The 72089-nt window shown below is 36.4% G+C and overlaps 1 protein-coding gene across 1 annotated transcript; it reads right to left on the reverse strand.

Moving 5' to 3' along the window:
• Window positions 1-19242: 19242 nt before the first annotated feature.
• Window positions 19243-54612, reverse strand: LOC139736500 (homeobox protein Hox-B7-like). The gene is made up of 2 exons (XM_071647250.1): window positions 54057-54612; window positions 19243-19493 (listed from the first exon to the last, which is right to left on the reverse strand). The coding sequence occupies exons 1-2, from the start codon at window positions 54610-54612 to the stop codon at window positions 19243-19245; spliced, it is 807 nt and encodes a 268-aa protein (XP_071503351.1).
• Between the last annotated feature and the right edge of the window lie 17477 nt (window positions 54613-72089).

Raw genomic sequence — 72089 nt, forward strand, 5'->3', positions numbered from 1 at the left:
ATATTATGTGTGTTTGTATATACGTTTTTTACCGTTTTTTAAAACTTTAGCATATTAATGATATTCTGTGCGTGGTTTTTACGTATACTGATGATCTATACACTTGTAGTCTGAGGTGGGTGTATGTGTGTGTTTGATAGAAGAAAGTAGAGTTTGTTTTAGGTATCAAACGGTGAATCAATCCGTGGTACTTCAGATTGACAGAACTTCGAAAAACAAATAGATTAATAAATAAACGGGATGCTCCCCGTCTCATTAAGGCGAATCTATCATGATTCTGTCGTTCCATCTGAGAATGAACTGTGAATTAGATTTCACTGGACACATGTCATCAAACTGAGTTTTGATTTGCGATACATAATGTAAATTGTACGCGAGTATTCATATGATATTGAATGAATGAATAAGACATATCAGATCAAAGAAGGAGTATCTTATCAACAATAAAATAATGAGCCGTCACCAGGAATGGAAATACGCTAAGTAATAAACAAAAACAAAAACAAACTAAAAACAAACAAAAACGGTGAACACATTTTCTAAGTTCATATTTCTCAAGGAATATTTTGCTAAAAGTTAACGGTATCGTGTACCATAGGGAGCAGTAATTTAAAGAAAAAGCAACAACGTTCGAGTTATCGTATATTTGATGCATTTGTGTAGGTCAGTTGTATCACAAAAACATCCTACCATATACAATATCGCAATAAAGCCTAAAATGTGAGAGGATATCACTGTTTTATCTCAATAAACAATAACTGTGGATGGTTTATTCCAGAAATAATTTCATTATAACTTTTATAACGACCACTCGACAGGCCAAAGATCTTGCGAACAAGGCAAGCAATTCTACGATATTACAAGTATTATCTGGCATTTCTGGCAAAGAGTGTGTGTATATAATGGTGTGTGTGTGTGTGTGTGTGTGTGTGTGTGTGTGTTTGTGAGACTAACATTCCAAATGATGCCATATTAACAGCGGGGAAATCGGTTGAAGCAGTTAGCCAATATAGCTTCAACAAAAAGCGACGTGCACCATCTCAAGCACTGTGATCTCCAAAGCCCCTAAAATGAATTATCAACCATGTGTATCATAGCAACTCGCCACTCTGCTGCGATCCACCAACTATCTCCGGTTTTCTTTTTTCTTCTGCCAATTAACCGTCTACCAAATGCGAAATATCTCCTCTCGAGCTAATTGTCTGCGAGCTGTAAGTCATGGATTCAGTCGACGACTCCTAATTGATACATGAATATGCAAACTGTTTTCTTTTGCTCAATATATTTCTCTTTCCTCGGGAGGGTTTTTTATATTTTATTCGAGGACTTGGCATCAGTTCTATGTCTGTAGGAGAATTAAGACCTACGATCTGGCACAATGTTTTTTTCTAGATGTCGTTGATGACTAGGATAAAGGTTCCCAGTATAATTGATATGCGCGTAGAATTGTTCCGGTCGAGTGAACGCAGAGCGCATCTTCTCCGCGCGTTCGTTACTCGTCCGCCGTCTGTTGTGGGAGAGCGCTAGTAGCCCATGCAGGAGTTCCCCTTGGGATTCCGTAGGTATAGAGGGGCTTTGGTTTGGTTAGATCATGCCGGCTGTCAGGGGGGTACACATGAGGCGTCAGCTTGGAATGGTGTTTCGTGACCAGAGAGCGGAAAATTAAATTTGATTTGTACAGCATAGGTTTTATGCGCCGAATATACTGTTTCATATCTATCTATCTATCATATATCATATGATATACATATATATATATATATATATATATATATATATATATATATATGTGTGTGTGTGTGTGTGTGTGTTTGTGTGTGTGTGTGTGTTTGTGTTTGTGTTTGTGCGTGTGAGTGTGTGTGTGTGTGTGTGTGTATGTGTGTGTGTGTTTGTTTTGTTTGAAGATGGCATTTCGTGGTATTTAAATTCTCAGGAACATTTTAAGTTTGTCATAGAAATCCGCATGTCATAGGCAAGGTCTCGTCTATGTGACGATTCGTCATCTTTGAGCGTACAGTTCATGTTCTTTTTGTTTCATCAGACTACTTCGCTTCCAGAAGAATGGATACGTTTTGCAGCTGTCTGATGTAACCTAGATGATTTATACTCACATTTTTGAAACAACAGTATATACGCCCACCCAACAAGCTTTGTGGAATGAGTCAGGCTCGTAGTGTGTAAAATATGCCAGAATACTTCTTTCTCTCAGTCAAGTAATGTCTAATACTAACTGAAACCACGACATGACTATTATTGTGATATTATCTTTTAAATGAAGATTTCAAGGAGGAATAGTATATCGGGCAATGCATAGCAAAGACTCGAAAAAAATCACGAACAGAAGATTGGATTTTAGTGAAGTAGTAGTAGTAGTAGTAGTAGTAGCAGTAGTAGTAGTAGTAGTAGTAGCAGTAGTAGCAGTACTAGTATAAGAAGGTGGAGAAAAAGAAGAACAAGAAGAAGAAGGAGGAGGAGGAGGAGGAGGAGGAGGAAACGAGTTGAGTAAGTCCTTTTTGCTACAACTTTACCACGTGGAATCATGTCTTATCATGTCTGCCTCTCTCCCTATAGCCTTCTCTGAATTTGACAGTAGGCCTACTGGAATGCCAACTTTCGGTATTTTCTTACTCAAACCCAGTTTGAAATGATCTTCTACTCACGGAATGTGTGGCAACTATTGGAAAGTGGGGGGGGGGAGAGGAGGGAGAACAAAATTGACACTCTAAACAAAACAAAACAAAAAACAAACAAACAAACAAATCTTATGTTTTTGTATACGTGTGTGTGTCTGAGACAAAAAGGAAACTGCATTCTTAATACATGACTGTAATGTTTCGTTTTTTTCTTTGTCTCCAACAAATTGTCCTTCTAAACTCTCTTAAATGAACTCGCGTTATACAACGTTATACGCCAACTAGGAGACAAATATTTGTATTTTCCAGACTCGTAACCCCTTCTTTTGTTTCAGCAATGAACAGTATTTGTCTAAATGGAATTGATTGAAGTGAAAAAGGTACGAATCTCCTGGCTGTAGACCCTGGCGTGCAGTATGTTAGATGGGCACTCGGTAGAAAGCTGGAAGTTGAACGTGATTGGGTGTGGCTTGACTGGGGAGAAAAGGTGGCACCAAGGTTTAAAATGTACCCCGGTGACTGGATTGACGGCATACTGACGAGGTGTTGATTCTAATGATTGGGGTACATACATTGTGAAACCATTTGAGACTCTAAATAAACCTTTGAGCAGCACTATCTTTATCAATAATAATGATAATGGTTATGATGATCATGATCATGATCATTTTATTGTAATTAGAGGGTGGGTAACATTACTTTATTGTTATTACTGTTACTAGTATTATTGTTATTATTAGTATTATTATTATTATTATCATCATCATCATTATTATTATTATTCCCATCATCATCATCATTATTATTATCATTATCATCATCATCATTATCATCTTCACTACTATCATTAAGTAGCAGGTGGATGACCCAATGGTCAAACTGCTTGGCATCTACTCAACCTCTTCCTGCTTCTAAACATCACGATGGTGAGATTCCGAGTAACGGCCCATCCATCAGGAACTAATAAGGTCTACTGGGTGCCCTACCGGCTGTAAGGTGGCACCGGTTGCTCTTCTGGGCTCACCGCGGCTACGGCCATCCCTCACTGGTTTTTAGCGAAGTTGTGGTCTGGCCTGCTGGTATGCCAATCCGTTCATCACTCCTCTCATTCTGCGGGAACAACTGTGATGAGAGTGGCATTAGGAATATAGTATCATGAACAGGTGCACGTCACGAGCTAAACAGGCATGTGGCATACAGCCCACGATTCGTACTTAATTCCCACGAGTACTAGTAAAGGCCACCGCACACTACACGATCAGACTGGTCTTTAAAGTCTTAAGCCAAGCTGGGTCTTAAGACCAGTCGTACGACCGGACACCGCACACTATACGACCCGACTGTAAAGCGCGCGCAGTGCGCACTGCGTGCGCTTGCATTTTACTGCATTATGAATGGCTGAAAGCCTACGACCAGTCGTAGAAAATTCAACTTGTCAAATCTCTACGACTGGCTTTAAGACCCAGTCGTACGACTAGAAAATGGCAAGTCTGTGACGTCACACTTCTAATCTTAAGGTCTTAAGACCGGTGAATCGGGGCAAAATCGTGTAGTGTGCGGCGGGCTTGAGTCGTACAGCCCACGAGTCATAAAGCTCAAGAGTCATACAGCCCACGAGCAACACACTAGGGGAACAAGACCCACATTTTATTTGCCTAGAGTCGAGCTTGTGTTCCTGTTTCACTTAGTGTCTAGCTCTTGGGCCTTCTTTTACTTGGTGTCTAGCTCGTGGGCCGTATGACTCGTGCGTGTTGAGCTCGTGGGATGACCCCGGATAGACAGGTCGCACAAAATGCCATGACATCCCGCATCACATTCATGTTCTTTCATCGGCTTCATCAGTGGGGTCAGGATGGGCATCATGGGTACAACATCTTGTCTAAGGGTCTATCATAAGCATCGCAAATTTCAAATGCCAGGATTTAAAGTTCAAGAGCCGAAAGGTTCATCCACTTCATACCACACTTTATTCCACCTCCTCCAACCTAGCCTCCGCCTTTGGTGAAACAATCTGTGTGACATTCCTCGACACACTTCAACAATCCATCGATGCCTTGCAGACAGAACTAGGCTTTGTTTTTTTCCTAAATGGTAATCCGTGCTAATAAAACAACAAAAACAAAACAAATAGAAAACAAAAAGAAACAACTACAACAAAAACCGTTCTATTCCATCTTCGGTTGACTTTAACAGATTAAAAAAAGATTTAATTTCATGAGTGATGGAAATTTCCTTAGAATCTGTCAAGATACTTTCAAGGAAAGTGTATGAATTTTTAAGTTCGCTTCGATGAAATAGTAATATTGGTCCAAACCAACCACCACATTAGAGATGCCGATGTCACTGCCGCAACTTTCTCATTGCTTGTAATAATCTCTCTGGCTTCTAAGTCAATTTCAGTGAAAATTCTGCGACTTTACCTGTTTAAAGGTCCAGTTTACCAGTTTATTTTCTCAATAAACCATAACTGTACACGGTTTAAACTGGAAACATTTTTATTATAACTATTGTTCATATTATTTTGTATATTTAACAATACTTAGCATCGATTATACTGCTTCGAATTTTTGTATTAGTTGTTTCTAGCCCTAACTCACTTTTCAGAACTATTTGGAAGCAGTGATGCTGGGTTTTTGTTTCATCTGCAAATTATAAATCATGCCTATAAGTTGTCATCCAACTTCCACATCAAGCCGGTTCCATTGACCTCCTTGCTTACACCATTCAGGGGCCGACTGCCTAAAAGGGATAGTCCTTGACGCCATTGAACCAGAGAACCGAGAGAACGGATATTTGCAGTGTGTATCGCTGGTTCCGTCCCTTCTAAACATGTTACACTTGTTTCGGGCAATTCCTCCCTTCGCGATAGCCTGGTAAGTCTGTAACACTGACTGTCTTACCTTCTGCTCCTCTCGCATGACCGAAGTGTATCTTCATGATAATTGTCCTGTCCTCAACATCACGCTTAATTTTTTTCGTTACTCGGAACAGCACATTAGGCCTCGAGATCATGATAATATAGGACGTACCCTTTCGTACTATAGGATGCGCCTCAGCAAGAACTGCGACAGCGTTCTTGTTTAATTTTTCATGACACCCCACATTCAACTTGACCAACTGGCAACCAATATTAGATGATTGATTATCAATATGACGTGATTTTTATTCATCTGTTTCAATCTGGCTCGACAGTTGTTTAGTATAACCTTTGTCATAGTAGAATCCTCCTACGAATGAACGTCACTGCCAGAGCCCATGGACGTTAATGGCGATGACGACATGATGACGTCATAGTCCAGCAAAGAGTCACAGAATGTATGCAAATGACGGGGCATCCGGCAACATTTCAAATGCCGATTTTGGCCTTTCATCTGACGCATAGCCGATGATCTGTAATGTGATGAATATTTTTTTTCGAACGATTCCAAACTGAAATCAAACAGTCATTTTCAGAAAACAAAACCAAACACAACACAACACATCAGCGACGAGTCAACAAGACACATACGTGAGTTTAAACTTTAAGATCCCAAATTTCCATTGAGAATTAGTAAATTTAGTATCCCGCCTAAGCAGAGAATGTCCTACTGCCTTAGCCTGACATTATGTGGGGTAGTTAGGGGTGTGACAAAGACTTAGTAAGACATCTCTGGGTGGAACATGCAGTTTCATGTGACGAACATGGACATGATATGCTTTCAAAATTGATGTGGACTATTTCGTTAAAAAACCTACTGTAATCAGGTTTCAGAAATACCATGTAGGAAATTTGTAGACTACTCTACGATGAAACACTTAAAAACAGACAGACAGACAGACAGACAGACAGATAGACAGAAAGACAGCTGACTGACTCACAAACACAGATACAATGAGATGTGTGTTAAGATTTTAATCTCAAATTCTTGACGTAAAATCTTTTTGAAACGTTAATTCTAATCGTGTATCAACCATTCAGACTTTCAAGATGATAAACAATTGAAATTCATACGGGTATGAGATACATTAAATGAATTCTATACCTCAGTGATGATGATCTTAAACTCAACCCATTATTCTAAGATAATTGAGTAGGAACCGAACTGTATGATTCGATTACACCCAAGTACATATGACAGGGAATTCCTGCACCCACTCGTCCACCCACTCACCCACTCACACACGTACGCACACAAACAAATAAGCAACAAGCAAGTAATCCTAGCATATGCTGTTTACATCCCCGTTTATTTGCTTGGCAATCCTTATGGACGATTGGTATCTATCATATATGCCTCCGCAATTTCAATGAAATGAAAAGGCATTTGGACACAAGAGACAAATTATGAAAGCACAGATACTACCTAAGCTGCTGGACACGGAATATAAAACAAAAGAAGCATAAAGGCAAGAGAGAGATAGAGGAAGAAGGTGGGGGAAGAGAACTGAAGAGAAAGATGGTAAAGTCTCTGATTGCTTTCTCAATTCCTACGCAAGAAGACGTGTGGACAATTTATATATTGCTCTATGATTCATCGAGAGGTTTCATTTGGCGGGACTTTTATTCCGTGTAAATCATGTCTATGTCGTTCCCCTCCTCCTCCTCGCTTCCGTAATGGATTTATTGGTCTACATCTCGCGTTCCGGAGGTCAGATAAACCCTCTAAATTTCGTTACGTCAAGAAAATCAAGAAAATTTCGACTAGCGCACTGCGGTCACTGACCGACTAGAATTTATGGTTTTCACAAGCTCCTTGGTTTACCCACTACGTGATACTCGTATGCTATGCTGCTTGAATTACAGTATATATTATAGAGGGCGCACTTTTATACTTGTAAGTCATTATTTTGTCTCGTGTTGCTAGTTGTTGTTATTTGTAAACTTCCCTGCAACAATTTATCTTACTAACTGGCAATTTGTATCGTTTAAGTTCTGATGAGCCTAAGTTCTCTAATTTTGTTTTCTGCGGTAGATAAATACCGGACAAACAAAATGATAAGAGGTTATCAATATCAAACATAGGGTATGCTATAATCTATTATAATACCCCGAAAAAGATTTCACATGTCTCTACTTATATATAACAGTGGCATTAAAAGCAACCGTACACCCAAACTAGACCATAGGGGTAATGATGTCATCATTCCGTTTCTTATCAACCTTTTCACAAATTTTCGTTCATTTCGTTCAACCCAACCGATTATGAAGTCAATTCTTTAAAAAAGTAGTAAATGTATCCTTCGCATCGAGTTATTATGATCTAGTAATAAACTAGCAGTGATGAGCTCTCATGGAAATGTTTTGCAATTGCCAGATTATCCACAAAAACAACGACATGGTTTTCGAAAATATTCAGTTAACATTCAATTTTCGGTTTATTGTTTTGATTTGTTGTTGTTTTCTTTTACTCAAAACTGAAATGTAAGGAAATGACTTCAGCGAACGTCTTACTTAGTTAAATTTATAATATTGTGAATGTATTTAGGTTATGTGTCAGTAGCATATTCAACTTGAACAATATTGCATACAGATAATGATATCGTACACCCTCACACACGAGCACACATACACAAAATATTATGTGGAAAGGAAGATGAAAAAATACACACACCAATATTTTGAATGGAGGCTCCCTACTCTAATGCATTATACCCTTTTACTCTTTATTCACAAATTGATACAGAGCACTGTAGGATTATCATCACGTTGTAACAAAAACTCTTTCAAATATGAATTGCGACATGCCGTATCGTTTCACTTGAGTGGCAAAACACATCCAGCTTTATGACTGAAATAGAAGGAAAGCAAGAGGAAGTACGAAGAATTACGAATGATGAAGAAGAAGAAGAAGAAGAAGAAGGAAAAAAAAAGAAGAAGAAGAAGAAGAAAAAAGAAGAAGAAAAAGAAGAAGAAAAAGGAGAAAGAGATTAAGGGGGAAGAGGAAGAAAGGAATTTAAAGATGGTAGCGACTGCGCTGATGAAGTGACAGGTAATAATAATGACCTACAGGTGCCTTGCATTTCGACAAACGTTCGACAGCTTTTCCGTCAGAAATCCGTCAACAGATGGCGCTCGTTCAATATTCAACATGGTTCTTCTGTTCAATGCCTGCAGCTGCTCTAGAAACTCAGCTGCATATTTTGCTTCCATGCGCGTTGTCCGCTAAATTGTTTGCTGTTCCTTCGACAGCAAAGAATGCACAGAGAGAAATATAAAAACAGTTATACATTGTGCGTATATATTAAAAAAAAAAGGTAATCCAACTTTAGAGGGCTAATATTTCATAATTGTCAGCTATGGAGAGCGCATTGTTGGTTGCAAGGAAAGGGGAACTCTACCTCTTTCCATTGATCCCTAATTATGTTGACAAACATCATGCATGACTGAGCACACAAACTCAGTCAACAATGGCAACAATGACAAAATGCACTTTTTCCAAGTTTGCGTGTTATCGTTAAGGAACAATGCATGTCTAACTGTGTGGATGAGATCTGTCAATGAAAGTGGTCAAATCATCAGGCCAGCCTGCACGGCTGCAGGTTCGTGTTTAGAGTTTCTTCTAACCTTTCGTGGTTCACAACCTTCAACATGGCCACATTGTCGATAACTTGGTCCTTCCCTTTAACGCTAAACCATTACTAGTATCTATTTCACCCCCTTGGTTTTTCTCTCTTCATATTCAAGACATGGTGTGTCGCTGCGAGATATGTGTCGAATATGAACAGAGAAAAATGGACTGTGTGAGTTGGCCTCTGTTGGAGCATGGAGGTAGCTACCTCCATGGTTGGAGTGGCCAAGTTATTGAACAGGTGGCCATGTTAAAGGTTAAAGGTTATATTCTATAAAATGTTATGAGAAACCCTAAATTCAAACCCTACACACAAACCTGCATTCATCGGCTGGTCGCCTATTTGACCACTTTCATTGACAGATCTCATCCATGCAGTAAGACATGCATTGTTCCTCGCGATAACACGTAAACTTGGAAAAAGTGCAATTTGTTATTGTTGTCTTTAAAGTTCATGTGCTCAGTCATGCATGAAATTTGTAAACATGATTAGGTACCAATGGAAAAAGGAAGAGTTCTACTTTCCTCACAACCAACAATTTGCTCTCCACTATCTCTGCTGATAATTATGAAATAGTAAACCTCCAAAGTTGGATTACCTTTTTTTTTTTGATACGCACTGTCTTGTTCAGTAGGCTGTGTTCGTCCCTTCTTCATGTTCTCCAACGATTGTCTTGATATTCAACAAACTAAACCTCATCCATGTCACAAAAATTGCTTTAAAATATATAAAGAAAAACATTCCTAAGAACCTGCTAAGTTTTCTATACGAGCGAGGGAGTATAGGCCGCCCACCCCCCAAAAAAGGGGACCCAATATTGGGGGTACGACGACAAATCATGGTTTTAGTAATAAAATGCATTTTCCACAAAGTTTACATGTGTATTACTGTATTTTGTTTGCTTGTTCGTTTGTTGTTGGTTTTTGTTTTTGCTGTTTTTTTTGCTCCAATCATGTTATTCCTCTTTGTGTGTCTGTGTGTGTGTGTGTGTGTGTGTGTGTGTGTGTGTGTGTGTGTGTGTGTGTTGGTGAGTGTGTGCGTTTGTTTTGTGCACACAAAAGAATGAGTGTATGTGTCTGCATTCTTGCTGTTCTGGGGGAACAGCTGCCCTTTCACCAGTCTACGTTGATGGTGTACATTTGAATACTAGTAGATGATAATGTCGATCAAAACATAATGTAAGTTTCAAAACTCTTAAGAACGAAGGAGCGATTGTAAAAGAACAAAATTGTCTTCCAGCAATAATAACACAATCAATACGAGGTACACTGTTATAATGAAACACAGAAAGTAGTCGTTTTATTATTATCATTATTATTATTATTATTATTTTCATTATTATCATTATTATTATTATCATTATCATTATTATTGTTGTTGTTATTGTTATTATTATCATTATTATTATTATTATTATTATCATTATTATTATTATTATTATTATTATTATTATTATTATTATTATTATTATTATCATTATTATTATCAAAGGAGACGTTTGATCTCTCCCCAAAAGTAACCCTTCATGCATCAGTGCCGTATATTAAGAGAGTCTGGCCAACTCATAAATTGGACGCCATGTCGTTACCCAGCGTACAGTGCGCTTAAGGTTTTAGCGTGTGCGCTTGGGGGTTAGCGTAGTACGCGCAGGCGTCCCAAAGGCGCAAGGCACTGTGTTGCTTGACTCTTCTTTTTTTCATAGAGAGAGAGAGAGAGAGAGAGAGTGAGAGAAAGGGTGTAGGTTGGGGGGGGGGGGGGGATATTCTTTCATTCCATCCATGTTGAACAAAGCCAACAAGCAATCATTTTTACACATTCAAATACTAGTAGACCATTGTAGACACAAGCACCCAGGTATAGGGAAGCTGTCTAAAGGACATAATTCCTGAATATAAATATGATTTTTTTTTTTTTTTTTTTTTTTTTTTTTTGCTGGAAAAATAAAATAAGAATTCACAGTATGCCGTGTCGTACAATTTCACTAGACTGTATGCTATATTGTATTTAGCAAGCTGTCCGGGAACAAGAATATTGTATAACAAAATGATAAATAAATTTACAATTCTAGCAGTGCACAGGCGATAGACGAATTCCAAAGTTATTACTGTTTTGCGCGTGAATAACCATCAATTACCATCCTATTTAGTACGATATAGTTATGTATGAAACTGACATGAAGGCCTACTAGTATGTAATTCAAAAGGAATACGCCTATGTACAATGTACAACATGAAACGTCATCGGCAAGGGCGTATTAAGGTATGTAAAATGATCTCAAATTGTTTAGAAATAATTTTTATAAAAGACCTGTAATTGAACGAAAGCACAAATACCTGGATAACATATTATAATGAGGGATATCCTCAGTGACATCCGTACCAAATATAAACTACGATCAGGACCATTTAATAGATATGAAATGTTAAAAAAAAAACAAATAAAATTGTCCAAATGGCTACCGGTATACCTCAGCCATATTACATTGTTCTCTTAGCAGGTGTACAGTATGTCCCCCCCCCCCCCCAAAAAAAAAAAAATACAATCAGATTTTCGCATTGATAACACCCAATATGATTAAAATGTCTAAATGCTACTTCAGAGTCTTAAAATACAATATCTTAGCTCTATTTTGCAGAAAACCTCATTCAATTTGGTTAAGCGGTCATAAAGAAATGTGGATTGTTGTAAAGCATGTCATGAGTCTGATTCTTCCAAGTTTAGCACTTTGATGCTCTTGTGTGTGAATACAATAGACAGAACTTGGAGGAAAGAGATTTCTGACATCCTCTACAAAATTCCTCATTTCTCTTTGACCACACAAGCAAATCGAATGGGTTTTCTGTAAGATGTGGGCAATGAGTTATAATTTCATACCCTGAATTTGTATTAAAATTGATTCTCTATCTTAAAAGATATCATTGCGGAGGTAACGTTGTATTTTTTTTTTTTGGGGGGGGGGGGGACATACGGTAGAGTACGTCATGACAATGTTACACGACACTTTCATATTTATTGACAGAAAAATTGGCATGTATGTCATTAGATTTAATGCGTCGAGTGTCTACTTTCCTTGAACTATCATAGGGGTGAATGGATGACTTTTGTTTAAGAGAGCAAGTATTACTACCGGGAATTTTAGCATTTTTTTACTCGTAAGTTGACCTATTTACATATTTTCATGGCAATACCTTGAGTGGTTAGTTTAGAAATATGTGAAAAATCTTGTCATTTTACTATTTTCACTTGACCTTTGACCATCATGGCCAAAATCTTTCCCTACACGTAACTGTGTAGTAATAGATGACATGCAAATACCGTGTTTGGTTTTAAGTTTTTGCATTGGGTAATCTCCAAAGTATATGGAGGAACTGGGTAATAATATTTTAACAATAGATACTAGAATTTCAAAATTTTACCTGACATTGATCCTTGACCTTTGTCCCCCTCCCGTGACCCCACCCCCCCCCCCCCAAAAAAAAAAAAAAAACTTAAAAAAAAAAACTAGATCACAAAAGAATCACAATCGCCGCAGTAAGTTTCGTCTGGAAATACAGTCATGTACTCACCTTCAAAAATTGCATATAGATATGTGGGAAATAGTAATACGATCTTTATCACTGAAGAAAGAGTGATGTATGTTATGTTATTTTTTTATTGTCGAGAAACGGAATAAACTTGAATTTGAATTTGAATTTGAATCGTTTTAAGAATTTAACCATTACGTACATGATTTTGATCTTTCACTTTGAGCGTGTTTACACAAAAGCTTATAAGCTAAAGACAAAACTTCGTCCACTCACACATGCATACATGTCAAGTTTCATTACAAACGGTGTCCACAAAATTGATTACGGAATGAAGGACAGACAGAAGGACGGACGGACGACCAAAACAAATGCCTCAGGCGATACTTTGTACGTTATGGCGGTGACATACAAATGTGAATCAAAACTTGGATAGTCTGAAAGACACCGCGAGGAATCCAAAGAAAACAAATTATAATTTTCCCGTCGCTCTTTGATTTCCCACTTTTTTTTTTCTTCGTTTTGGATCAGTCAGAAAGCGGTGCATAATCACACTTGAGTCAGGTCGCTTCAAGCAACGCCATGCTGGGCAGGAATTAAGACATGACAAATCTTCAGTTTTTCGCAGAAAGATATCAAAATAACTTTAAAACATATTGTACACCTTCTACTTCAATAAAGTAGACAACGGCAATGACAATTCATTATCCCCACTGCACCGTGACTGATATTGGGGATTTCCCAAAGGCAAATAAAATTAGCGCGTAGCTGCGCGTAATGAACAACGGGCACTGCGTATAAGCTATGCTCGCGCCCGCGTGATTGACTTTGGTAACGACATGGCGCCTGTACATCACGGGACCAGCTTTTGACCAATCACAGGCTTCAAAACACATAAGCCAAAAACCGAGTTGGCCAGACTCTCTTAATATACGGCACTGTTCATGCATCAGTGCCGTATATAAAGAGAGTCTGGCCAACTCGGTTTTTGGCTTACGTGTTTTGAAGCCTGTGATTGGTCAAAAGCTGGTCCCGTGATCTACAGGCGCCATGTCGTTACTGAAGTGCGCTCATACGCAATGCCCATTGTTAACTGCCCCTTATTTGGCTTGGTTATTTTGTTACGTCTGAGCGTACACGCTAATCCTGTGACGCGTAATACGCGCGGTAACGACATGGCGTCCAAATTAGCAGTTGGCCAGACTCTCTTAATATACGGCACTGTCATGCATGATACAGCAGCGCCCTCTTTTGCTGAAAAATGATAACAATTAATGGTATGTTGCATTATAATATCGCGTTCAATGTTGCACGGACATAAACACACGCACACACACACACACACACACACAAATTGCAATATAACGTTATTTCATTTTTCTCCTCATTTGCACTTTTCCGCAGTTATCGCGTAGAGAATAAACATAACAATAACATATTTGTGAACGAGTTTATTTTCAATATCGAAAGAGATAAGGGTTATCAAGTCTATCTAAACTTATTACAGCTTTACTTATCAGGTTTTTTTTTTAATTGAATAAGAAGGATGTTTAATAATATGGTTTTATTCAAGATATCATTTCAGTAAGTCTTATAATCGGTTGACGATATGTTATTGTACCTAAGAATCATATTTTGAATTTGTACAAGGGCACTGTGGAATGAGATTTTATTGGTGTGTATGTGTGACTGTGTGAGTTTTCATCAGTAGTGCTTATGTTACAATTTTTATTTTAATGGATCATGGAAAATTTAAGAGACAATAAGGACATATTTTGTAATTATTCTATTGGTGTTTTAAGAGCTGTTACCAGTAACAATCTCATTGTTTAACCCTTTGTATGCTTTTTGTCCCGGTTGTGCAGTGATTTGTCCAGGGTCTTTGTTTAGGGTTAGTTAGGTTTCAATTCTTTAGTTTCTTTTGTATTTCTTCTTTTTATGTATAACTGTATATCAATCTTATAATTTGTTGTATTACGTGTCTGGGGATGCACCCTATACAAGGTCTGTTTTTTAAGCATATCTCCCCATTTCCAGCATTTCCGAATAATTAAAAATATTCTGTACTGTATCTTTTATTATGTATTGTGATGTTATTTGTGTTTTCAATTTGTGTAAAATATTCATATGTTTCAGTTGGAAATGAAAATAAAATGAATGAATGAATGATTAAATGAATGAATGAATGAATGAATGAATGAATGAACGAATGGATGAATGAATTTTTATGTACAGAAAATCCCTTAGCGTTGTATTCACACTATCCAAAGTCCGTTGCATAGAAAGGGTTAACATACATGCACTCAAGCAATCATGAAGTCATGAATCCTATCAAACAACAACAACACACCCTCACACGCACACACACATACACACACACATACACACGCACACACACACACACACACACACACACATAAGAATCCCGAATACACTTTGGCATTGATTTGAGACGTTTATGATATTTTTATTTATTACAAGAAACGAATGGCAGCTAAAGATATTAAACATGATAACATGCACAGAGCAACATCAAAGGGCAACGAGTAAACCACGAATCAGGGGATATAAGATAATCAGCCATCTTCTCTCAGTTTTGAAAAAAAAAACACAAAAAAAACTGATAATCTTAATTTAAAAAAAATCAAAGTAAACAACACACCTGAGTGAAGTCAATGAGTTTTGACTTGGCTTTGAACGAAAACTTCCCGGCAACTCCTGAATGAATTAATCAATGAATGAATCATGGCAATGATTACTTCAGCCTCACTCAATACACTATTACCGGTGTAATGCAGTTCTGTATTCATGACGTGGACGCCTACGAAAGCAGACAGCAAAAACAAAAGAAGAAGAAGGAGGAGAGGAAGAAAAAGAAAAGAAAAAGGATATGAAGAAGGAGAAGAGAAGAAGGAAAATAAAATGCAGAAGGTAAGGCAGAAGGTAAGGTCATGTCAACTTGATTCATCCCTTTGCAATATACATGTATCACTACGAATGCATGCATCTTTCAGTTGTCCTAAACTGCCTTTACGCTTATTTTTTTTAATTGTTTTTTTATTGTTTTTTTATTGTTTTGTTTTGGTCGGGTGATGTCCGGATCGTTAATCCGAAAATGAAAAGAAAGTGCGTACTAAACGAACCTTTGGAATTAGAATAATAATAAAAAAAACCCAACAACAACATCAAAACCTTATTTCGTTTTCAGACTGACGGACCTTCGCAATAACGAACCTTTTCTCATTTTCGGATTAACGAACCTTCGGAATAACGAATCTTATTTCATATTCGGATTAATGCACCTTCGGAATGGCAAATCTTATTTCATTAAATTTTCGGATTGATGAACCTTTGGGACAACGAACTGTAACCAGTTTAAAGAACTGTAACTAGGTTTTTGTTTTGTTTTTGTTTTGAAGAGGGGAATAAAACATGCATATAATAATAACAATGTTATACTAATAACACTCATTGCCTCAAAATAATGTTTTTTTTGACATTTTTAATCTTTATCCAAATTTGAATGACGATAAATTGAGATTCGAGAGGACAGTTCGGATTCGGTTGGTCCATATCAACGGCCGAAATCAAAATTATACTCCAAAAGCTACTTCAAGGATTATCATGGTATCAAGATATCAAGGCATCAAGATATTAAGGTATCAAGAGACCTCGCATTGTTGATAACGTAAATATTTATGTAGCGAAATTTCATTTGATATTATAATTCATAATCTATTTGGTCTTAACGCGATTCTGGCACAAAAGCTTTCTGACAACCTTATCACCGTGGAAATGAAATCTCATTTATAAACCAAACAACATGATTTACTTGCCTCCAAATGGACAACAATTAAAACACATTAATCAAATTCAAAGCTGAAATGAAGGCAATCAAAAGACAAGAAAAGTGATACAAAAAACAAAACGAAACACAGATCTATCAATGATAATAGCTTTCGTTTGTTACAAACTTATTATGTATATAGTAATGTACAAGTACTAGAATCCTCGATTTGGTAGTGTTTGTATCGGTATTATGTACAGGTTCGTATGACAATTTCAGATCAATTCATTACATTTTATGTACACTATGAGTACTACATATGAGTGTTTGTGCTTAACTAGATGATAAGAATACAACACAATTAACTCACCATACATCTATATATTGAATTCATAGAATACAGGTACTGATCTTGATTTGAGTATAGTGGCTTTCCCAATGACACGTTGACCAAAACTCAACGGAAACTCTTTTTCCATGTTTGAGTCTTTAAGTTGGAGATGGAATAAACAAAACAAAGCAGTACAATGAAAGCAGAATCAAAACGCCACTTCAAGAATAACTGAGATTACATAGTTGTACTGCAAAATTTTTAAAGTTTCCGCCCACAGGAATGTCCGGTATGCTAGAAAATCCCTACACGTAACAAGCCCGAGTAGCTTGCCCGGAAAGGGGTGACAGGGCCTAAACACGATTGCGGGTAAAAAAATATGCGTGCGCACCTCCGGGCGACTACTTTTGAGATACATGCTAGGTACTGTCATGTGCGGATCATCTACGGGGACCTCCGGGTAGTCAAAATTGTTCTTTGCAAGTCACACGCAAGGCTGGTGTGACACGGCCTTTAACATCGATTATACGGATTCAATCTTTTACAGTGGTTGTTTCTATCCCGAACTCACATTTCAAAACTAGTTTCAACCACTAATGCTGGGTTTTTGTGTCATCTGCAAATGGTAAATTATGCCTTTAAGTTAAACACAATCAGATATAGTATTGAATGAGGAGAATGCTATTACCTATCAACAAATCGTTACTAAATGGCTGCGTATGGAACAGATAAAAAAGGACAGGTTACACGTGTTCACAATTGATTATCCAGTAATTTGGCTGACAACCATGATGAGCAGAACATCGCACTAATCTTCAGACAGGGGTGTCATAGCTATTTGATAATCAAGGCAATCTGAAATGTAGACGTTGAACATATTCTAGGGCCAAGTCGCTACCCCCTCCCCCGCCCCTTTCCATGCAGCATCTATTTTGTACGCCAGCAAACCTTGATTTTTTTAATTATTAAAGTAAGAACAAAGTTCTTCATCATTTTGCTGAATATGTTAGCACAATGCTTGTCCCAATATGTAGCGTTTCTTTAGTTTATCAACCAATGCAACCTATGTGTGCTGAAATCAACTTTTTGCAATTTTCTTTGATATTGTACGCGATGAAGTAAGTTATACCTTATACCAACTAATTTTGTATATTATGATATCTGGATAATAGTTCTGTTGAAAATGGAGGACCACTAGAAATAAAAAATCAACTACACACAACCATCCAACAAACAAACACGAGTAACGAAAATTCAAAACGAGTTCTATCAGCCCGGATGAGAAAAAGGAAAAGAAGAAAAAAAAAACCAAACAAAATCTGACTAAGTCTGACTTGAATAGCGCCATCTTTAGGACGCTCTGAGAATCAAAATGAGAATGTTTGCATTTAATTTGTAAAATAGTGTTGGCCTACTTTCAACAGCTCATGTGATTTGGGAGATACTGCTTGAAGACGATGCAACATTTTCTCTTCATATAATTCTTTATTCTAATTGTAATATGGACGTTATCATCAATAAATGATCGAGAATGGATGTGATCTTAGCTTGTACACCAAATCTCCACTTAGTATTTTGAATAATAATATTTTTGGTATGAAGTACTCCTGTTCATAATTACAACACTTGTCAATAAAATTTTACATTGCTCACATAATTTTAAATCATAATATTGAACACTACTCTCTATACAGATGGCGTCCGAACAATGAGACAGAAAAAACAACAACTTATAAACTACATTATTATTGTTAGGCAGCATTTCAATGAATAATACCATTGTAGAACTTATCTCTCCTTATTCGGATCCAATCAACAAATTCAATGTAGTGAAAGATATGAAATAGATCAATACACGAGTCGCAGTAGTGATGATGTTGTAGCATCTTCAATTGTCTTATACACACTTTGATTTTGTCAGCACAAGACACGTTGCAGGAAAAACAAACAAAAAACAAATGGTATTGAGGAGTACCTGTCGAGAATATCATGTCAGCCTACAATTATTTGTGGTCACAAAAAAAAAAAAAAAAATCGGTCCAACGTGATCTCAGCTCAATATCACAACTCATGATGTGATTCGGTACCAAACGTGTTTCTTGGGGCGAAACATTAAGCAAGCATGTCTTAACAATTAAGCGTTGCATAATACTGCACGTTACGCAGATCCAAGAACGAGTGAGGAAGCAAATTCTAGATTGTTTTTTTTTTCTGCTAGTTCTTTGTTTGTTTGTTTTTTTTTTAATATCAGCCTCAATTGTCTTTTGCAGCCTTTATATATATGTGGAAATACATCTAGAAGTGTTCCTTGACATATTGTCAGACGACGAGTCATCAATCCAAATTTGCGAGAAAGAAATAAAAAAAAAGAGGGGAAGGGAAATGGTCCAGCTAATAGCGTAGCATTTCGGCGAGTTATTACGATCCCATAAAGTCTGCCATACTCGGCATCTGGTCCTGCTGGTTGGTCATGCTGCAGTTGGTCCCGTGTTCCCGCTTCCATTTCATTCGCCGGTTCTGGAACCAGATTTTGATCTGGCGCTCGCTCAGCCCCAGGCTCTGGGCGATCTCGAAGCGGCGCCTCCGCGTCACGTAGCGACTGAAGTGGAACTCCTTTTCCAGCTCCAACGTCTGCTGGCGAGTGTATGTCTGTCGCCCTCTCTTGCCATCTATGAGAGAACGATAAAGAACAACACCATCGAAAGTTAGGATCCTGTTTTCGTTTGTGTGTTGCTTTAGTTTTATGGCTGATTCATAAGTCCTTATCAAGATCTTCTCACATGATGTTGATTACCGTCGTTGGTTTCATTCTTTGTCTTTTCGTTATGTCTTTTTGTTTCGCCTGCCCAATTGGAGCGTTCTATAGCAAACGCAAAATAATTGAAAATCAATTTCAAGCAAGGTATAGCTGAGCTAATCAGAACCGGGTATCAGAAGCAGCGTCCATGTAAAAAAAAAAAAAACACACACACACACACACACACACACACACACACACACAAAACACACGTCATAATCTGTTTCTGTAGATTGATTATGGTGAAATGGGACCCATTTTTGGCGCGCATCACGCAACTAACAAATGAATGATTACACACGATGTAATATTTACAGGAAAATCTTCACATCGAACGATCATTATTCATTCTTGGTCGAATCAGAGCCAAGGTAGGCTCTCACATCGACCAGCTCAATAGAGAGAGAGTGTGTGTGTGTGAGTGTGTGTGAGAGAGATGGAGAGATGGAGAGAGAGAGAGAGGGGGGGGGGGAGGGAGGAATTGGTGGCCAATCATCACAACCTACGTGTTGCCAGCTATGATCAGACCACATCACACCACTGCGATATAAAAATTGATAATATTATCGTGCCTGATAAGAACCCTGTCACGTGATCGCTGTAGACGAGTGTCAACAGCAATTAACACCTTGTCTCGATTATACCATTATTTCTATCACGCATGTTTTGGATGGACCTTGGCATTGAAGCTTTGGATTACCCGGGGATCGGATGATAAAAGGGAGGTTGAAATGAGATTCTTATCAAGATCGATTTTTTTTTTCAGACAAAAAAGTATACAAATATATAAAATGCTCATTGACGGAAAACGCACATGTGTTCCAAGATATTACAAAACAAACCAAAACCTTTCTTATGTGGTTTTTCATGGTTACACACTAGCAGCTTTTCATTATTTGATTGTTCCCATGATAGGTTCACAATGAGAGGAACAGGTAAAACACCTTACGAGGTTTTATTGACACGAAAGCTATTTGGCAGTAATGGTTGGAATGTAGATTGTAGATATCTAAATCTGGAGATATGGTTACCTTACACACCATGTTTAATTAATCAATATTTTTATTGTCAATATCATCATAACTATTGGCATCACTCGTCTCTGCAATCTCTACTGTAATGGTCATTTCTGTCGACTTGTATTTATTCTCCAACACTTCTTCACTCACAATTACCCATTTTTCTCAGAAATATCAAATTGTTCTCAGAGATTTTCATCTATTCAGTGTCGTCTGAACAAAGACTGCTTAGTCACCGATTCTTCGATCGAACCAGTGTAACAAGAAGTAGACCCCCCCCCCGAAAAAAAGAAGAAGCTGTAAGTGGTTGGAAACAGCTCGAAAAGGACACGTTAAGATAATGAGTGTGTGTGTCCATTGATTAGATCATAACTTACGATAGCATTTTGTTCAGATGTAATTTACTGTTTTCATAATGGTTGATCCAAATTTGGCAAAATGCTGTATGTATACTCTTCTGCTTCTTGGACGCTTGTGTGCAGGGAGTATCAACAGACGAGGACATTAGTGACGTCCTACTTTCTATTCAAAAATACCCTGTAGTTTCGGGAGACATCCCGTCGAGTTTGGCTTTACTTTTGGCTTTGGTTCTTCATGGTGGTTGGGAGAACGTCATGTGACACGTAATAAAGTATGTTGAGGTGACACATCTTCTTCTAAGTGAGAGCCAATTGATGTGATTAATGAAGTATCATATTACGACTGCGAAAAAACAACGAAAGAAATGATAGTCAAAGCAGTTTCATCTTTGTGACATTTAACCGCAAAACGAGGGATAACTTTGACAATTGTTTGTTCGTCACGGTTTTCCTGAATGCATTTCAGTGTGTGGGTTAGACAAAGAATTACATTTCAGAAACTAGCTTGGTGAAAATTAAAAACAGCAACAGCAACAATTCAATCAATAAGTCTACCATCATGGTGCGCTTTAAATGTCCGTGTTGCATTTCTTTTTCTTTTTTATGCGAACATATGACAAAGGTTACAACGACAAGAAACAATTACTAAACAATTATACATGAAAGATTATTTGCCAGAATGGCCAGATCATAATGAAGATTGCAACGGTAGACGAATAAATCAAAAGTATCTTTTCTAATGCCATGTCTTTTTCAAATATTGGTTAACCAAACACATAATTCAATGCTTTATTGCATTGTTGGTCTGAGAATTTTTTTCTGCCGCTTGATATATAAGATACTTGCGCGATTTTCTAGATAACGATACAATAAGAGGGCACTACAATTGTATATTCATGATTTTTATTGACAGAGTATGATTCGTGTAAGCGTCTACAGGTTTCACCTCTTAAAAAGCAATATACTTATTTCATACTTAATGTATTGTGGCCACAGAACTTTCATTCAGGACGATGCCTGTTTGAATAACACGCATTGCTAAAACCAAACAAGGAGAACAAAGAAAACAAACACACATGCACACACACGATGAGCAATATAGATAATCATTGTACTTCATTTTACCTACAAGTTAAGGTTTAAACAGACGAGATCAACGACATGAAAATGACGACGCCTGGTCGTAAGGCTAATGATCTCGAGGGAGAACGTGGATATAGCCATTAGCTCTCTATTCCCTCCGACATCGCACGCATCCCCCCGGCGCGCGAAAATAGATACACCGCGCATCGCTCGCCGTGCACCGCGTAACCCAATATGAACAGATAAGCACGAGTGCGGAGTTCCGCATCTTTAGGGGCACTTGGCGCTTGGGGTAGCGAGCGCTCATCGGGAGCACTACGAAGATGATGCCACGGCGGTGGGCAGAAGATGGAAGGGCAACCCTGCATCAACCCCAGCTGATGACAGAGAAGTCGTAATCAAATTAATTACGGGCTGCCCGATTGATGGTCGGACCGTGATAGATTTATTGCGCAATATCTCGCCTGAAGTGTCTGATATTGTCGCTCAAGTTCATACCCATCCTTCTTCCGATGGATGGATTCAGAGCAAGCAGGCAAAACGTGCTGACTACACAGCGCACACGGAGTTTATTCATGTCAGTGCGTCTTCCTTTCATTCATTTCCTTTCAGATTAAAAAAAGGAAATACATGACTTGTATTTTAGTGATTTCGTTTTGGGATTGCCTGTCATCAAAACTAGAAAAAAAAAAAAAAACCCTTTGATTTCCCTTTATGACTTTGGCAATGCATATTTGCTAATCGAACAGAATGTACTGTGCAGCCGTTCACAGCAGCCATTTAAATTTGACACAATCAATGTAAGTGGACACAGTCATTTATAGAACCAAAAATCCAGAAATAAAGCTAAACACTGGGCTATTATGCATGAGATGAGCACTGCATAAAACATAATATTATGAACAGACTGATGAAGATGAAGTGCCATGAGTGTTAAAAACACACTCTTTCATTATCCACTCTGTTGGCAGATATGAGCGCAGGCATTGGTAACATTATTGAAACTATAAAAATGATAGGGAAATCTGTACTGAACAACAGACTATTGCCGTTACTATTAAAGTCGTCGTCCGTCATCAAAATGTTCGTCATTTTCTTCTTCTTCTTCTTGTTATTATTATTATTGTTATTATTATTATTACTATTATCATTGTTATTATTATTATTATCATTATCATTATTATTAATATCAATATTATTATTATTATTATCATTATTATTATTATTATTATTATTATTATTATCATCATTATGCTGATTACTATTATCATTATCATTATTATCATCATTATGATGATTATGTTATTGTTATTATTAATCATTAGCATTAATTCGCAGTGATACCAGCATCTTATTGTATTTGTTTGTGATGATGCTTTTCATGTCTTCTTTATCATGAACAGAGAGACGAATATCTGAAAAAAGTCCCTTTGACTGTGTGTTCTTTCGGGTTGCTTGTTTATCTGTTCTTCTTCTGTTAATGACAATCGGAACGGCATTAAGTTACGACGACCAATGGATGGCCGTAGTCCTACAGGTGTCAGCAGGTCAAAAACAATATACATGCAAACTGTATTTCTTAGTTTTATTTCTATGAATGCCTGGTGTGTGTAATGTAAACATTAGGAGGCATGTGTCTCTACGCGCCACACACAAGAGCGAGAACTTATTACTGAACGCCAGTGTATCTTAATCCTTTCTTTTATTTCTCTGTCAAACCTAGTTTATTTGACAGTCTATTTGACGGTCTATTCAACTGTATTTTAGTCAGGACATCAACATAACATTACTACTGCTACTACTATACAACAACAACAACTACTACTAATACTACTACTACTACTATACTTCACGTATTTCTAAATTATTACTTCTTAGGAAATTACAATTGTCTTTTTTATTCTTGTTTCGGAAGCTTCCTTGGTGCTTCCGGGATTGTTTTTTTTTTAGTACCATCTATATACCCATTTGGATTTTTGTTGTTGTTGTCGAGTTGTTTCTTTGTTTACGTGAACTCCTTGCATGATATTTGATTTTTTATTTCATTTTTTTTAATCTTTCAGGCAAATGAAACCTTTGTTTACCTCAACTAACATATAACTCTTTCTAACCGTAACTATTATGTATCCTCACTCTGCATGTGACAGCCATAATGTCTCCCAAACACGAAAAAACTTACCTCACACGTTTGGTGATGTCATAGCAAATAGTGATTATGGTATTAATATTCAGAATGGTGACTATGACATAAGCACACATTGACTACCACTACTACTGCACTTCTACTGGCAATAAAGGTTGCAATGAAAATCATCATGATATTATTGATTCAAGGTAAGCTTCATGACATGAAAATGAAGAAACTGATAGGATCGTGCACCGAAATTATATCAAAATCACTCTATATCAATATTTATATTCCTACATTTAAATCGTGTCCGGTAAAAGGTGCGCTAATCCCGTTCTAATAATAATCCAAATTTAGCATAATACAAAGGAATCTCGATTATAAGTAAAAGTTTTCCTTCCCGTTAGCAATGGTTAGTATAGACAAGAGGAATACAATCTAATGTTTTGCCGGATTTCGATCTTTAAGGCTTCATTAAGCGTTCTGTGGAGATGCGTCTCTTTACATTGCAAGCGAATGACAAAGACCCGTTACTATAGAGGAGAAGGAAAGAGTCGAGGAAGAAGAAGAAGAAGAAGAAGAAAGGCGGTTAATGGAGGGTATCATATGATAAATTTCCGACATTAATAATAATTTCATTTCACGTGTGAGCGGACAGCCGACCATCGGGGAATAGACCGAAGAGCGCCGCGGATGACTCGGGGGGCTTTCGGATTGGCAGCGCTCTTTGCCACAAGCGTGGAACGGGGGTATATCTTTTTGAGGACCGGCGCAAATTGGCATTATCCTAAGGAACAGATGGATGAAGGAACTTAAAATCTTCCCTCAATTCATAAATCAACAATATAAAACGAGCACTTCAATGTTGATATGTCATTATCCAGGTGTCATGTGTAAAACATCTTTGTAAATGCCATGTTGCGGTAAAGACGAAGTGCACCTCAAACATAATATTGACATTTTGTATGTTGTAAGTTTATGCATCGTTGTTTATCGCAATGATTTTTCAACACAGTGGAAGGTGCTACCATTCCCACAAATACACACAGACCCACATCCTGCTACATTAATAAAACAATTGCATTTTTTAATCATTTTTTTGTGTGCAAAAATACTACTTGCTCTTTTTGCATTTAACTTTGCTTTGACAGGCCAATGTGAATAGGCGCGTGTGCAAGAAATGTATATTTGAATATCAAGCTATCTTTCAATCCATTTGTCCCTCTCTCTGTCTCTATACCATATCATCTGCTTTCATCGTTCACGCAATGTGCCATTCTTATTGCAGTTAATTTGTTTGTTTGTTTGCTCATTTCCATCTGAGAAGATGGCTAGATAGCCCATATTCAGCTACGTTAAGCTGGTCTTCCATGGGGTCCAGTTGGATGTGAGGTGGGACCACTTCACCGGGTTGAACACCCTGCTCTTTGCGATGAATGAATGAAGCGGGATCTTTTACGTGCATGAGTTGTTACTCTCTCATACACGGGACCTCCATTTTTATGTCCTATCCGAGGTTTATGTGTGTGTGTGTGTGTGTGTGTGTGTGTGTGTGTGTGTGCTGTTTCTAATGTCATTTGTCATTTGTACCATCCGGTTTCAATATCCATTCTTAATGCCTCTCTCTATCCTGCGAAAGATCTAAAGATGTTTCCCTATTGTAGACGTTTCTCCATAATTTTTGCTTTTTATATTCTATATTCCTGGGCTTGGAACAATTAACAGTACTGTTATTGATCTTTCATCTTTGAGTGACACACGTGGGAATTTTAAAAGCAACTCCGGGCTATGACGTAACAGGATACACACCACCTTTTTAACATGATTTATACAAGAACAGCTATGCACATCGTTATTAACAAAACAGGAAGAAAACAACGTCATGTTTCCCCCGAAATATCTATGAGAGTACGAGAAAAACCTAAAAAACAATGACAATTAAAAGAGCCATGTACGTCAAGAGTCGGGCAAAACATCCACAAAAAAAGAGAGAAGAAGATAACAGAGTATGTAAATATTAAAGAGATTTCGAACAACATTATCAGCCTTTAAAATAAAGGCATTGGGGAGTGTGTCCACAGAACCCTTTAATCCCCCAATGCGTTAGTTTTTATCATTGCTTGCCCATGTTGCTTGATGAAACATCTCATTTATATTGTATACACTATCCTGTCCACAGCGGCAACTGCTTGAAAGGAGCTCATGTTAACCGTCACGTTTGATGCCGCTTTACATCTTTTCTCCCTGCCATGGTACATCCCTCTGCTTACCGCCTGTAAACATTAATTTCATCCACATGCTCACATTAAGTACTGTCGCAATTCCTTAGATATCCACTTCAGAGTACCCTAGAAACAGAAAGATTGGGTCTTCAATGTTGTCCTACTTTCCTTGGTTGTAAGGGCAGCCGTAATATTACCACCCATCGAACACTCCTCCATTTTCGTTGGTCGTACACGCATTACGGAAGAGAAGGTTCCACCACCACGGTTCATTTTCAACGCATTTTTTTTTTCTCCAGCACAATATTGTGTGTCCTGCAATTTGATTTCATTGCCTCTCACTCAGAAGCTCAGCTCTAATCATTATTTTTATCTTTTTGTGGTCATTATCATTATCATCATCATTATCATCATCATTATTCTTATCACGAGGCATTTAGATACGCTGTGCATATTTCAACAATATCACAGCTTTTACAAAAGATACATTTACAATTAAAAAGAATAAAATATGTAAAATAATTACAACTTAGAAAAATTTAAAATTTCATGAAACTGTTTGGTTCCAACTTCCGTATCAAATTTAAAATTCTACAGGTAAAGACAGGTAGATACATACAATGCAAAACATATTATCATCTAAATCTCATCCTGGTTTGTACGAGGAGGTGGGATGGAGAATATACACACCTCTGCCTGGATACAAATGATGATGGTAACAAAGCTCCTCCATGAAAATTAACAGCTATTACAAATAACTCAAAATTTCAAAGCCTCTGCTATAACACATCTCTGACAGCAACTGGCTAGATTTTGATATAAATAGTACACTATAAGGCAAACCTCTGGAAGACCTTGATACTATCTGTAAAAATACACACAAACGCAGAGAGAGAGAGAGAGAGAGAGAGAAAGACAGAAAGAGGAATGCAAATATCTGGAAAAAAGGTGATGTCAAAGAAGAACACAAAGATTCTCCAGGAAATTAGGTAAAGTATACTCAAAAGCGAGTGTGTGTACTTAAAATCGGCAATCGTTCTGTATGCAAATTAAGATGCAACTCATGTAATTATATTACAGATGTATTGTATAATTAATGAAAATGATGATAATTGTTAGTGAAATTATACTCCTGTTATTTTGTACTATGTTCATGAAATTGCAGAAAATTGATGTATTTGAAAAAAAAATGGCATACAGAGAATAAATCAAATCAAATCAAATCAAATCAAAATCAGGTTTTATAATCATTTCTATATATATCACATTAAAAGTGAAGCGAAATACAGTGTATATTTATTCTATAAAATTTCCTACTGCTTTCGTGATTCCTTACTAAACGGGTTTTTAATTTTGTTTTTGTCCTTTATTCAGATCTTAGGTTATGTCAAGAAACGTCTTTGTCATATAGACTTGAATGAAAGTGCAAAATACAACAATGTGATTGATGACTTCTCAAACCTGTGCTAAGGCTCTGAATATTTCAAAGAGGGTCTTGATGATTGAATCCCTAAATGCTTTACGTTGGAACTGTGTTTTGTTGTAACGCAGCTATGCCAGATTGATTTATGGTGTTGTCATATCGGAGCACATACTGGAATTCTTCAGACAAAATTAAACACATGATTTTTCATCTGCTGTCGTTGTGAGCTCTGACAAAAAAGAAAGGAAGAATAAGTAGGTGACGATTGACAATGAAAAAACACATTGTAAATTATGACTTAATAAACCTTTGGTTTGACGGGTAAAACCACATTTAATCTCTCGAGCCGATTCCACGCTTTGGCCGTATTTCATGTTGTGAATTTCTTTCGCATGAGTCATCTCTTGAATGGTAGCGACATTATGTTCTCTTAGAACGTCCACGCAACGTCATTTGCAGATACTTGACGGATCAGAACAACTAAAATTCCTGTCGAATGGAAATCACTATCCTATCCCTTTTTTTAATAAGCAACTTCTAATCTTGTTACCGCAATGTGGAATCATCAAATTTCAGTCGATACTGATTGTTATTTTAGCAGCTATACGGTGAACGGAAAAAGGCTGTGGCACCATTTATCTTGTTTTTCTTCACAGCACTTACAGCTGACAGTAATTTCAGATCAATACAGATCTTTTTTTTTTTCATAAGGGATGCTGGCTTAATTTTTGCACTCTCGTTGCTCTGCAATTATAGGAGTACTGTGTAGAGAGGACTGCAATGTTCTAACTAAAATGACAAATTGAAACAGCGAAATAAAAAGAAGAGGAGAAACAAACAACCAAGCAAGAATTTTGATTTTACGAATTCATTTTCATCTGCTTGGGAGAAGGGGGGACAAAGTTAACAGCTGCATGTATGGAAGTCTCGCCTTGTGACTGCGGAAGCTTTTCCGTCCTCCAAAATATTCCTCGTTTCTCTTTTTGAGTGCCCGTCGCAAAAAAGCCGATACAGAGAGGTCCGAGCGCTCAAGCTTTCTCCGGCCAGCCCGCGCGCCACGGGCGCACGCGAGGATGACGAGATAACATGTGCGCCGCTCCACTGAAGCACGCCCATCAAAAATTCATACCGCGGAGGACTTGTAGCGAGGAGAATTCCCTCCGATGCCCACGCGTGAGTGCTCGCGGACAGGAAATATTGTATTCCCGCTGTAACCTTGATCTCGTGGCTGATGTCCACACCGAGAATGAGCGGAAAGCGCCCAACAGATTTCATTTTTACAAATCTTTGCTATCACTATATAGGCCTACTTCGGCATACTTTGATGATAATGATGATAACTATATAATGATGAAATTACTATACTATTAATAACAATAACTATCATAATAATGATGATAATAGTGATTATCAATAAAGAAGATCATAATGATATTGTTACTCAGAGTGATAATGATAATGCTAATGATCAAAACCGCAGAGAAAGAAAGTGTTTTCCCTAGGAGGAAGATATGTATACACTTCTGAAAAAGGTGACAAATTTTTATAGTTGTAGATATTTGATACTGTTGACGGCACGTCAGTCATTTGTATGAATCTAGAATGCAGAATTTACTGCTGCAAGCGTTCTATGATAGGATTTAAGTGTGTGCGTGTCTCTCTCTCTCTGTTTACATTCTGTTTTTAAATCATTCTCAATTTAAAAATGTTCTGATTCGATATGTTAGAACTCGCTGGAAATCTTGTCATGTATGATCGATTTCCTGCTGTTAGTCATGTTAGTTGAAGTTTTGTAGATTTTACCCCGTCTTTTTACTGATATAACGGAGGTAATAACAATTTGATCACCAATACAAAAAGAAACAAGTTAAGGAAAAAAATAGTATTCAGCAATTTATACATAGTGTAAAGATGACACAACTACCTTCAATGTGAAATCACAGAGTAAACCTCTATTTACTAAAATGTAACCTCGATTTCCCCTTCCCTTTGGCCAATGTGAAATCTGTCTCCTTATTGATGTTCAGATAGTTTTTACAACCTTGGATATCTGAAATTTTGTTTTCTCTGAAATTTGAAAATGTAAATAAGTATAGTAATTGAAAATGAGGAATGTACAATAGGATACTAATTTTTGGTTGTGTAGATTTTTAGTCGTGGGATATTGATAAGGCTTTCATAATTATCATAATCTTATCATCAGCGACTAGAATCATTGAGCGTAACGACACCATTAACAGAGAACTTGATGTTATCAAGAAACAATTATCCAATTCACAAATCACGTTTTGCTTTTATGCAACCACATCCCCTTTCCTAGAAAGGAAAAAAATAAAACAAACCAAACCAAAGCAAAACAAATTTCCAGGGCTATTGCAACGTAATATCTATAGAATTTATTGCGAAAGGGGTACATTTTCTCTACAAGCTTTATTTTCATTTCACGAACAAAGTGAAGATATGCGTGACAATCAGTGGGGGATTGAAAAGGGCTCATCGCCACCACCTCATCTAATTTATATAATTCAATTTTAGGTATATAACTTAATTTGTATAATATAATTTCACGGCACTATCATGTTTTGATGATATTACCTGAAACCTAAACATTTAATAACATTCTTACGTAAGGTCTGGTTTTAGTTGTTTGCTTGTTTCTCATATACTTTCTGCATTCATTTCATAAGGAATTCTAGCAATATCAACATGAAATAAGATTGATAAAGTAATCAAATGACAAGCAAACAAAATGACACAGGGAACATAATATATTACAATCAATACAAAACCTTGCTGAATGAGATACAATTCTTATTAATGCAGAAGGCGAGACATCATAAGCAGTTGCTCGAAAGTATAGCAACCCTCCCCCGTTATATGATATCATATTATATACGTATGGACAGTATGATGGATGTGGAAGATTCAGTAAGTAAATGTCAGTATAATGCTAATGTGCCACACTGCGTGATTTCAGAGGAATTCCACAAGTTTGTGTTGTTCGTACAAAGAGTACTTTGCAAAAATAGTAATATTGCCATTGTTCAAACAATGAACATCAGAGAAAAATCTTGTTTCGTTTGACAAAACTAAAACAGAAAGCATACTCAGGTCTTGACGTAAATCAATCATTTAAACGGTTGGATTTCAGCAGTAAGTGCTTCTTCATTGGGGCCTAAACAGAAAAGGCACAAGAGGCAGCTTTTACATACCTGGGTAATGAAGTCCTTACATTTGAAGAAACTGCTTCCATTCTGTTTATTGGAATTTATCATATTTATTAATTATTCATCATTATTACATTTCTGTAATCTTGTTACTTATCACTTGTTTTTTCAAAATGAGGAAAATGTCTGCACAAGCGTTGTTGTTTTTTATTTACAAAATAATCATAGTGATACCTTTTATTTTTGTCATTGCTTCTATTCATTCGTTCATTTTTTTTAAATTAAACTAAATGATTTGTATATCTTACAGATCGCTAGCAATATGTTATTTATCAAAGGTATCCTCAGTATTTGTATTACATTTTGTTGGATGGAAATAAAGGTACAATTGTATATTTTACAAAAAGTAATAATCCTCTCATGTTTAGTATCTTCCTAATCACTTTGCTGACATTTTCGATCCGTCAGTAGTGCCATTTCAAAATGGCAAGGTTCACAAACTAACTTCTTCAATCGGAATTATTTGTAGATGTTTTTACATCTCGTTGTTATTGTCATTGTAGAAGTATTTTTACCTCAAAACATATCATGTCTTATATTGACAAGACAAAAACATCGCAAATTATCGGTCATTTTAAAGCTACCTTCAAAACATCCGTTCTTCATGCTGATTAATTGAATTATATAAGTTTCTTTACCACCAAGGTTTCTTCTGTCCATTTCCTTCTTAGCGCGCATGGGAATGATTAGTAATATTGTAATGTGCGCTTTATAAAGAAAAAAAAAATGATTGCTATTATTTTCATTAGATTGCGGGAATCCAGCTGTTGCGATGAAAATATCATCAGAAAAGTACTTTAATAGATGGGGGCGTTAAAGGAAGAAACAGCTCCCGGCATACACTGCACGGCATGCGAGCAGAATTCCATCATCCAACAAACATGGGAATTGACATTTAAGTGTTATTTATTTTTCTTAATTCAAAATGTTCCTTGTTCATATGTAAACGATGGTGATACGACATTTGCTCTTGCGACAATTTAATGCTCTTGTCGTATTTTCTTCAAGGACTTTGCGTTAGGATTAGGGTTGTGATGGAGTTCTAGGTCTATATTTAGTTCGATGTGTGGATTAGGATCATGGTTATAGGGCTATATTTGTGGGTAGAATCTATGTTTGGCTTTAGCGTGCAGATATTTCTTGGGAGCAATTGTCGCAGGAGCAAATGTCATGGAACCCGAACGATGCATACATTGATTTAAATGCCTTGTTTTTACTTTTCTACATTTCGTAAAAATAATATATATGTATAACTATATATTGATTTATAAATTCATCCGTTTATTTATTTATCTTTATGCCCAAAAATCTGTTCTCTTTTGTAGCCACAAGGACCTTTTGTAGTACCTGGGAGGTATCACACACCTCCTTGGTATAGCATCAATTGGAGGCAATGTGTTTTTGTTCACCTCGGAACATCGTAACTTTTTTTTTTACCTCAGGGCGGCCGCGGCTCGAGTATATTGAACTTGTCGGTATGAGGTCACGACAGTATTCGGCAATGGACGCGTCTGTAAAATTACGACCTCGTCGCCCACACCTGGGAATACGGAGTGCAGACACAAAGAGTGGGATGGGGAGAGACGGGGTGGGAGATCGGGAGAGGGGAAGAAAGAGAGAGGAGGAGAGGGAGAGATGGGGAGGAGAGAATGCGTTGTGGGATTGGGGAGAGAACGGAGGAGGCCAGCCGGTCTCGCACGGTGAACCGACTCACTTCAAACACACCGCCGCAACCCTTTTCTACCCAGCGAGACCCTCATGTATTTTTGATTTCTTTGACGATACGTACACAGTCGGGCATCCAAACCAAAACAAACATCATTCCATCTCCATCTGCGTGCACTTGGCACGGAATAAACCTAATCTGACACAAACGAATGATAGATTACATGTTTAGTGACCAATCGCCGTATTTGTGGGGCTCCCAGCTAGGACGGCGTACGTGAGCGAAACGGAGTATTTCACCCGTGTCCCCTGCATCCACTCCTCCTGAGCCTCCCCGTGTAGCGAAAACAATCATATCCTTCTTCCTCCACTTTCTCCCTCTCTCTTTCATTTCCTCTTTGATCTTTCCCTTTTTCACCGTTCTTTCTGGAACTCTTTTGTGATTTGGAAGGGGTGGGGGGGGGGGGGGGATGAAGAGTTCCGATGAATAATGCAGCATTTTTTGGTAAATACGGCGAGACACGTTTTCTAGCCGCATCAATTCACACGACGCGTGGCGGAATAATAATTAGCGGTGAAAGGACAACACGACACGGCTGACGATAGGCCCCGGACCACGTTACCAGACGTGCCTCCACGGACGGTCGCAGCCTGGTGGATGTAGCTAGAGGCGGTGTGTAACCCCCCTCGCGAGAGAGCGCCTGCTCGATTGGCCATGCTGTGTGACGCATTGGTAGCCGAGCTGAATGCGAGAGGAACTGGCAGGGGGAAATTGCGAGTGAAAGATACACTTTCGGCATGAATTCTTAATTAGTCCTAAGGCAAATATATCTCTTTCTGTTTCTCCCTAACTTCTTGTTTTATCATATTATGCTCTAGCATTCCTGGCCATTTATGTTTCTCTTGACAGTTTATGAATCAGCTATCGATTATTACATTCATTTATAGCATCATCATTAATGTCTGTATCTTACATATATATATATTATATACAAATACATAATATATACATTCAATTATGTATTGGATCATAATTATTTCATCACATCGCATTATTATAGGTCCTACCATATAAAATAAAGTTATGCATTCGCGGCATCGAGCACTATATATATATATATATATATATATATATATATATATATATATACATATTATATATATATATATATATATACATATTATATATATATATATATAGATATATATATGTGTATATATATACATATATATATATATATATATATATATATATATATATATATATATTCATATATATAGTGAAAGAAATTAGACACTATGGCCCGAATTCACGAAGGTGGTACAAGTGAAACCATGGTTTAAACCATGGACAAAAACCATGGAGCGCCAAGTGTCGCACAGAATATTTCGTTACAAAATTGGTCATTTCGTCGACAAAATGACCGTTTCGTTAACGTTATTATCATTTCGTGGACGAAATGTTCATTTAGTTACAAAATGTTGTCATTTCGTTACAAAATAATCATTTCATCGACGAAATGACTGATTTCGTAACGAAATATTCAATGCGACATTTGGCGGTCCATGGTTTTTGTCCATGGTTTAAACCATGGTTTCATTTGTACCACCTTCGTGAATTCGGGCCTATATGCTACCCACAATGAGGCACCGCGTACGTTTGGGAGCACTTGGGGAAGGGAACGATCTCTATTGTCATCCCCTTCATTTGGTTGTCTCAAAGACACTGGTTTGATTGCTCAATTTAATTTCACTCAGAAAGTTTTAAGCATATACACAAACTTCAAGAATTATTCTGTCATTGTAAAGAGATCTACAAATATCACCATCCATGATAGGCACAGTAAAACTTCCTTCCACGACAGCAGGTTTATTGAATTTGTATACCTTTAGTTATTATGACGTAGAGTACCCCTCTTCTTCTCTCAATGCCAGTCTTCTATCCTACACCTCACTACATCTTTTTCTCTCTCCCACTTTCTATCATGTTTCAATATTGTTTATAATCAACTGAAAGTGCATAATACATTTTTATGCCTCCGCCACGAAGTGGTGCCGGAGGCATTATGTTTTCGGGTTGTCCGTCCATCCGTACGTACGTCCGTCCGCATTCGTTTACGCGATCACTTGAGTAATATTGACTGGAATTTTACCAAACTTGGTCCAAGTATAAAGTATGATGGGGCAATTACTTGATTAGATTTTGGGTGAAATCGGCTAAAGGGCTAAAGGCCAAGGTCAAAGGTCAAGGTCAAATCATGAAATTGTATCTGTTTACGCCATAACTCAAGACTGGATAAAGCAAATTTCACCAAACTTTGTCTGAGGGTGATGTATGATGGGACAATTGCTTGATTAGTTTTTGAGTGAAATCGGACAGAGGTCTAAGGTCAAAGATCAAGGTAAAATCCTAAAATTTATCTGTTTACGTGATAACTCAAAACTGGATGAAGCAACTTTCACCAAACTTGGTCCAAGGATGAAGTATGATGGGGCAATTAGTTGAGTAGTTTTTTAGTGAAATTGGCAAGAGGTCAAAGGTCAAAAGGTCAAGGTGAAATGCTAAAATGTTGCTATTTCCCCCATATCTATGCAATGCCCAAAGGTATTTTCTTTAAACTTAGTGTAGACATGTACTACTGCCTATTGATTCTCCAGAGAGAGTTTCATGTCATAAGGTAAAAGGACAAAAGGTCAAAGGTCAGGTGAAAATGTTATAAAGTCACTTTTCTTGCAAATGGTTCAATGTATCTTCATGGAACTTGGTACATACGCATGCATTGACTGGCAGGGATTAGCTAGGGAATTTAGGGGTCATGGGTCAATAGTCGGGGTCAAAGGTCAAGGTCAACTCCTTAAAAAATTACACTTTTTCTTCATACCTTGAAAATTATTTAATGCATTAACTTATATAAGGGTAAAAGTAAAAAGTAAAAATCCTCAATTCCCCAAATACTTGTACATGTACCTGTGCTCTTAGACAATTAAAGCAAACCTAGTTCAAGGAAAGTGAACATTCAAGACATTTCTGACAAACCTGTCATTTCAATGTTTTGCCAGTTATGTGAAACTGTCATCACACATTGTGAAGACATTTTACTATACACCTATTGGGCGAATCGTGCATTATGGCGGAGGCATACCAGTCGCCATAGTGACTTTTCTAGTTTTCTAGTATAATGTTTGTGCACATAGATGTACACATTATATCTAATGGATGTCCCAGAGAAGCTTTGAATAGCTTTTTTTTTCAAACCATAAACATTGTTAAGCAATTCATTTAAAGAACGATAAAAAAAAAACCGGACAAACGGGGAAAGAACAGATATCTAAGCAAAATCATTAACAGCGAGAATAATCATACCACAGAAACTACTACATGTATATACTCGTAGTATAATTTGACCACTGACCTAGTAATGGAATTGTTTACATGAGAAACAAATATCAACAGATATTCGGATACGTAAAATAACAAACGAATAAACGAGCTGAAAGGTAAGTAGAATTATGCTTATGTATATATATATATGTATATATATATATATGCATTTTTTCAATTACAGAAGAAGAGATTTGTGAAAGAATAATCTTCATTGATTGTCAGTTAAAATATTCCATAACTGATAATTTATTGCAAACGATTGACAATCAATTCGGTTCGTTTTTCCATTTTAGAAAAAAAAGAATGGTAAAGAGATCATTTGCATTTATTGACAGTTAAACGATTGCATAATAAGATGATTGATTGCAAACGACTATAGTCAATTACATAGTAAACGATTGCATTTTCCATTACAGAAAAAAAAGAATGATAAATGAATCATTTGCATTAATTGTCAATGAAACGATTGCATAATTAGTAATTGATTTATAATAATGAAAACGACAGTATCAATAACAAGATATCTAAGCATTTGCTAATAATGCCACAATGATTGTAATGGTGGCCAATAATTATCATAGTTGAAATACAATAATGACGACATTACTGTCATCATTATTATCACTTATCACCATCATAGGGAATGTAGGATCCAGACCTTAATCTTTTTCTCCTTCACGCCTGGTGCCAGCGATCTCATTCTGTTTTAAAAACATGCACGTATACTCTGCGTTGTTAATATACTGGTAGCCACCGTTTGCATAATGATGCAAGAATTTCCAACAGAAAATGGACACAATCTCAAAAAAAAAAAATCACAAACAAACAAACAAACAAACAAACAATCAATCAAAAAGCAGGCAAGCAAACAGAGGAAATAATAAGGTCTTATTCATCCAGGGTAGCCTCTTCATTGTTGCCACTGCTTTACCAGAAGGCCCTGCCATTATTATTACCCTATAGCGTTGCCAGGTACCCATTTATACACCTGGGTCGAGAGGGACATGGTGGGTTAAAACATCTTGTCCAAGGACGTAAGCACTGGGCGGGAATCGAACTCGGGTCCTCCGATTGGGAGTCGGGAGTCTTATCCACTATGCCACAGCGCCACCACTTATGTTGTTCAGCAATGTAAGATACTTCAGCTTGAAACGCCTGTCAAAGATGGCTAGTATCCAAGATGGGTCTTAGGGGACGATGAACTACTTATAGAAAGCCGCAACTGTGAATGGTTGCAACTTTTGCTTTACATTTTTCTTTCTAACAGTCTGCTCTCATAATGACTTTGCTTCATACAAATTAATCCCACGAGGATTCGATTCTATCCCAGTATTTATTAATAGAAAGTAGGATCCCATTTTACAAGACGGGGCTCCTGCACCAACTTTTTGTGACTGCTTACAGAATAGCAAAGGTATATATGTCAGATGAATCATATGTTTTATCTGAGGTATCTTCTCATATAATTTTTCTTCAATGATGTTTGACTAATGGTTACGGATTACTACCTTTGGTTGCTGACGACGAAATTTATAGCTGCCAACGCACCTCTCTTGTATTTGTTACTTTTAAATCAAACATATATAACCTATTCACAAGTTGTACTTCTGATGCAGATCAGTTTCTATCCCATCGTCCATAATTTAACATTTATACATTTTAGAAATGAAATATATATTATTTATATACACTTATGCTTATGTATAATAACTACACAATTGTATGTGCAACACTTTAAAGCATTCTGCATTCAGCAAATTAACGCAATTATTTTGAACAGTTATTTTGAACAATTAGTTCCATAAATTATGCATTTTTAAAAATGCATTGTAGGCTTTGTTTTCATTGAATTTGTACGACAACAAACATGTGTCATTGGAAATCGAATTTCATTTGAATTGAATTGAACTGAATTGAAAGAACCAAATACTCGTATGTAGGTGTGTGTGTGTTTTAAACTCCAGCATGTCCAGTTCAGTTCAGCTTCATGTCTGATGCATTCCATTGTCAATACAGTCATACAAAATCTAACAAAGTGTAGGCGTAATTAGACAAAATGTACATGCATTATTATGTAACTCACACGTGACAGAACGTTTAAAGTTTATATATATATATATATATATATATATATATATATATATATAAACATGTATATATATATATATATATATATATATATAAACATGTATATTGAGACCTTATGTTGAATATTGAAGAGGGAACACTTTATATAACAGTTTTAGGAAATGATTGGAATGCAGAGACCGTTTTTATGGGCAATTATTGACTATGATTATGTAGGGAGATAGTTATCACAAACGAAGGATAATTTCATGATCTTTGTTTGTTTATCTGTTTGTCTTTATCGTTCCATATTCCACGTTTCAAGAAATGAACCATAAAAATAACATACAATTTTATGGGTGAAGTGTTGAATACAGCAATTAAAACAAACATGTGAAATATGAGAAACCTACAAAGAAACATTGATTGTAGGGTGTAGATTCCCAGATGCTGATCGGAGATAATTCTTACTTGAAATTAACAATTGAAAGGAATTGATCTCGTACTAATGATGGTAATTTTCAGAACCAGGAATATTCCACGTGTTTGAATACAAAGCTGTAGATATGCATTCAATTGACAATGACAATTGTGTTGGGCTAATTGTCATTCTCAGTCTACTTTGGTAATAACTTGTGTAGCAAATCACATGGAAATATCTCATGCCACCCCCCCCCCCCCAAAAAAAAAAAAAAAATAAAAGACATTCGCCTTGCAGTATTTTGTTTTTGCGATGCTGTAGTAAATGGAACAAAAATACATTCTCGCAAATACGTCATGAAATATTGCGAACTTTAGTGATTTAAAATTTGGAATCACGGACTTTCATTCTTTGTACCTAACAGATACAAATTCTTTATTCATATACTATGATTGTGATGTCACTGATGAGTCGTTGGGGTTAGAGTTACATTTTCAAGATTATTTTAAGCGATTTTATCCACCCCGTGCTGTAAAACTCAAAGAGTAGCCAAGCTAACCTCCATCAATTCCCTACAAGTGGATAATAGCTTTAAAGCATTGTGACTTTGGCATTTAAATGTATATAATAGTACATACTATATATATTCTATATAAATGCGCATTTTTAACATATTAGTACTGAGAATATACAGTGTAATACGAAGGGTCTACATGTGGACAGAATTTATGTGCAATAGCAAAATAGCAATATTCCTTCCAGACCTAAGAGTGTCTTGTTAAGTATTAAGCATTACTGACAGCAGCCCGCGTTTGATTTGAAGATCTTGGAATATATATCATTCTCTGAACTATACATGCAGATATATCACGTTTGATCAAAATGTTATAGAGGAAGCTACCGAATGGCCTATGTTTCTGACATGAATCTCGGCTGGATTGCTCTCTCACATCTCAGTTGAGTAGGGTTAGTAAGAGTTCCGGGAGAACTGAACTGGCAACATCCAGTCACGTCTGGCTAGGGTCCCATTGCCTCTTGTGACGACACTACGTGAGTATTCCACAGATAGAGATAAAAACGCGAACAGGTGTAACTACTGCAGATGTTCCTGACAGGGCGAGCGTGTCTTTGGACGAGAAAGAAAGTCCCCGGAGCAGTTCGAATGTTTGCTCATTCGTTGAACCCAACCATCGCGACGTTAAAATTTATATCCAAACATTTTCAGAAAAATCCTGGGCAAAACTGAATCATTCTAGCTCTCACTGCATTCTCTTTTCTTTGAAATGATGAGTTGTTTCCCTTTCTTACATGTTAACAGGTATTGAAGAAAGACAAATGAAATAGAGAGAACATACTGCTTGACCTCACAATGTGCTCAAATATGTAATCAAGTTTCAGAGTTTACTCAACTCTTCATGATATATCACCCTCTTCTTGCTTATATTCCTGACAAAAAATAAAACAAAATGATACAAATATATAGCATTATATGAGCAACTCGTAACGTGACGCAATTGTTTGAGAACATTTCCTGGAAGTATACTAATACAACCGAACACTAGATAATATCATCGGCAATTTTTCAGGGTTTATTAAAAGAAAAAAACAAACAAACAAACAAACAACGGCAACAGAAAAAAAAACCATACACACAAACAAACCGAAACAACAACAACAACCCATAGGATTGGCATGTGGCCGCTATCATGGGTAGTATAATAGTATATAACACCTCTTTTTTTTTGAGGATCGCATAATGCGTTGCCATGGCAGCGGCAGCTATTATGTAAATTGTGTGAAAATGTGTGATTGATTTGGCTTCCTCGATCTTAAGAGCATTTTACATAAAATTTCATACATTTGTTTGTTGTAGTTAGTGTGTATAAGATATGCAAATTTTGTTTTCTGATATTGTTATACAATGTGTATCATATGGTAAAAGTGTATTTTTAAACAGATTAATTGAAAATAATGAAAATGTGGTTCAGTTTTGTATTTTGGCATGTGGGACCACCATAGTATGTAAATGTACAGACAATGTGCCCTGAAGTGTGTGGCTCTGGTTTTATAGGCATTTGACTTAGGGTTTGGTATATGTCCGGAATAGTACGTACACAGTAGGTTTGCATTTTTTTTTTTCAGTGTTAAAGCAATATATTGTTATAGTAATCGCGTTTTTTTGTATCCAAAGTATACAGTTAATTGTGCACTGAACACTCTCTCAGTTTACAGTATTTGAGTTTAGGTTTGATATTTTATATGGCTGTTTTCTTATGACTGTGCAACTTTTGTCACATGTCGGTCTTAGACAATGTGTTGCCACGGCAACCGTATTTTTAGGGAAAAAAATATACCAGTGATTTGCTCACACCATTGGTTGGGTTTCTGCATTGAGATTTTGGAAAGGATGTTCAGTTTTAAAACGAGCAGAATATATTTTTGATCATCGTTGGCAATGTGCTGCCATGGTACCACAATGATACATTTATTTGTTTGTTTGTTTGTTTGGGTTATTTTTTAAGAATATCAAATCACCAGTTTTGCTGGATGAGCTAACACCATCAGGTCAGGGTGGGGCATCGGTCATAATCAGTGATAGTTTTAGTTACATCTGTGTTTGAATTCAGTGCATTTTTGTGTAATAATGTATTATTAAATAATGTAAAACAGTTACAAACATTATCAAATTTTGATAATGTTTGTAACTGTTTTACATTGATATAGCTGATTCTGGGTGCATGCACTGGTCGGGGAGGAAAGTCTCGAGCCTCGGTGATTAAGTTTGCCTTTTCCTCCCCTGGCAACCAGCGGCATGCACCTGGAATCACCACAATTTTTGTATCATGTAATACGATTTTCTGTTTGTATTTTATGTCCGCTTGTATTGTACATGTATGTTGAATTGCCGAATAAATGATAATAATAATAACAATGATGATGATGATAATAATAATAATAATAATAATAATAATAATAATAATAATAATAATAATATAAACAGACAAACACACAAGCAGATGAATACAGGAAAACGGACAACTGCAGAATACATGTCCACACAGGGCTTTAGAATTTACTCGTGTGATTCGCGATCATGAAAGGACTGAAGAGAGTCGCCGACATTCATTTAGCTGAATATGGTAGATTTTACATTTCTCAAATGTTGGCTTAATTTTTTTTTTACACGATCCTCTCGAAGAAAGCGTGAGACCTCGGCAGCAGACAAACACTGTTTTGAGATAACTCGTCTGAAAGTTCGGATACGAGGAAAAAGAAAAACGACCAAAAAAACAAAAACCCAAAAACATTATGCGAAAAGCGGCAAAGCTTGGAGAAAAGTTTTGCGAAGATCGATTGCTTTCAGTCATCAAAACACCCTGATATCATTTTCTTTGTGTAGATTATCAATTATTACATGTGCTGAAATATACTTTCCTTCACAAATTTAGGTGGAAACTGTTGAAGTATTTTGGGATTGACAATGAAACCGTTTACAGCAGTGTTCCATCTCATAATCTTGTAAAGAACATGCTTCAGAATAATTGGAAATTGAAAACATTGGAGGCCTTGAAGTTGGACTAAGGGATAAGCATTAGTGAAACATTCTCATTCTTTTTTAAAGATTTTTTTTTTCCATTTTCAGCCCTAATTTCTCCGGAATATAGTGAGGAGTCTCATACACAGTCCTGCCAAACAAAAATAAACCCCACTGTAATCTAACTTTTGTAAAATGAATCAGCATGTACATGCGAACGGTAATAAGCTGAATCAAAAAGAAAAAAAAAACAACTGCAAATCATGACGTTATCATGACATCAAGATGATATTCGAGAGAAAACTCCATAATTGCAAATACGCAGATGATCTGCGTAGTAAGTAGCAAGTATATGTGGGCCTACTACACTGCAAAAAGATCGGTGTTAGATTTAACACCATTGGTGTCAAATCTAACACCGATTAAGTGTCAATAGAGGACCACATTGACAGGTGTAGTTAAGGATGTTGTGATGGTGTTGAAAAGTGTTCACCTGGCATGTTGTGGTGACAATTTGACACTTTAACTGGTGATATTTTTGACACTGTGCTGGTATTGATTCAACAATGACACTACATGGTGTTTATTTGACATTGCTGGTGTTAGTGTCAATAGGATACCACACCAACTGGTGTTACTGTGGTGTAAATGTGTTTACGGCTTCTTCTTTTTTTTCAAAAACCAAGTTCTTGTTCGTTTTGTTCAAAATCAAAGTTCAAAATCAACACAAAGAACAGTAACTAATTACGTATCTAAAAATAAGTTTTATATTTTGAAGTGACACCCGGAGGTCTTAATTTAATACCACAAATGAGCACCGGAAATTTAACACTAGCTCAGAGTTTCATATTTATCACCCTATTTTTTTTGCAGTGTACTGAAGCCACTGCTCACTTTAATAACAGGTTTGCTATCGAAATATGGATATTCCCCCACAGTTGAAGACAGGATACAAGGAAAGTTGTGACAGACCGTATCCTTCAATTACTTCTACTCTAAAAGGAAGTTTTTGCTTTTTTACTAGTTTCGTATCGCAGTTTTTACGCAATTATCGTCGTCAGCCACCCCACTGGATTCCGAATAATGAATAATGATCTGCATTGACATCAACACACACGGAAACATCGACCGTGTGGCATGAAAACACATATGAATAAAGATAAAAAAGTGAAAACCTTTTTATCTTTTATCAATCTGACATCATGCTATAACGCTGAAACATGCCTTCTTCACACGAATCAATTTCCTTATAAATGACAAGATATTTCTTTTTCCTTTTCCAAATTTACTTTATTCTGAAAGAAAAATAACTAACATATAAACCATAACTAAAAGCTCTTCTATAAAAAGGTCATACCGCAGTGCTTTTAGCACTTCTCGCAATACGCCATGAATGAAATTAAATTGACAATTAACCATTCTGAGTTATGCGACCTTTGCAAATTTGATGAAATATAATAAATTCGTGATCTTTAGACCATTACACCGGCTAAGGCTGCGTCCGCATATACGGCGAAAATGTCTCGGCATCCGGGAAACAAAGCTCCATATTTTGCAACAACACGTCATGTAATTCCTCCAAATTAATGGCCGAAAAATCCTGGCATTTACGATAAAAAGTTGGCTACTCTCAAGCCACTAACTGATACTTGGCCGGATTAATAGATGGGGAATCCGAAAGGACGTCGTGTTGTGGTTTCCAAAACAACACATCGAAGCAACAACAAAAGCAAGTTATCAGACATCACTGATCTCAGTGGCATGTTTCTCTTCTGTCATCGTTGTGACAGTCGCATTTTTATGATTGTGAAATTCCGTTGACTCTCTCTCTCCTTTAGGTATGGACAGAGCTACAAAAGAAAAAAAAAGTGACACCCCCAAAAACGTGATTGAAGAAATACATTAACAATAAGGAAAAAGGAATAGATCAGTTCCCTTTTTGATATTCAGTTGTTTTTCATGTTGTTTTGTTATTCTATGAAATTTTCATATTACCAAATTGCTTAGAAACAATGTGGAGGGATAGAATGAATGTTATCTTGCTGTTCCCAATCAGTGTTAAAACACGCTGCACTAATGAAGGCGGTATTGACCCTCAGCGAGAAGACATTTCCGACTTGATTAACAATAGCAGCAAACAAACAATTTTCTTCATATCCCTACAAAATATTCATATGTAATGTCCCTTCTAGCGTCTTTTTTTTTTCATTATAATTCTCTCTTTTCGTATATACCAAGTGAACAATGATAAATTCTGTGCATATTGGGGATCTAAAAACAAAAGTCTTGGACGAAAATCACACCCGGCGATCTAGTCGGCAAATTTTAGTGGAGCAAGTGCGGCTAACCAAAAAACGTTATGGAATATCCGTGCATCGGAAATAGTTTTCTGAAAATGTAATGTATGCATACTTTATGTATCTATATCTGTATCTTTACCTTTATAATAGTTGTTCTGCTACATAGGGCGAGCCCACTTTATATGCGGTTTCTTGATGATTCACAATTTTGTGCAAAGACACACATACACACATAAACACAAGCAAAAAGTACACGAATAATTCATGCGCTATTATTGTCAAGTGATTCTAAATTGTGTTGTCATTTACAATTTATTGGTGTGATTGCAATTAATTTAATCCCAGTTTCGACTAAATCTGAATTGACATATCTTAATTGATTGAATTGATTCTCCACTGGAAATTCTGATTGAATTTATCATAGGAGTTCACAAGTTGTCAAGCTACAGGTGACAGGAATCTGCCCACCGAAGCGCCATATACAGCCACCCTTTTGTGCTTGTCATACTGTAGTTTTTAGTAAGTTTACACTTACTAGAAACTATAACAAGCACAAAGAGATACCATCTACTCCTTTTCCTGCCTACTTATTCTTAACAATAATTAACCAGTAGGGTTGTAGAGAGACTTGTGTTGAGGTTTTCCATTCAGCTTTTTTTTTTCTTTATAAGTCATAATATATGTGAGAAAAAATAACAGACAAAACAAAACCAACATCCGGAGAGATTTTCCTCGAGGAAATAATTAAATGACTCTCGTTAGTCCGTCAGTTTTGTCAGATGAAAGGTTTATAAAGAATCATCAAAACCATTGAAAGCTAGGCCACTTGCCTAACATGCCTTGAAAGAGTTAGAACGAAAACGAATGCGTGGATGTTCTTTAATTTGTCATATATCCCTCGTTAAGATATTCATCCTGGTTCATTTCCTTTCTTTTCATTTTCAACCTGAAAGCATTTAGATTTGGTTTTAAAGTCTAATTGAAAGACTTCCCCAGGTTATTTAATTCTGTGATGAATGAACCCATTAAGTGAGCGTACCTTTTGTATCACGGAAACCTGTCAAGAAGATGAATGAATGTCAGGGGGAGGGGTAGATTTTCGCCTTCTTCGAAAGACTATTGTAAATCTAAACCGTACAGGGGAAATCAATTGTTTGTTTATTTTTCGCATTTCATTTATAGCGGTGGATCAGTGGTGTTGCACGTAATAAAAACTCAGTTGATAATTATGGACTATTGTGACCTAAATAAGCACACCGGTGGTATTTCGTCAACTACCATGCAACACGCAATCGGTGAATGGCGTATAAAGGTTGCTCCAAAACAATGCATCTACCGTAAGGACTTTTTGTTACACAATCCTCCGATTTCGACAGTGTCAAATTTGTTAAATAGTACAATGACATGTTCAATATAACGTCGAGCATAGCGATACGGCAACAGTCATACACATGCACTTTTGGTGATCAGTGAGAGATTATCGATCACCTTCTGTTTCTCTATGAAATTCTTTATTACTAGTATTACTATTATTACTATTGTTGTTGTTGTTGTTTTTTGTTCATGTATACGCAATAGCTGTATCATAATATGTAGTCCCAAAAATGGTTAAACAATACAGTTACAATAACATATGGTAAAATACAGTTACTATTATGATATTGAGACAAATATGTAAAGCATATTCAGAAATGAAATCAACATATAGAGATTCAGCAGGTTGTATATATATATATATATATATATATATATATATTACGATTTACGAATTATTATTACTACTACTACTTCTGTTATTGTTGTTATTATTATCATTATTACTATCATCATTTCATGATCACTATCATTGTCATAATCATTAATATTTTGTATGGGTGGGGATGGGTAGAGAATGATCTTGTTCAATGTGTGTAAAGCTGCTGTCACATGGCTGTGCTCGTCCATCAATGGTTATTACTATGCCACCTGGTTCATGACTGTGGGAGACAATTAACAATGACCAAGCAGACGTACAAACATTATGAAAGAAGACCACTTCATTTTAAGTGGAATGGCCTAATTAGAAGAAGAAGATGAAACAAATTTAATGGCATCTACAGAGTTGTCAACATAATCGGCGAATGCATGAGAAAATTACGGAAGTTGAAAGTATAATTTCACACTGATATTAGCAGCAAGCACGTATATATGCAAATGGATTAGATCATGACATTATTACCAATAAGTCAGTCAAGAACTTTTCTGTAATGTATGATTATGATAGGAAGAGCCACTTTGGTGTCTCTAGATTTTACACGGTGTTACAGGAAAAAGAGCATCGTTAGCGGTATTGTTAAGGACTCGACGACGTAATGATGACATTCGTCAAACCATCGTCGACGCAACGAAGACGTTCCTCAAACTTCGTTAACGAAACGCTGACTTTCGTTGAACCATCCTTCGTTAAGAGAACGCCATCCATGACATCTCATTACGACATTTCATATTATATTTCCTATCATCACATGTATATCACGGAATATACAAATTCATTCGACAGATAGGTCGTAGCAACATGTGGTCTACATGATTCCACATTTCAAAATTGATTTTTTTTATTGAAATAATTTTAGCTGACCAAGGGATTGATATCTATTCTCTGTAATTTTCACACCTATGAATGTTAGGACCTGTAGTTTTACAAGCTAGCTTTTATGTTGGCCACATATTATTTCTGTTACCTCGCTAAGACACCTTTATACCATAACACGACAGTTTGAATTTTGTGTTCAGTACGTTATTTATTTTGTAATGTACAATCAATTGAAATACATGATTGTATACATTTTGCATTCTTATTTCTTGTACCAATGTCAAAGAATCTGTTATTACTTCGAGAAATATGGAATTATGAAAATAGATTGAACTGAAGAGGAATAATCTGAACCAAACAAGTAGTGAGCTGCATGAACAGCAGTGTCAAAGGAAAGTCGAATACCCTTTTATTGCCTACCCCTCTACTTTACATTTCTGCTGACAGTTTTTGGCTGTTGCTTTAACATTTTACAACAACATTCTATTAAATTGTTCTAATCAAAGAAAGACAGAAACACGCATGTCGTATAACATGATATTAATGATACTTCTGTGTGTGTGTGTTTTTAGACAAAAATAAATCGGCATGATATGAAGTCTCAAAGCTTAGGCATATCTAGTATCCCAAGCAGGAGAACAAGACCAGTACATGACATACAAAGTCAATGAGTGAGTAAAATCAATTTGCAATGTTTGACTACAAATAAGACCGATAAATGTTGTAAGTAAATTCAAACAAATAAACAAACTGAAAATCATGAAACTAAAAACTTTTGCCAATGATATTTTGTTTGCTCTCTGTCTACACTTCTATGTCGATCGGGATATTTGGCTTTATTTTTTCAAGATGATCTTTTGATCATTCGTAAAAAGAATAATTGCACTCGAAGAATACAATATGAATGAAAACTCGCCATTAAGTAAAATTCAAGGAAGGCCACAATCTCTTGAGTTTCAGAATGCCGTTTGTCGGGAGCAAATTGCCATCTTCGAAATTGTCTCATCTGACGGCTTCTTGCTTTAAAGAAAAGAAAAAAAGTTATCTCATTAAAGAAAAATCATATTAAAGACGCATACGGCTTCAGATGTACAGAGTGAGAATTTAAAATCGTAAACCAAATCAACTAATCTGATTCACCATTTAGAAAGCCTTTTCAAAAACCGACAGCAGGGACAGCAGGAACAATGTCTTTGGAAATAAGATGGAATAAAGCACGCCGACGACTAAGATTTGAGACAAAACGCAGAGATGCAAAGCACCGCAACATATGCTTGATAAAAGCTGAAAAGTTTCAACTTTTTCTCCTAGAGTGAGGTAACTGAGATATCAAATCTTTGATTCTAATGATTAAAAAAAGTCAAATTATCTCTTTTTTGGTAATATTTTTGGTGGCATACCAACACATTTGGTATCATTTGGTATTATTATTATTATTATTATTATTATTATTATTATTATTATCATCATCATCATCATCATTTGGTAAATATTAAGGCAACCATGTGGAAGGGACATATTATGGGACCCTGCATCACAAAACCAACAAAAAGTCGCCAGATATGGATTTTTAGTAAGGAGCAGATTCTGAAAGAGCAGACTTTAAGCATCAAAATGATATACAACTCAATTTAAATGGACTCTAACCTATCCTAATATTGCAAAGAAAGCACACATTCTGGAAAGTGTGAACTGAGGAAAGAGGCTCTGAAGAACAGGGTCTATTCAAGCGCTTAATCTTTACCAAGCCGTGCTAGCTGTGCGATGAATGGAACAAAAAACATGATGTTAACCACCGGAGCAACAACAATTAAGGAATTATTAGATTACCAGCTGAAATTAAGCATGCTTTGTTAACACATTCTGTAAATGATTAATGCCAATGTTCAATGCAGTAGCATTATTCCTTGCAAAGTTATTGGAGTTGAAAGTGAAGAGTATGAACAGGGTTTTAAAGAGATGAAAAGCGGACTTTACGTGTTCGAGAAAAAACTGCTAAAAACCCACGGTCCTGTTCGTTTTATTATCCCAAACTTTAGTATAATGTAGAAGACTAGCTATGAAAAACTAAAAAAAAAAATGGCAGGGTACACCTATTTTAACCTTTTTCATTCCTAACACAAAATCAGTGCGTGCGACTTTTTGTTTGTTTTGTGATGCACAGTCACATATACTTGAAAAAAAGAATACATAATTATGACAATACAAATATGAAACAATAAAAACGTTTGTTTGTTGATCCTATCATACGTCGACAATCAATCAATCTGAAGTTTGAGACTGAAACTAACTCTTGAAAGTAACAAAAAATGAACGGATTCGCGAATTTATAACTTTACATTTCAACATTAACTGTCAAGATGTCATTTTAAAAGACAAAAGAGGAAATAATAAGCTTCAAATTCCTATATAATGATTATTCAAAAAACACTATTCATATCGAAAATGCCTAAATCAGTGAAATGAAATATATAACTTCAGGGCGTTTGAATTGATTTGATTTGATTTGGTTTGGTTTGATTTGATTTGATTTGATTTGATTTGATTTGATTTGATTTGATTTGATTTTTTCTCTGCATGGCATTGCTATACACTTCGTTATTTTCAGGAATATCATCACACATATAATAATCATAAACACGTATGGCACAACACAGGGTGTTTATTGTCTACAATTTTGATTACACATAAATAAAACACCTGTTACATAATCACATCCGTTATAAATTTCCACACAGAACGGTTGCCAACAATTTTATGACAATAAAATTGACTCTTGGTAACCGATGATACATAACATTAATATAATAAAACAAGGGGTCCAAGTTATCTATAAGAAAAACGAAATTTGAAGTTTAGTGTTTGTAAAGTAGGCCTGTATCTAAGTGCATGATTTACCCCTAATTTTGCAAATGGGGGTAGAAAAACCATACTCTTTGGCAAGCCAAATCAAAAAATCTTTGAATCTTTGCACACTCATATCTAGTTGCTTATCACTTCTATTCATGATCACTCCAAATCTTAAATCGAAATGCATTATACAGGTGACTTTTTGACACGTTTTTGGTTGCTTTATATGAAAATTTTCACGTAGGCCTACTTCATGGTTGAAAACCTGCAAAAGAAAAGTCATATCACAAATATAGCCCTACAGAAAGTGTACATAGCACTACGGGTATTTTGTTTCGTGATTGATTTTGCCCAGGCTTCGTAGGTACATGGGGGTAGAATCAGGCTTTTCGAAATTAGAAAGGACTGAACTCGACTTTGCAGACCTTAAAGTATGACTCAACACGCATACGACTATCTCCAAATAAAGCTATTCCAGTCGCCTGCGAGATTTCTTCCCTTTCCAAGTGGTTAACCATGTATAAAGAATGTCTCGCAAATGTCTGTAAACGGGTTAATGATAATGGTGGACGTTGTGCGGCCTCAAACAAACTAGGCATGTTATGGATCACGATTTCACCTTGATGGAATGAAGTAGACGAACTTCAGCCCTTCCTGTTAAGATTTGATCCGCTCTGTTGTTGTGTAATGAGCCAGTCATGTACGGAATGCAAATTTAAGCACTGTTAGATTTCTGCAGTTTTTCTCTGTCTACGTTTCTGTCGATTTCCTTCGTGGTCTAGCTATAGCTGAGTATTAAAATGTACAGTGTATGCTATGATTTTATAAACGATATTCTCGGTATCATAGATTTACGACAGACTGTGGCCTGTTTGATCGAAACAATCTTATCCGAATTCGTCTTGGGTAGTTAAATCTAGTTTCACGATAAACAAGGACATTTACAGCTCTCAAGGCGTCAACAATTTTTATTTTGTCTATCCCCCTTTTTTTCTATTAGCATGCGAGTGAGTGCTTAGGTGAAGATTGATATTTGGACAACATTTGTGGGAAGCGTCCATGATAACGGAATCCAAAACCTGTGGTTACACGTCGGGAGATGGCGTTTGTCGTTTTTACCCTTAATCCTTTCTGTACTAATTAGTCAGAATAATGGGCACACATTTTACGTACAAACCTACGGATTGGAAATTCAAGTGACACGTACAAGGTCAAAAGAGAAAAAGGGGAAAACACTAAAAAGCAGGCCCCTATACACTGTACTTGCATTATTTAATTTACCTAAACCAATTTAATTTTCAGGCAACACTGCATTTGTTTTTAATGTTAATCGAAACCAAGCAATCTGGTTTCATAAAGAAAATCCATTCACAAGGAAAAAGAATGTTACAGTAATAATGCATTATTTTGTACATTTCGTATATTCTAACACAATCCACAACCTTCATTACATAGACATATCTATTGTTTCATGCAATAGGAAAATGCAGTCGGGCTTTTTAAATGATTTGCTTTATTTCTAATAATTTGTCACAGCATAAGTGGCTATTCCAGAGAAAAGAACACTCACAAGAACAAAAGTATAATGTGTGCTACCACACACCATGCCGTGTAAATTCAGGCTATAAGTGTCTCGCTTCTACTTCTACGAACGAGGCGTGGTGAATATACCGTCTGCAAATTCGCAAAAATGACATTTGTTTCATTTTAAAAAAAATAAAATCATAGTTAAACTGGGATTACCAATCACAGATGAGATCGTAGGTAAACTGAAGGACAAGAATATTATTGCTCAATGTATTTTTGTTTTTGTTTTTATCATACTTATTTTTTCTTTTTTTTTTCTTCACTTAGTCCAACCTTTCTTCCTGTTCTTCTTCTCCTTTCTCTTTTTCTTCTTTGAGGGGGGGGGGGGACGATGGAGATGGCAATTGCACAAACTGTTAAAAAAGAATTCCAACAGCACTGATTTTGTACGTTTGAATGCAGTTGTTTTACATTAAAAAACACCCCCACCCCCAAGCAAAAGAAGGGGGAGGCGAAATGATTATGGTTTTAAAGTCCAATTCATTTTCAGCTCTGATTTTACGAATTAACATGTTATTACACATACAGAACTCATGTTTTTGCATTTTACTCCTGTGTAACTGATATGAGGAGAACAAATAATGTCCTCATACTAATCGTATAATTGTAGACACTTTGACTGTAAAAAAAAAATGACTTCTTTTCACACACCCTGAAATTATATGTAAAAAAAAAACTAAAATAAATCCCCTTACACAAATACAGCTCTTTCGTAATTTAGTGGACGATAGCATTCCCCCCTAATCAAACACTACTCGTATCTTTACAATTTCTCTTTCACTCCTCTGTAAAGTTTTCATGTGCAAATTGTACACGCAAAATACACTCTGCAATACGCGTCTATTTACACACTGCTTGTTTCATATTATCTAACTTATCAATTTAGTAAATTGGTAACGTGGTTACCTAACCGCACCTTCATGGACGACCACAGGTTGGCAAAAACTCCCAGGGTTCTTTGCGTGGCGCTTATGTACTGAATACTTTGTAAATATACCTCTGTAGTACGAGTGACTCCTACACACCTTGTTTAGGCCCGTGTGGAATGGTTTCAGTTTATACGATAGTCAAAACATGAATCCATTTGAAAATAGGGAGATTAAATAAAAGTTACCGAAATAAACCGATAATGGTAAGAATTAATACCTTCAGTAGATCCATTCAGCAGTCACTATGGAGATCTAGATAACTCCTGATAACTCCTCAAGCCCAGCAGATCTAACTGCTGGCAATGTGGTTTTAAATGACTATAAATCAATGAAGAGGTAACAAGATACAAAGAGGGGATGAGGGGTTGCTTTTCTTTCAATGTGCTAGCAAACACCTTTTTATACGTTTGGGAATTTTTATGAAAATGCCTCTGATGATAAGCAGCGACAGCAACATAGTAACATACGTACGTACAACATGAAAAATATATAATGCATATTCCAAATTATAATACACATGTACACTGTAACATATTGCTACATACAGATAGCACCGAAAAAGACTTGCATGGAACAATGTCATGTGTTGCATGTTAAAAATATCATAACATAATATGTTCATATTATGAACTACGCTAACAAGTATGTCTGTACAAGGACATCCTGTATCTGAGTGAAACTTGTGAATAGAGTATGCGTATAAGCTGTACAATTTTTGGTGCTTGGAGGTTCATGAGCGAAAGGTTTCGACGACATGAAAACAAGTGCATGAATTTCATCGTGCGTCGAAAGAAAACCCTCATGCCACGGTTGATTGTACGAGCTGTGACGGAGTGTCGATTGTTTTACTACTGGCCAGTATAAGTCCTCGTTGTCTGACATAATATTCTTCAAGCGTAAAACAACATTTTGATTGATGTATAGTATAGGTATATACTTAAATGGAAGGGAAAGAGAAACTTTACTATAGCTGTTCGAATTCGCAAATCCTTAGTAATCGGTCAGTTTTGAACTTCAGTTTTAAATGTTAATTATGGTCAAGCCATGTGGTATTTTCGTGTGTATTGTTGTTGTTGTTCTTTTAATCATACTCCTGAGTAAAGCATGATAGATTCACCAGCAATTGGCAATTCAAGGCCTACTTCAATTCGTTTTGTCTTGCAATCACTTCCCTGTATTTCCTTTTTTTTTTCTTTTAATTTTGATTTATGGAAACGGTGCTTACGGACGTAATGGAATAACTGCGGAGGGTTAATGGTGATATACAGTATACATTTGCTTTATAACGTTTGCATGGAGAGTATCTTGTGACCCACACAATGTTAAACATACTGCCCAGTATGTAGGTAGTATTTAGCATTTATATACTATATATTTGTATATTATTTAGTAATTAGTGCGTAAGATAAAAGGAGGTTTGTGTCTAGCTTTTATGAGTATACATAGCACGCCCGCCAAGGTGCCGGGTTTTGTGCGGTGGAAAGAAAAAGACGAGTTAGAATGTGATGAAATTCATTCTCGCGCGTTGCAGGAAACGTCCAGTGTGCTTTTTATATTGATGAAACTCTTAAGTCTACATTTGTGACAGATGGCACTGTTGAAATGTTTAGTTCGGAGGACAGACAATAAATGTGGATGTGGAAAATGCCCACCATGATCTCACCTGATGTAGGGCTGACGCTCTTCATCCAGGGATAGAATGCCATTTTATCACCATCTCTTTCCTTGCCGCAGCGCAGCGACGAGATCTCCCGGATCTCCCTGTCCCCGTTGGGATCGAGGTCCTGCTGCTTTTGAAAGTCCACAGCCTTATAGGACAGATACGATGAGCTGAGATCGTTCTGCTTGCACTGATCGAAAAGAGGCGAGGAGTACGGCGCGACCACGCCGTGCTGGGCCGGTGCGCCGACGCCGGCGGAGGAGCCGAGGCTACAGGAGCTGAACGGTTTCCCCGACTGCGTTCCGTAGGCCTCCGTGCCGTGGTGCGGGTAGAACTGGGGCATGAAAAAGGGGAAAGTACTGTCGAGGTTGCTTTGGGAAAAGCCCTGTGAGCCCTGGTGATGATGTGTGGACGGATTGAGGTCATTGAGCGACGACAGGATCGGCGAGGCATCCATCGGAGCACGGGCCGTTGCGGCGGTAGCGATCCAGCCATCGCCCGTTGCTCGCGTGTTCAAGCCCGCTGATTGATGGTGGTAATCCGCGTAGTACACGCTCATAATTACCCCCAAATAGAGACTCTGTTTGATCACTCTTACTTCCCGCGCTGCTGGCCTGCGGGTGTTTCACGCCGAGGAAAAAAGAAACCACCGTTTAATATTGCGATCGCCTGCTCGTCACTGTATGACTTTTGAATTCTTTTAAGATTTCCGTAAGACGTCCGTCTTAGAAAGAGGACTTCTTGAATGATAGCTCTATGGGACGATGGGAGACGACGGCTGTATATGGCCCAGTGGAACGGAACGCGACCTAACCCGATCGGAGCGGGGGCCCCGGGGCCGGCGGTATCAGGGGACTGTAATACGATCCGGAAGCTAGGGCTTCGAGCGAGAAGACGAGTCCGAGATTCCCGCGCAGACGACACCAGCCCGGCAGACGACCAGGCGGATGAAAACGGAATAATGATCACCATCGTGGAAATTAATTTTGTGATTTCTATCCACATATCTCGGAGGGGAAATCATTTATACTGCATCGCTGCTTGACACTTGCGCATAGAGCCAAGGGATAGGGGAAAGAGTGGCTCACACCGCATTCTTAAAGAATAAATCTTTCATTGACCTATTTCTTTTATACTATATTCTACCTTAACAAGAAGAATAGTGTAATTCTGTAATTTTTGACAAGGGCAAAAAAGAATGCAAGATTACACTTTCTTCGAGTTGTGTTATCAGTCAAGTAAAACTTTAGAAATGGTACTTCAACGTTGCTCATTTTCCCCCTTTCCCCCTTCTAAATATGGATAGTAGCTCTTTATAGGACATGCCCTCTCACTCCCCCCCCCCTTTTCGTGCAAACCAGAATATCCTGTTGTAATGCAATACTCGATTTGTCGTACAGACGTACACTTAAACTTGGCAGGACCTTGGAGATAATGATGGATGTGAAAGAAAGGTGTTTATAGCGCGCCTTTAACCACAGCTCCTTGCAGGAAAAAAAAAAGAAAGAAAACCCAAAAACAGCTTTGACAGTAGCGCTGGTAGGGATGACACTGCATGCCAACAACTATGGAAAAGAACAAGAGGAGAAAGGGGATGCGTACTTTGAAAGTTGGTTGCAGCTGGTTAGATAGAAACAATAAAGGAAATTAGGACAGAAAAAAAAGATCATTAGAATAAATCACACTTTCAAACGGAAGGTATAAAAGGGCAGCCTTGATTCTAAAAGATGCCATTTTTCGTCATGTCCATTTTTGGGTGGATGTGAGCAAGAATTCCTCGTCTGCACACGCGGAGTGGACATTCTGTATTGTGAATGTGTGGTTTTTTTTTAAAGGGCTATTGTAGATTATGTTATGTATTCATTTGTTTATTCATACATACGCAAATAGATTTGACCACATTTTTTTTTTTTAGTCACGTATCATGATATTGAGAGAGACTCGCAGGATCTTATCGGGGACGGGGACAAAGACACGCCAATTGTAAATAGGAAGGGAGGAATAATACGCACCTTGTGGAGCACAGAAAATATCTATATCGTTATTGATACCGCGATGGAAATTGTATGTTGTTATAATTCTCTTAAAAAGCTTGAGAAGAAACTCAAACTTTGATTAGAGTGAACATTCATATTAAAAAAAAAACTTACACAAACTTATACATTAAAAAAAATAATAGAAATGGTTGAATGAGGACACTCAAAAAGGCGGTTTAAATTCTTGAAATGCTTCAAGTTAACCTCTAAACCGAGACATAAGATTTTTCTAGTAATGGCGAGGTGATGACTTGTTACAAACTTGTGGTAAGGACCAGAGGAGTGGACAAACAAAGGATCTACAAAACTATTGTATTTTTGTTCCCGGCCTTTCTTTCAACCTGTCGAATTACAAATCATTCTAATAGACATTCCGCCGTTTTCCTGCATGAGGCTGTGGCCAATTATCGGTTGTGTTTATCAAGTTTGCATGCCGACTAAATAATCAGCGACAAATTAAAGTCATTACACTCGAGCATTGCCGGGCTATCAAAGAGTGCCGAGACCAGCCGCGGCAACGACCGGGGCAGACGGTCAACAAATTACGGCCCTTTATCTTCCTATCAACATGATCGACCTGATGTCATCCGTGAAACATGTGGAACTGTGAATAAATAGTTTATGGTGTCCCATAGGCAGCTCTCCGTAGCTATATTGCACTGGACTCCTCTGGACCACAAGAGTAGTCTTTGACTTTACATTATAATTTAGCTCCCCACTGATATAACCATTTGACTACACCGAGAATATTCAAAGTGCGGTGGAAAGATTCAATTTCTTTTCAGGGAAGGTCGTGTTGTTTGTTTGTTGTTGTTTTTTCCCCTTTTTGTATTCATATACATGTAGTTATTTCGGTCAATATAAAACAACATCGATTACTCCATTTTAATAATCGTACAAGAACCATACCTTATTCAAATTCCCCTAATGGCAAAAGGCCAAATTGAAGGACATCCTCTTCTTTCTGTCTCTTTTTTTCTTTCTCTCTCACGCACACACACAGACACACACATTCCCCACACACGAATCCACACATACGCAAACACATATGAAATGTACATACGCTTAAGAATGTACTCATGCAGTATATGAGCTCTGTCCCCCCCCCCCAATAAATTTTAAGTGACAAGGAATCAAATTGTGCGCTGCTTCACATTGCCAGCACATCAAACACGTTTTTGACAACCGGCTACATTAGCTACTCCTTGTAGGAGCAGCTAATGGCGTATGGGCAACATATTGTGGTCGTAATGGAGTATTTCTACTTAAAATCAAAGGATCCGCATCGAGTACATCCTATAATAAGTACAGTGATGAACAAACTAGGACACTCGTAAAACTCATGAAAACGCGATCAGTCCTTTAACATGTTTAACACGTTTTAATGACGCAAAGAGGAAGCATCTTATCGTGTCGATAATCGCTTCTCTCTGATAGGAACTGTGGACCTACATTATTACGAGGCCACACACTGCATGTTGCCATAATTAGGCTAATCAAGCATCATTCTCAAACCATTTTGAACCCCTTTCTAAGTTATTCAAGTACAAACAATCATTGGATAGCACTTTCATGGACCATGCTTCCATCATTTTTTTTTTTTCGTATAATGATTCGCAGTACTATATTCTTATGGCGACTTTGGCAGTGGCTGCTTTCCGTAAACATGCCAATGACAGAAACTGACAGATCTTTCTTTTACCTTGGTCTGCATAGATCCAAATGAATTTGGTGGTTTTAACACTGTTTAAAGCAAGCAATCCTTGTATCTTGTAGTTCCCTTTCTCTCTCTAAATTCCTGTAATAATACAGTGTATATTGATGGTAAGTTAATATGACACTAGAATCGCAAGTAAAGCAACGTTCAAATGGATAGGCAACCACATGAGGGTGTTACTGAACTTTGACCTATCCCACTCGGGTGAAGTTTGGAACGATAGCTACAGCTAGTGCTAATTAGTGAACGTTTTATACGAAACTCGACGTGTGCTTATATCTTCGCGCGTTTTTGAAAACGTCACAATGCAAAATCCGACAAATCAGACAAAGTGATAACGATAATAACAAAATATATGTTTTTCCCCTGATGAAGAAATGTCTAATATACTCATATGAAAATTACACTGAACTGCTACAATGTCTTAATTGATCATTGATACTAGCATGAGTAGGTTAAAAACTTCTGTGTGGTTAGAAATGATTATGTTGTTCTTGCAATGTTTATGCAAACAAACCAGATTGTGAACACGGACGCAGATTGCAAAACTGTTGAAACCACACTGTCACGACATGATGGCATCAAATATCATACCCTAATCAGTGGAAAATTGTGTTTCTTAATTGAGCTGAACTTTTAAATGAGTCAACCACGAAGAAGCTAGCTGCATTCACGTTTTATTCCGAGCTCTAATGAAACAAAAAGGGAAGGGTAAAGCGAAAACAAAATGGGCTATGGTCTTTCACAAAACTTCCAACCTAGTAAAAATGCCTGCAAAAGCAAAATTACTCACGAAAGACACATATTATAATTCTGAATTCCTATAATTCATATTTGCATATATACCCAAGTCATGTGCTCAGTTGTTTCTACGTTTTGTATGTATGTTTGTTTTTGAACCTCGATGAAGTTGGCAAGACAGTGCCAAATGAATTTCTTTTTTAACTTGCTGTTTGTAAGGTGGAAACAGACCCTTATACTCGTTCTTATCATCTCCATCCCGTTTCCTCTTCCTTTCCTTTTATTTTTATTTTTTTTTTTTTTTTGCCATGCTACATAATCTCAAGTTTTGACGGAACATATCGTTGGACCCATATCTCTGGAACCAGTCAGAAATATTACTTTTCCCGTGTCGTATTTAATTTTCACAATTTGGGAAGCCCGGACTGCAAGAGATACCAACACGCCTCAATAATTCATATCATCCCGACTTTGGGGTATCGTAAATTAATAATCGCACGGGTTTCGAATTCTGAATAAAGCCGGACTGTCTGCGGATTTGCATATCCACGCCTGACTGGAGTGATTTATACGGAGATAGAAAAATGGAACTCGAAACGTTTTCCCGTGTTTGTTAGATCAATAAATATAAATTATATGGTTGGAAAGACACCCGACAAATTTTACCAGCTGTAGAGCATTCTCCTTCTTGTTTACTGAAGGTGAAGGAAAAACAAAAGATAGAGATTAACAAAGTATGCTGCAGCTACATCAGTTTCTCAAAACACAGCATGCGCGAAATTGCAAACTTTAATAACTTCTCCTTTTTTGAAGAATAATTTTATGTTATAGGCCTAACATGCATGTAAATATACGTGTATCTATATCTGTATGTATACATCTATCTATCTATCTATATATATATATATATATATCTATCTATACATATATATATATATATATATATATATATATATATACTCTCTAAAAAATCGAGTGAAAATATTCACTCATTTTGGAGTGACCTAAGGGATCACTCGAAGATTTTGGAGTGATCCCTGAGGTCACTCTAAGACGAGTGAAAAATTATCATTTTCACTCAAAATTCACTCTACTTTCACTCTAAATTCACTCTTTTTTGTATTCACTCCTTCAAGAGTGAATATTTTCACTGGCTTTTTTTTAGAGATATCAATATCTATATCTATATCTATATCTAAATCTATATCTATATCTATATCTATATCTATATCTATATCTATATCTATATCTAAATCTAAATCTATATCTATATCTATATCTATATCTATATCTATATCTATATCTATATCTATATCTATATCTATATCTATATCTATATCTATATCTATATCTATATCTATATCTATATCTATATCTATATATATATATATATATATATATATATATATATATATATCTATATCTATATCTATATCTATATCTATATCTATATCTATATCTATATCTATATCAAAAATTTTCAACCCGCCTCGGGCCTTCGTCAGTGTAGTGTATAGCCTACTAGTACAATGACGAAGGCCCGAGGCGGGTTGAAAATTTTGTGAATAAAAACCTTCTTGTTGGATCTACTGATGGCGTATTTGAGACTCATTCTTCTTATAATTATAATATTTGAAGTCCAACACGTGGAAAATTCCAAGATGAACATCATATCTATATCTATGTTCATATACACGCATTCAAGTTTGAGTCGTTTTAGATCTGCCCATCCCTGACGAATGTATGGGGAGACATTTCGCACTCTAGACAGAGAACTGACATGATTATAATGCACGAAGCTGTATTGGTAAGACTCTTATATGCACAGCTAAAATAATGTGTTTCCAAAAGACACAATGCGCTGCAAGCTTAACACATTGTCTATACCGGTATATTGCCTATAACATATCGATGTAGATTTTCATTCATCCGGTAGTATGCTAAAAGCGTGTAAATTGCCTATGACATATTCTTTTCTACTTTAGCGAAAGTAAATGCAGATTATTAGTTGTGAGAAGATAAGCCTTGAAGCTTATATATAGGTGCAGTCAAATGTATAGGGGATTAGGTTCAATCAAAACACCAGACGAGTATACTTTGCATTACTGCATTAATGATGATTACATTTTTGATAAGGATACTAATAGAATTAATGATGATAGAAATAACAACTATTATTGTGATAATGATAATGATAATGATAATGATAATTGCAATTCTTAATGTTATAAGGAATTGAATAACAGTATCCTTGCACTATGATAATTGTGATTAAACATCTAATAAAACGAATATATTTAATTATTAATTAATAATTAATATCATTATACAATGAAAATTCTTCATTTCACAACTTTGTAAAATTTGATCATTTTGTTAACTTTGTATTTTTTGATGAATTTCTCACTTCCAATTCATTCAACACCAGAATTGTTTGTTCAAGGAATCAATCTCGGTTTAAATATGTGTATAACATTCTGTTTAACTCCAGTGTGCAGTTTCTAGTGTTCGTCTTGTATTATGTCTAAGCCTTCTGTCTTCTGTAAAAATACACGAGAAAGCCTAGCCTACTCTATTACAATGTTTATTGAATTCACGAATTACTTATTGTGAATTAAAGTACAGTTTGCTCAATGTTTATTTACTCCGATTTATTACTGTATAAACCTATAAACGATATTCATTTTTTTATATGAATATGCTTTGAACATCCTGCATTATAAATAAACAAGGATTGCTAGAAGGAGTTATTCCTCCGCATTTTAGTTTCAGTTTGTTACATTTCTCCACTTGAACAAATTAATCACATGACAAATTGACAACGATATTTTCATCAAAACACAAATAAGATTATTGCAACAGTTCTTAAATGAATGGATACGATTCAGTGTGTCTGAGCACATTGTCTTTTAACGTACAACTGGAGAAACATTATATGCACTTGCTTGACTGGGATAACGGGTTTTGGTCGACATGGTGTCTTGAGATCATCATCTTCTTCTTCTTCTTTCAACCAAAGGAACAAAACTTACACGCACAAGCACACATACGCACACACACACACACACACACACACACACACACACGCACACACACAAATAAATTACTTGAACATCGAGTACAATTACAATAGCAGTGAGCCTTTATAACTTCCGCTGCGGGTAATTACAGTACACCGCTACCAGCATGAACGCCAGCACCACCATCAACTTCATCGTCCAACAGTCATTATCACGATCAACACCCCTGAAGAATAATGTTACTTAAAACAGCTAAACAATTGATATCATTATTACAGCCATCATCATCATCATCATCATCACCACAAGCGAACATACTCAAGACATCAATCACATATAGACACAATATAGTCACAATCATAACAGGGGTCAAATTCCACAAGAAATATCCCTTCAAACAACATAATTATTGTCATAATATGAAAAATTTCTCATAATATTCATATCAATCGATATCAACCACAACGCTGTCTCACTCTCTCTATCACATGTAATTATATATATATATATACATATATATATATATATATATATATATATATATATACATATATATTATCACAAGCATCTTCCGTGAAGATGTTTATGAGTGAAAGAGTCCACGTGTGATTGTGGAATATATTAAGACAGTGATGTTTGGGTGGCAAACATACAGTTTCTGTGATCGAATGAGGGATATTGAACGCTATGTTGTATTAACGGTTGTAGACAAGTGAGGTTAAACCTATAAAGCCAAGCTGTAGTGAAGAATCCACGTCCTCTTCCTAGATCAGAAATCAATAAACATAAAACATAAAGGAGACTGTTGTATTTCTGGTGAAAACATTGATTGTGTGTTTCGAAACTACAGAGTGTAATTTTTTTCAAGGCATCTCATTAATTCACGAGTGAAGTTGCTATTGCCTATATTCTATCGCTTATAGGACTTGAAATCCTATTCGCGTACATTCAGAGGCTTTAACAGCCCATAAGTAGGTGTTGAATTGTATTAAGTCCGCACAATAATTCCGTCTGCTAAGGGCGGTTTTTACTGCACGCTATAATGGCGGACATCACCCCTAATGACACCGTTTATGTTTAAACAGGCTCAAGACAGGCTCAGTCCTAATTAAAGACACGGACAGTGTACTGAAAAAATAAAGTGCAACCCTAGAACATGTTCCTTATATCGTGATACCGTTGTTTTCTTGACAATTTCTAGGATCCCTTGCTCTTTTTTTAACCTAGCTTCTATATTTTTTCTCGTCCACTCCATCTCTCTGTACTTCTCCTTAATAATGTTCTCGTTGATTTTAACATTAATTTTTCGTTTGTTTTATTTTCTTTATTTCAAGGTGCATACTTAATATGACACTCTTTATCACTGAAGGTATGACGACTTCATCTACTAAGCTGAGATTCGACCTTTAAATCTTTGGAATGGAGTCATAACAAGTGTCAGGTCCTAATGTGGTGGAATTTTTAAATCATCAAATAACAGCCATTTAAGCTTGAGATCAGGCGCTATTAGAGCCGTTTCAAACGCCGTAAGTCGCGGGGTTTACGACACCATAATCCAACTAACCGGATGAATTACACAGATAAAAACGTATTTAATGCGAGAGGTAATTGCCCCTAGTTTGAGATAAATCGTACCCCACGTCCGGCCGACTTGAATAGTGCTATTGGGAGACAAAATGCAAACTCGAAGTTTCTTTAACAGTGTGTGGAAAGACATGTAACAGATATAAAGCTGCTGACAAAACACGCCAGATTCTATTTAACAATGAGCGAGAACTTGTAACATGGCCAGTGTCAGGAACAAAATTCATAATTGGATCGGTTGCTTCCCTGCAAAAGGAGGTCTAATATTGTCAGCATCAAAACATGCTCCCTGGGATGATTCGGATTTTATGGACTTTTTCCCCCAGCCCGTCAGCCGTATTACCATTGACGCACGTGGACTAAGAGGTAAGCTACTAATTCATTCCACTCTTTGATGATTCCCTGAAAACCAAACAAAGGCAAAATAAATTCACTGGAATGAATTCATGAAATATTATCGTATTTGTGACAAGGTTAAACAAAATAGTCAGTATGACTAACTGACTATAATTATAACCACAGCAGCTATCATAGCTAAAACATTGCCCAGTGATACGAACAGATCATAACTGCTTTGACGATAACATTGCATGTCTTCATACGGCCATGAACGAGCCATTCACAGCTTTATTATACATTATTGAAGCAGGTTTCTTCTTCTTCTTTTTTTCAAAGGTCGCTACAGTACATTTATGCTTGAGACATACATTGTATTGTCGAGGGCAAAACAGGTGACAGTTTTAAATTATGTGTATATTTTCATATAATTGACAGTTGTAAAACATGAAATGATCGTATAGCAATTGCCACATGATTTATATCCAAAGTTATTTGGATAATTTGATTAAAGTAATTTGCACAAACTAGGTAGCCAGCACGGGATTGAATCTTGGTAAAAAATAAGCTTGTTTACATGTTTTTCCTTGTTTGTCTTGTTTTGACCAGAAAAAAATAACAGAATATGTCATAAAACTTCCATAGATTATGGAGATGAAAAAAAAAGTAGCCACAGCAAAAAGCGCCCCAACAATAGATCTACGGGAGAGTAGTGTGGACTGCTTGGAAAAGTGACATTTTCTTTCCCATTAAAACGTTACTTTTTTCAAAGATTCGATTTTGCTTTCACATCATTTTTGCAGACTGAAAAGAGTACAGTTATTGTATTCAAATCACTTAGATTGTGTTGCCAGTGGAATATTATGTTGATAGGAATTATACTGTCAGTTGACGTGATCTCATTGAAATATTAAACTTTTTTCAAAATTAAATTAAAGGGGAAATGTATCGTACAAAAGAAAATAATCAGGTGTAGCGCTGTAAGTGCTTCTGAGAGGATAAAAGTGATGTCAGGTATTGGCGATGTGAAATTAATGCTATCCGGCTTTGAGTCTGGTTTCTGCGCGAGCGAGCCCGCCTGCTTTCTACTCGCCATGCCCGCCTAGTTGGCTGCGTCGGCTATGGACGGCCGGTGTGCGTTGGTACGTATCATGACTACTGTATGTTCGATTTTTCTGTTTTATTCTCATGCGAAAAACAAACCCCTCCACAGGCCCTGCCCCTCATGCCCTCTCCAAAAAACAAAAAACAAAAAAAAGTTGGTAAACTTTTTTTTAAAGATGTTATTGAAGATTGTTTCCACTCTGCAATTTTAGAGAATTCATGAGATATCTGATATGTCATGTATTGTTTCTTTTTTTTTAGCTCTGATAAGGTCGAAATTAATTTCTTGTGTGTGAGCTGCCGCAGTATCATCTTAGTTAGACGGGTGCGTCTATGAGACGCATCCGCTGCTATGAATATTACTGAAAGAAACCATGAGCTATGTGTCTCCGTTCGGACATGGCACATCCATGGTGTAATAACAATGATAGCACAGAACATGAAATCTGATCAATATAGTCATCATATGTTATATATACACTGGATATTGCTCTGACTGTTTGCTCCAGCCGGATTTTCATTGGCAAAAAGACAAAGACTGCGTTCGATTATTTGCTAAAGAAACATTATTTAGGTTTGACCAGGGTTTCACTGTCCCATTCATCTGTTATCATGCCGGGATTCACATTATTCTACTCGACCTGGCGTAGCTGAATTAAGCAACCTAAGACAAAGAATTAAACACTTTACAGCTTTACAAAGAAGATATTTAACGAGGAACGTCCTGTATTCTTGATGTCTACCTCAGTTTTTTCCACTTTGTATTGATTGTTCGCGTGCAACTCATGAGTGCTAATTTCCATACAACACATATTCTTTGAAATGATTCCGACAGAAGAGTAAATATATCCATCGCATGAAATAATTTTATAATAGCAATGTAATAATAATCGAAATGCTGCCTTTTTCAAAGGGAGTTACGTTTGCAATAAAAAAAAAATCAGTCCCGTGGAAAGTGTGCGATATGTGTGATGTCATTACAATTTTGGATTTGATTAGAAGAATGAAAATAAGATCTGTTTGTTTGACTTAATCTGTAAGATAAACATGAAATGTAATATCTTATAGAGTAAGAAAACAAAATGAGAGAACGAAAAGGATACAGGAAAAACAACTATTTGTTTTGTATATTTCTCAGAGTACGGTCTGTCTGGTTGTCGTTATGAGCGGTGAATGACTCCACGTGTTATCTCAAACCTAACTTCCGGTCAGGTAGTTCCTCAGATACATTTTCTGTCCTTGATATCGGCAGCTACGATTTGGAGACTCTTTTGACTGGTCAAAATGGACGGTGGATGTGGACAGAACAAACAAGCCAGAGTGCCATTAATGGTTACGTAATTTTCCTGGGTGTGATGGACAAGTAAAAAAAAAGTTAATGAAACACGCTCTTGGACAACCACAACAGCAATTGATAAACAGAGATATCGCTCTCGAATAATCTGTCTATTTCCTAGGTCATTGGCCAAGAAAACAAGCTGTCAGACCAATGTTTTCCATGTTGCATGCTCGATTCGAATGTGACATCGATCGTGAGAACACTGAAGGATGAATAGGCACACTAATACACAAGATAATATAGGTCAGGTTACAGAAAGCGGAACAGGTTTCTTAAGGTTCCCACCCCCCCCCCCCCACACGTCTTATAAGTGACGTTTACGTGATTATGATATTAAATTTTTACGACTTCCAATATTGACTTGTCGACCAGCAACAAAAGAAAGAGAGAGAAAGACAGAAACAGACAGACAGACAGGCAGACAGACAGACAGAACATGTAGAAAGATGGTATCCTTGCCAGAATTAAACGACTTTGTGGATTACTTTGTAAGTTTGATAAGGGAAGTTGATAAGTTTCGTTGTAGGACGTTGATAGAACATAATTATTTTAGTACCGACACTCATGAAAGGTACAGAGGAACTGGTTTTATAAATTGGAGTGGATTCAATTTGTCATCCATTTCCTTCAAAAAAAAAGTTGTAACAAAATACAAAACACACATCATAATGTTATTATTTTATCCTTTTGTAAGAAATGCATCATATAAGAGGATCATAATTTGTAACTTAAAAAATTTGTAACTTACCCGGTGTTGAGATTATTGATTTGAAAAATTAGCCAGCAATTTACTTTATGTTTACTATGTGCAAATTTGTTGTGAAATTAAAAAAGAAGAACGTATATTGCCATGAAAATAAACAATATCATTTATATAAAAACATATTAATGATTAATTGTATCGATTTTTTTTTTTTTTTTTAGTTTCCAAAGGCTTAGTAATGAATACTATTTATGGGGTAAGGTCTTTGTTACATCACTGGTTTATTTCATAGTCTCGGATTTAATGAAATATTTACAATCCGGATTGTTTGAGATTTTTCTTTATTATACAAGAACTGTTCATCTAGACTTGTTGGTTTACAAATTGCAGATGCACAGAGTGACGATCATACAGTGTACCGCGCGCAGTGGACGATACTGGCAGTATTATACACAGCGGTCTATGAGACCGATACCGATAGCATTTTACACAAGCTATCGATGAATATGCCATGAATATGACGTCGTGCGCATGGTATAGTGCACTATACCATGAATATGATTATCTCGAGAAGACACATTTTTCTCAGCATTTTCTCGGCATTGAGAAGCGTCGCGTTTGGTCACTGGACGCTATGTAGACCAATCGGGGAACATGATTTTATTAGTAGACACAGATATATATATATATATATATATATATATATATATATATATAGAGAGAGAGAGAGAGAGAGAGAGAGAGAGAGAGGGAGAGAGAGAGAGAGATTATATACACACACATATATATATACACACACACACACACGCACACACACACACACACACACACACACACACATATATATATATATATATATATATATATATATATATATATATATGTGTGTGTGTGTGTGTGTGTGTGTGTGTGTGTGGTTAAACGAGGCAACTTTGAAACGTTTGTTTGAATCGTCACCAATGATGTACTGGAAGTATAAAGCCACGTTTTGATACCAAAATTTATTAAGTTTAAATATCACTTTAAGATCAGTTATGATATTTCATACATTTTCATGTATGTGTTTGTGTGTTGTATGTGTGTGTTTTTACTTCTTAGCATGTCTATTTTGCTTTGTTGAACAACAACAATAACAAAATATATACGTATATATCTTTTATATTGTCTGTCAGATCTGCAAGAATTCCTGAAAAACAAGGACATTACATGCATTCGATCCCCCATTGGGAAATCTGCTTTTCAGTATAAGCCGTGCTCTTTTGCCGATTCCTCTGAGTTGAGCACATTCTTTTTTTTTTTTCATCTTATGAGGCAGATGGAAAGTAGACATGTTTCTTTTTTTTATAGTTTGTTGTAATAATTTTCTTGTTCACCAGAGTGCATGTCTATAGTAAACTTTAATATTGTATGTACAAATTAGTGCATTTTCTACATGCTTACTTCCTATATTACTACTTACCATACTACCGGTGGGATCTTCTACGTGCATGAGTTGTGACCCTTTCACAAACGGGAACTCAATTTCATGTCCTCTTTTTTACCTCGTTTGCCTCTTAATAAAGAGGGGACGAAATCATTACACACAACATTGCTCAGCTAGACTTGGGAATCGCGAACCTGGGTCATTTTGATTTGGAGGCAGATGTGCTAACGACTGAACCAAACCAATGCATACTCAATCACTTGCAAATAAAACGTAATTACAAATCTAATTAGAAATAAAACGAAATAGAACTCCCACATCATGCTTAACGATGCTCTCTGACGAATTTGGACTATCGAATGGAGTTGCTGTTAAAGGTGTAAATACGTTCTTAAATTAACTGTCAGAGATATTATGAAAACACTTACTCTATCGATTTTTCTCCTTAATACTGCACACAGGTGGGCGAGGAATGATATCTATTTAACACTGTTTGCTTGCTTGTTTGTTTGCTTGGGGGTTTGTCTAGCTGTACTGTTGTTGCTTTTATATACCTTTGTATGAGGATTCATAAAGAAGAGGTAGGGATTTTAATAGTGTGTAAGGTGTGCGTGACCAGTGCTAATGATAGCAGCACTCTCAAAACAAGCCATGGATGAGAATCATCGAGTCTTCCTTGTTTTATTCTTTGCAACTCCCTACCTTGAATAGTCAAAATTATCTAACAAAGCGTTTGAAAATTAATCAAAACTGAACAATGGTATTGTCTATCAAGTGAGAACGATAAAAGTTTGCTTTCGTCGCGTTCTTGTTTCGCAACATAAATTTTTATTTCAATGGTACATTGATACCGCCAACGATGTTCTTCCTGTTATTTCATTGCCTGCTAATTCTTCCGTGCAGTTGATTTGATATTGTTGTTAAAAATAGGGCACGAAGATTCAAAAGCAAAAGGGTTATTATCATTGAGTGAGAGATAAAAGATTAGTTTCAATAGCAGAGGAAATAATGGGGATATGAATATTAATATTTTAAGTGTAGGGATGTGAGCGTGCATTTACACTCATAATGAAGATACTCCTACCAGGACTGGTATCGCCTTTCGCTTGTCAAGGATGCGTCGTAGAGGGCGTATCAATAACTTTCTCTCTCCTCGCGGTCCCTCAAGCTTGTAATAATTCTCCACAGACACACATGTTAAATTTGTATCAACATACATGTACATGATATGGCATAATTATATAAGTATATGTCGTATAATTATGTAAGTTCTTACACCTCCGGCCTTAAATCTAAAGGGAAGGGGGGGGGGGGGGGTCGGGTGTCTACACAATTCTCCAGGTGAGGTTCGGTCACCTGTCTCAAATATAAAGTCATTATTTACCTTTTTTGTAGATGAAATTACAACCCAACTTTAGTGCTTCAAAATCATAGGTTTAAAATGTGAGTTAGGGATAAAAACAACCACTGTAAAAATGTTCATCAGTATGATCAATGCTAAGTTTTGTTAGATAAACAGATGTAAACTATTGGTATAATAAAATTGTTTCTAGAAAAGACCGTCTACAATTATGATTTATTGAGAAAAAATAATGATATAAATAAAATGAAATGAAATGAAATAAAATCTCCTTATATTTTAGGTTTTTTGCGAAAATTTTGTATGGTAGGATGTTTTGTGATACACCTGACCGACACAAATGCATCAAATGTGATAACGCGACCATTTTAAATCACTGCTCTCAATGATAAACAGTCTTTTTAAATTTAAATCAACGTGTAATGTGACATGATATCTGGACCCCTCTTCCTTGGTCTTCGATTTTACTATGATTTCTTGTATTTTTTTTTCTCTCTCTCTTTGCATGGATAAACAAGGACACATCTGGTTCTATTGTAGACACAATCTTGAATGTAGTCTTACGTACACTCTTTACTGCTCTTATTTCTTTATTGCACCAACTTTCTTTACCCCTCTACCTTTCTCTATCTCTCTCTGCACACTTCTCTTTCCTTTACTATGTTTTTTTTTCATCCTCAAGTCTCCTTGACATTGCTGTTATGTTGTGAAGTAATGTTTTAATATTTGATGCGATTTTTAATTGTATGTATATTTGTTTTAATATATGCTTTACAACTTTCCAATAATTATTCTGATATAAATTTCACTCTGCTTTTATTTCTACGTAAGTTTTATGTGAGCTCACACTGTTAGTCTTCTGATTTAGATGAGTGATAATAACAGCCAAATTGATTGTTTGTTTGTTTTTTCATGGGGAGGGGGTGAATTAAAAACCCAGCTTGCATTACTTAGGTTCCGAATATTAAAACACATAACAATTTAACGCTCGTGTCTTAAGAGAGGAAGAAATCCTGGGAGACAAATTCACTGTAACAAAAGGTATTGGGGTGAGACAGCTAAGATTTGAACAGGTTATCAATGAACTCATTATCTGACAATTGATTAAAAGTAGAGTGATTTTCACGAAAATTTGAGATACAAGGTTTTGTTATCCCGGCAAAGTATTATATCAAAATGTTTAAAATAAAAAAATATATAAACAATAAGTCTTAAAGGGATCGTATAGTTTTGGTGGAGACCTAATTTCAGGTTTCTAACATTTTTTGGTGAAATAAGGAGAAGCCTTTTATGAAAATCAAATGTAATTTCAAGAGGGATTCAAAGTTTATTTGATGAATATTGGTTTTGAAATAACTAAAATGTCCAAAACAGAGCAATCCTAATAAAAGGTTGCACCCAGCTTTTATTAGGATCGCTTTGTTTTATTTTGTTTTTGGATGTCTAAGCCATTCCAAAACCGATTTTCATCCAATGAACTTCGAATTTCTCCTAGAACATGTAGAATGATAGGCTCTGTACTATTTCATAATTTCTTGGTATCTCACAGAAAGTTGTAAGCCCAATCTTCTTCTCCAGCAATACTATACCATCCCTTTAAGCTCCGTTAATGAAAAGAAGATGGAAGGAGAGAATAACAAATAGAAGGAATAAATGAGACGAGAGGGGAGAGCAGAGATGGAGAGAGGAGAGGATATCAAGCAGGAGGGTTGATAATATCTTTGTAATAATTCACTCCTAGATTGTCTCTTACTCCGTAAAAAAAAAGAAAAAAAAAACCGAGTGAAAATGTTCATTTTCACTAATTTTGGAGTGACCTCAGGGATCACTCGAAGATCTTCGAGTGATCCCTGCGGTCACTCCAAAATGAGTGAAAATGTTCAAATTCACTCCAATTTCACTCTAAATTCACTCTTTTCTGTTATTCACTCTTTAAAGAGTGAACATTTTCACTCGATTTTTTTTTTTAAAGAGAGATAAGTCAATCAAACAAGCTATCTCTTTTAAAGCTTGGGTCCAATGAATTCCTGAGTTTAGGCCCGGTGAATATAACACACAAACAAACAAACAAACAAATAAACAAACAAACAAACAAACAAACAAACAAACAACAAAGTAGTTAATGTATGTAGACAGCAGTCTATTCATACGTGAATGCAATGAATGAGAGGGTTTGTGAGAGTTGACGCGTATCCAGTACACTACGCTTCTCTGAGTTCAAAGTCAAGCTGAGAATGCTGTTATGGAATAAGTGATGTGGCTGAAAATTAAAAAGTCCACTTGTTCCACAGTCAATATTTTGCTAGAATGTTTAAGCCAATACCTCCTGTAAAAAGGGAAAAAAAAAAGAAAGAAAAAAAATCCCAACAGTGCGAATGCATTAATGCGTAATTTTGGAATGGCTCCATTTAAGTGTTGATTTTCATAGCTTACCTATACAGCCATAATCTTAATTATCTTGGTTTAATACCAAGAACAGAATTGAGGCATCTTTTCATGGCTTTACTGGGAAATAATGATAGTAATAATAATTACAACATTACAACTATGATAATAGTTATGATGATGATTATGATGATGATGATGATGATAAATAATAATAATGATAATAAAAATAATAATAATAATAATAATAATAATAATAATAATAATAATAATAATAATAATAATAAT

This window comes from Diadema antillarum, unplaced genomic scaffold, assembly GCF_040938485.1.
Source record: "Diadema antillarum isolate AM-2024a unplaced genomic scaffold, OU_Dant_1.0 seq00000649_RagTag, whole genome shotgun sequence".
NCBI classification, from domain to species: domain Eukaryota; kingdom Metazoa; phylum Echinodermata; class Echinoidea; order Diadematoida; family Diadematidae; genus Diadema; species Diadema antillarum.

What these genes read in the sequence shown, in the direction of transcription:
- LOC139736500 (XM_071647250.1), bottom strand. Translation starts at nt 54,612, where the DNA reads ATGAGCGTGTACTACGCGGATTACCACCATCAATCAGCGGGCTTGAAC. An exon ending in GAGCGTCAGCCCTACATCAG is followed by an intron (nt 19,494 to 54,056) that starts GTGAGATCATGG and finishes GTTCTCTCATAG; the next exon opens with ATGGCAAGAGAGGGCGACAG.